Source organism: Balaenoptera musculus, chromosome 2, assembly GCF_009873245.2.
Source record: "Balaenoptera musculus isolate JJ_BM4_2016_0621 chromosome 2, mBalMus1.pri.v3, whole genome shotgun sequence".
In the NCBI taxonomy this organism is placed as follows: domain Eukaryota; kingdom Metazoa; phylum Chordata; class Mammalia; order Artiodactyla; family Balaenopteridae; genus Balaenoptera; species Balaenoptera musculus.
Genome location: NC_045786.1, coordinates 164,098,805 through 164,157,893, shown reverse-complemented (window position 1 = coordinate 164,157,893; position 59,089 = coordinate 164,098,805). Strand labels below are relative to the sequence as shown.

The following is a 59,089-nucleotide window of genomic DNA, read 5'->3' as shown; positions in this document are numbered from 1 at the left end:
GGGCAGTTTCTTCCCTTGGGACCTAGACCCTGGGCAGCCCAGAAGGGGTCTTTGGTCGGGGTCTGCAGGGCTGCCCTAGAGTGGTGGGCGCGCCCATCTGGTTTCAGCTGGCTCCCCGAGGGTTATGCCTTTTCAGCTGCTTGGGTCTGTAAAGGCAGAAGATTGACGGGGAGAAGCAAGAAACAGCCCTAATAGGCGGCGCGAGGGCTTGGGGAGCAGGTAATGAACAGGTGAAAACTCACAAGGTCGGTGCACACAGAAGACAAACACAGAGGCCAGCGGCTGTGGGTTACAGGGAGGATGGGGGTGGGATGCCCCCGACCTGCCCTTAACAGCAGTCTCTCACTGCAGCTGACCCAGAACCTTCCTCCAGGGCTAGGTTCTCAAGACACGGCACACCTTCCCCCCGACTATGCTTGGGCTGGCGAAGGTAAATTCCAAACCAGAAATGGACAGGAGCCACTTGGCTCTGCTTTTATAGACGTTTTCTGAGTGCAGTGGTTCATTTTCTGCCCCCAATTCGAAGAGCTAAGTTTATTTTTCAAATTGCCTATTTTTGTAGCAGAGTAACTTTACCTTCTGCTAACTAGCTTCGGGAATAATATAAAGGAAGTAATCCAGTGCAGTGATGAAAGCAGTATTTTAAAATGAAGGCCTAATTAATCAAGCAATTCTTTAAACTTGAGATGGAAAAATATCTAGTTAAAAAAGAGAATCCTGCACCTACAGTGTATATACAGTTTCCTAGATACAATAAATGCATAGATGCTTTAAGGAAGTTACATTGGCACATTAAAGTCATAAGAGAATTAGCCAGGAGAACGGCTCTACATGCTAGAAACATTATTTTTTGTCTCAAACTGCAACTGCAGCATATTTATAATCTCAAATGGGTTCTGCTGAGGAAGAGGTGGGTGATTAGGATGTGTTCTCTGAAAGCTACACAAGGATTCAAAGAACTGAACACCAGCAGGGATGTCATCAGGGACCACGTGGCCTGTGCCTTGTGGTGGCTAAAAATATTTTTTGGCCTTTATTGGAAAATAATAGGGACACAGGATGGAGATAAATATTAGGATGTGAGCTGGAGCACCCAGATGTCAATTAGAAACTTGATGAAGTTCTGACTCAAACAGTAAGGACCAACCAACCCCGAGGACAAGGACATAGCCACACTCGCCCCACCAAGGATGGCCACACACTGGACTGGCTCAGCCGGGTGGCGATCTGGAGCTTGGTCCTTGTTCTGCTACTTACTAGCCATTGACCTAGAGTCACCTGAGCTCTCCAAGACTAAATTTCCTGTTAAACGGGGACAGTAATCCCTACTTATGTCACAGGGCAGTTTTGAGCCTCCAAACAGAGACGGACGCAGTTTGAAACCTGGATGACTCTGTTAGATGGAGAAGACCAGGCTGCTATTTTACGAGGGCACAGAGCGGTCCTGAGGGCTCTGAAACCCTCTGCATCGAGACGTTTATACTGATGAACCAACGGGCTCCCTGGCCTCCCACTTAGCTAATTTCTTAGGAAACTCGCCCTTCTCCTCAACCAGAAGACCGCTGAGTATCTAAGTAGAGAAACGAAAAGAGAAGTCTTAACTTGGTGTAGTTACTAACACTGATGTGGATCCAGAAGAGAAGCCTGGAGATGGAGCTGTCATGTCTTAGGCCCGCGCTAAGGGAATTTTAGGGACACAAGCTTGAACAAGTCCTCCTTCTGAAATTCAGGAGGCCCCAAAAAGCACAGCCACAAATTCCACTGCGGGTCACAACCTTTGTGTCTGAGGAAAGAATAAGCTATTGGATTTACACTCATCACCCATGACCGATTACTGGTGAATCACTAAAAGCCTCTTTTCCTCACACTATCGTGGGGCATTCCCATACAGTCCTCTGTGCAAAATAGCCCAATATTAAAAGTGCATCAAATCTGATAGACTTTTGCAATAGCAACATTAAAAAAATAAAAAAAGAACACCTCTATATAAAATGAATTGTGCTTTCTTTTTAGAAACCAGGAATGGTTTGTGTTCGTAGATCTTTTTAATATATATTTGAGAGCTATGAAGCAGTCGAAATTGTTTAATATGTTTCTATCTATTTTTGAATCAACCTCCCATCTTTGGCCTTTCCTGTGGAGCAAACTATAAGGTTCAACAACCTTAGCTCTAAAAAATTTCTAGTTACGGTTTTCATACTCGCCTCCAGCTCAGCAGAGAGCAATTGGTGGTTTTTCAGGAAATCTCTCTTCTTGTCAGTAACCATTACTTCTGGCACACGCATTCCAGTTCAGCAGGCTATGAAATTTGTTGGGCATATAAACAATTGGGCCTTTGAACGGGGTGGTTTTGAGAGCAGAGCATTAACAAAGAAATGACAAATCCAAACTGACAGCGCGCGTCCCATGCCACAGGAGGTCTGGAATGAATGGCTGTAAACTACCATCTCCACCGTGTCTCTGAGTTAGCACCCGTTTAGATGTTAGTCTTCCGCTCTTTTCTATGTTCCAAACCAAACATCTTAGCGTCAGTGCAACACGATATACATAGGATTTGTTTTCCATAAGCGTTACCTTTTTGGTCCCCATCAAGGTTCTTTGTATGGAATGATATTTTTCAAGTATGAAGATGTATAGCTAACATTTTACTTTTAATGTTTCATTGCTCATTCTCTGAATGCATCAATGCAAGTGATAAGAATATTCACTCGTTTTCTCTCTTCTGCTGTGAACAACTGTTTCCATTCTTCCAATTTTTTCAGGAAAAGGGTTGGGGTGTTTGCCGTCACAGCCCCAAACTCCCAACAAGCGGAGCCTTGCTCCCTCCAAACCGTAAGTGCCTCCAGCAGGATTCAGAGGCTCTTATTAGTAGCACACGCTGCCCAAGGAACCCACACTCTCTGGCCCAGAGGGGACCCTTGAGAACAACACTCCTAGTTTGCGTTGCCACAGGAGACCCTGTGTTCACCGCCCGCCTCATTTCCAAGGCCGCAGTGCGACAGAAGGACAACCAGCACACAGAAGTCCTTGTGATCCAAGCGTCCAAAAGAGGAGACACATGCCATGTCCCTGTGGCTGGTGGCTCAGAGGGCTGCGAAGCTGCTCGAACAGCGGCCCCTGAATCTTGCCTCTTGTGGGGCAGAACCCCGAGGAGGAGAAGGATGCCCAGCAGCCTGGCCCGTGACCATACAAAGACCACGATGGCTCTTCCTTCCCGAGGATGAAAGAACGGACGGTGGCGGCCGGTGCAGGAGAGACTCGTGGTGGGGGAGGGGAGGAGAAGGAGGACGCCAGCGCCGGAGTGTCCAGAAGAGCTCCCGGGTTGGGGGGCGGCGGCTCCGCTTTAATCGTCTTCTCGGCACATCGGCAAGTTGACAAAGGTAAAGACGTTAAACTCTATCATTATGGAGAAGCACAAGAAGATGGCGTAGAGAACCAGCACGTAGACCCCCAGCTTCCGGTCCAGCCTCCATTTGTTCAGATGGATGCCGAGGACCTGGAAGGAGAGTGTGTGAGTGTTGGGCTTGGGGGCAGAGAAATGCTACAAAAGGTACTTTTATTGGAAAGCTACACACGAGCGATGAACCCCAGAACTTTCTGCAAAAGGTGGGCAAGGGCGGAGGGGTGCTGCCGGTAGATCCTTGGTTTGATCAGAATGAGCCCTGCAGGCTTTACGCTTGTCTAATGAAAGGGTGCAGACTCCAGGCACACACAGCAGCTGGCCTCAGGGCACCGGCTCTGCCGGGGCACGTACACCACTTCCTGGGGATGCACATGCCCTCCTGGGCTTTCTTTAGTGACAACCAGGGACTTTCACTGGGTCCTCCCTTTGCTTCAGAACTTGGCATCCTCAGCCTTCTTTAGCAAAACTTCCAAGGCTCCCGCTGGCCCACGTCTGGCAAACTTCTGCTTGGACCACCTCTTTCTATTTGTGTGTGTGTGTGTGTGTGTTTGGGAGATGGGGTTGGAGCACATCCTCTTTCTATGCTCTTTCCAGACTTGCCCACCTGTCCTTTTACAACCTTCTTTCTTATCCCTGAATTGAGGCCTCCTAAGGGTTGGATCAGAGTTACCTCATCAGAGCAATGCCATGGGTCCTTAGAGACAGACCAGTGTGGGTTCAAATCCCAGCTTTGTCATTTCCTATCCCTGTGACCTTGGGAAACTTAGTTAACCCTTGAGCCTTGATTACTCCTGCAAAGTAGAATATCATCAGGTGCTTGTAAGGATGGAATAAAGTAAGCAGAGGTAGAGTTAGCACAGTTTGGGGCATGTGGAGTGAGGAGACCTCAGTATCATGGTGTGCCAGCCCCAAGACCTGATCATCAGGCCCCCATGTCAGCTCAGATGGGCTGGGGGAGGACTTGTCTCCTACTGGCACTAGTGAGAGGAGAGACCGGGCAGCAAGAAGAGAGGTAACGTAACTCACTTCCTCTAGGGACTTCTTAGTGGCTCAGGGAAAAGTGCAGTGTTTGGTGCCAACATTCTTGGCAGAAACTGTTTCTGGGGGTATCTGTGAATTTATATGTTTTTACTGCTTTACCCCTCACTGCCAAGGGGAAGGGGCAGGGGATTCAGAGACTGTGCACAATCAGAGGAAATGATGTATGTGTGAGGCTTCTATTTTGGAATTATAAAAACTCACGGTGAGAGCAACGGAGCCCAGAAGCAACACCACGGAGTAGACCAGACCCCGGCTGTTGATCTTCACCTGGAAAAACAAACACACATGCCTTGAACCTCTGGGTTGTTCAGGCCCCCATCCGTTCTGGGAGCTCAGTGTGCTCGGGCTTATTACCTCCCTTATCTGGAAGCCACAGGTGGGTGTTCACGGTGAGCACATGACCATGGATTGAGGTCTCTGCTCATCTAAGGATATGAACTAGGAGGGGACAGGCGTGCCAGTGGGCAGAGACACGGGGCCAAAGCACCCGTTGAGTGCAGGGCAAACACGGGCTGCCTCCTGCAGGCACTGCCCAGGCTGCTCGGGACGCCTTTGCACAAAGTGGCTGCCAGCGTGCCAAGGAGAAGGGGGCAGTGCATCCCCTGCAGCCCTTGGCTGGCACAGGGCCAACACCACTATCACTCCCTGTAAAGCGCATGTGCCTGGCGTCATCTCACTAAGGAAGCGAGACGAACTTACCGTGGATCCATAATTAATAACCATGGTCTGCAGCCCCCATGGTACGCCGAGTCCCACGAGGATGTCAAACACGTTGCTTCCTATGGTGTTAGAGACCGCCATGTCACCAAGGCCTGCAGGGAACAATCGACATGTCATTCATTAAGAGCAGGTCGCTGGAAACCCCTGTTCCTTCCCATAACTGTTCCATCAGTGTTATTCCTTAGAAAGGAATTCCTTCCTCATGGACCCCACATTTCTAAAACCTTTTAATGAGGACTAAGATCCACTCCCTTCATGAAGTCTTACATGTGAGGCCTGTAGTGGGTTGAATTGTGACCCCCCCAAGATTCATATGTTGGGGTCCTAACCCCCAATACCTCAGAATGTGACCTTATCCGGAGACAGGGTCTTTCCGGGGTAATCAAGTTAAAATGAGGTCCTTAGGGTGGATCCTAATCCAATATGACTGGTGTTTTCATTAAAAGGGGATGTTAGGGCACAGGCATGCGCACAGGGAGCGCTCCATCTGAACATGAAGACAGCCGTCTGCGAGCCAAGGAGAGAGGCCTGGAACAGACGGAAAGCACCAACTCTTCTGACACCTTGATCTCGGACTTCTAACCTCCAAGACTGTGGGACAGTCAGTTTCTGTTTTCCCGTCTCCCAGTTTGTGGTAGTTACGGCCGACTTAGGAAACTAATCCAGAGCCCTTCATTATTCCTCCTGCCAGGGGTGTCAGCCGGTGTTTTGGGAGGCCCCACTATGCGCTTCTTATTTAAGCCTCCCAGGTGCTCTGGGAGGGAAGGGGCCTCATCCTCAGTGTATACTTGTGACCCAGGTGATGGCACCACGACCTTGACCCAGATGACAGGGCATCAGGTTTTATGCCTGGGTGGTCTCCCAAGAGTGAACTCTTTCCTCCCAACCAGACTAGAAGCATCTTAGAGGTGAGGGACCGTGTCACCACCTTCCCTCTCCCGCCCCACTGTCCAGTCTCATGCCAGCCACACAGTCTTAGGAGCTTAATGACTTGAGAGGTATCAAAAGTTAGTAAACAAACTTTTACAAATAAGACTCATGCGGGCTGAAACCTGTCTTCACCTGGCCCCTTAGCCCTTAATCGACACGACTGTCATAATCTGGCCACAAACAAACGTCCGTGGAATGAACAAGCCTGAAACACACATGCCTGTGCCCATAAAGTTGCCTTGGTCACTGAGAAGCTCGCAGAGACTCAGAAGAGCATCTGGACGACTGCCTCACCTCCATCTGACCTCCTGCCCCCCTAGTATAGCCAGCCCACTTCCTCCCGCCCTGTTGCTGTCATCCGCTGACCTCCAGGACACAATGCCTCCCTCAAGGGCCTCACAGCTCCCTCCCTGCCTGCCTGGGCACTGATCTGAGTGCCTTCAAAATCTCGGCAGCTGAGTCCTATTGAGGGGTGGTACCTCTGGGAAACCCACCTTCCAGTCTCCCAGGATTTTGTGAAACAGGAACGAGCAGCAACTGTTTTGGACCAGCTAGTTGCCCCTGGTGAGGAGGCAGGCACTAGCCGGATGGGTCAGGAGGCACAGAGATGCCCAGGTTTGGGAGAAGAGGGAGGAGAGCTTCTCAGGTTTGACTGCCTGCTCTGCGCAGGCTCTGCCCTCTGAGGAATCTTACGGCAGCACTTCTCAAACTTCAAGAGCACACGACTCACTGGGGGTCCTAAAAAGCAGACTCTGGGGGCCTCCCTGGTGGCGCAGTGGTTAAGAATCCGTCTGCCAATGCAGGGGACACGGGTTCGAGCCCTGGTCCGGGAAGATCCCACATGCCACAGAGCAACTAGGCCCGTGAGCCACAACTACTGAGCCTGCACTCTAGAGCCCGCGAGCCACAACTACTGAAGCCCGCGCGCCTAGAGCCCGGACTCCGCAACAAGAGAAGCCATCGCAATGAGAAGCCCGTGCACCGCAATGAAGAGTAGCCCCCCCTCGCTGCAACTAAAAGAAAGCCCGTGCGCAGCAACGAGGACCCAACGCAGCCAAAATTAAAATAAATAAATAAATAAATTTAAATTAAAAAAAATAAAGTTATAAAAATTATTTAAAAAAAAAAGCAGACTCTGACTCAGTGGGGCTGGGACGGGGCCTGAGAGTCTGCATTTCTCTCAAGCCGATGCTGCCGGCCTGGACCACGCTCTCGGCTGCGAGCCTTCAGGGAGCCCAGGATGCAGAGCCTCTGTTAGAGCTCACCGCACGGCTCCTGCCTTGTGTGATGGACTCCGAACAGAGGTTTCTGTGTCCTCCGCCATAAAGAATCTGTCCAGGCTTTAACCTGGTCTGCTGGACCCTCTGCCAATCACACCAGCATCACACTCACAACAACTCTACGCTCCCACCCCCGCCTCACCCCTCCTGTTTCTGCATTCTGCATCTCACAGGAGCCACTCTGAGATGATGTCCCCACTTGTCCTTGTTCCTACAGAGCCCCTTTGACCTCATTGGGACCCTCCCCTCCAAGCCCTGAATCTTCTAGTATCATGACCCCCACCCCCTGACCCACTAGCTTGGACTCCTAGGCCAGCTGTTTAAATGGCACATTCTTTTGCCTCCTTGACCTTCCACTGTGCCCACCCAGCCAACCCCAGCTCTGGATGAACTTGTGATCTCTCATCTGTGTGCTGTTGGAGCTGGTATGACTTCAAATTCATGCCGGAATCCCACCCAAATTCACGCCACTGAGCATCGGCCAGGCCCTAGGTGCTCATCGGCTCTCCTTTTACTCACTGTACTGCGTTGAATAGTGCCCCGCCCTCATGCCCACCCGAAACCTGTGAATGTGACCTTATTTGCAAATAAAGTCTTTGCAGATGTGATCCAATTAAAATGAGGTCATAATGAATTACGGTGGGACCTAAACCAATGACTGGTGTCCTTATAAGAAGCAGGAAGTTTGGACAAACACACACAGAGGGAATTATACCACACGAAGACACGGGCAGAGACTTAACGGATGCAGCCACAAGCCAAGGATTCCTGGCAACCACCTGAAGCTGGGAGAGAACAAGGAAGGATCCTCCCTAGAACCTTCAGAGAGAGTACGGGCCTGCCGACATCTTGATTTTGGACTTCTAGCCTCCAGAACCGTGAGAGAATCGGTTTCTGTTGTTTTAAGCCACCCAGTGGGGTACTTTTGTTACGACAGCCCTGGGAAATGAATACACTCACCTCAAAGGTCACTCAATTCAATTCCAAACCCTTCAGCCGCTGTCCCCAACTGTCCCCATCCTCCACAAGGCTCCAGCCTACTGCCATACTCTCACCCTTCCTTCCCCTCAATTCGTGTTTTCTCAGGACTAACTGACCAACTAATCAACCCTTTCTTTTATCTTGAAGAAATAAAACTTTTTCGTTCTTTCCAAACCAACTTTCTCTCTGGACACTGCTCTCCTCTCCTGTCTCCTCTGAGATTCCACTCCATTATTTGCCCATCCTGCCCCCCATACTTTCAAATTTCCATCTACAGAGGAAGATCTGTGGAGGTCCGGGCTTGGATGCTATCTCACTGGTAGAAAGGGAGCGGTAAAGGAAGGGTGGCTCTTTACAGCTCTTTTGTTCTGCCATCAAAGAGCACACTGGTATTCCTCACCTTGCTTACCCCATGGCACTTAGCTCTAAAGAAAAACCGCCAAGCAAACCATAACATTACATAAGGTCTAGAATTCTGAAGGAGAATTGGAAAATAGTTGGAGATACAGGATATCCTCGCTTGGCTTTCCCGGGATCAGAACATTTCTCATTCCTATTGCATCTGCTATAAAAAGTCTGGGCTCCAGCTCTGCTCAATCTCACATTGGTGGTGCCGGAACAAGTTCATCTTTTTTTTTTTTTTTTTTTTCCTTTGGCCATGCGGCGCAGACTGTGGGATCTCAGTTCCAGCAGTGAAAGCCTGGAACCCTAACCACTAGACCACCAGGGAACTCCCAGAAGAAGTCCCTTTTTATACAACTCCACACAAATGCTTCTAGAGGTCTGGAGGAGTTGATCTTGGTAGTATTCTCTCCATGGATGGAATCTAATACATGATGCTTTCCAGTTGTCACAGTTTCCTTCATAGCAGGATGTAACGACTGCCAGTCACGGGGGCCACGAACTGTAACTGGGGCTGGGGGTAGGGGCCCGCGTGGTGACGCTGACTGCTGTCAGGGCTGAGGCGTGATCCATACCTTGTCTCGTCACAATTAAGCTGGCCATGCAGTCTGGAACGCTTGTGCCTGCTGCAAGGAAAGTAATGCCCATGATGACATCAGGGATTCCAAGGGTGTATCCAATAACAGTCACCTGCGGAAGAGTCGGGGGAGATATCAACCCACAGAGGAGCGCCCCTGGAAAATGTGCTGATATCTGAGTGTTTTTAACTTATACACAGCACTGCTGTATCCAACAGAAAAATCTGGAATACGGTTCTATTTTAAAACCATCTTTGGCGCGTTCTTTTTTCCAGATTACATAATACGTGTTTACTGTTTTCAGAAGTTTAGAAAATAAAGTAAAATGAAAGTAAAAATCACCTACCATTTCTCAAGACCCTCAGACAACCACTATTAACACTTTGCATCAGCCCATGATTCTCAAATCTGAACATGTAGGAAATTCTCTGGTGAGCTGGTTAAAATAAGATTTCCAGGTCCCACTCCCAGAGTTTCTGATTCAGGAGGTCTGGGGTGAAGCCCAGGAATCTGCATTCCTAACAAGTTCCCAGGTGGTTGGGACCCTGAGGCTGCTGGTCTGGGAATCACATTTGAAAACCCCTGCTTTAGCATATACCTTGACCTTCTTTTTGGTGTGTGTATTAGACAAAAAATAAAATCAGATTATAGCACCGACCTATATTTTGCAGCTATTTATTACACGTAATAATACATTGTGAATATCTTTCCAACTCAAATACTCATCTAGAACATTATTTTAAACTGATGCATGGATTCCATTGCATGGCTTTAAAGTTTTCACCGATCCGTCACTGGTGAATATGGAAGTGGTTTCGGTTTTTGGTCTTACAATATCACTGTATGGTAACAAGTAACATTTAATGAGCACCTACTGCGTACCAGGTCCTCTCCAGGTGTTTTACTTTCACAATCTCAGGTACTCTTTATTATTCACCACCCACTGGTGCGAGAGGCACTGTTATCATGCCCAGGGAAATGAGGATCAGAGAGGTTAAGCTGCAATGCGCGTGGGCATGAAGCCGGTGAGCAGGAGAGCAGGGATCCCAGGCCAAGTCTTTCCAACTCTGAAGGCTGCACTCCAACCTTGCTGTCATGCTGTCTTGTGTGAACTTCTCTGGGCTCTCATCTTACTATAGCCTTAGGATAAGTTCCAAGAAATAGAACTGTAGGATCAAAGGATTCGCAGGCTTTTAAGGATCTTGAGGCATGGTCACATAGTCCTCTAATAAATGCCTGACACTTGGGAGGTGGCTGGGCCCTGAGCAGCAGCCAGATGGAAAGCCCTAGAAAGTACCTGGACAACCCCATTCAAAACGCCCATTAGTCCTGGCTCACCTCCCCATCTAGAAAACGGGAACAGTGGCATTTCTTAGGGTTGTTCACATCTTGGCTGATGGCTCCAATCCCAGCAAATGGTTGGGTGACTTAGGATAAGCTGGCTTGCTTCTCTGAGCCTCAGCTCCCTCATCTGTAAAACGGACTTTTAAATGAGGATTAAGTGAGAAAACATGAGGTGACAGTGCCTGGTCTGTGCAAGACATTCATAGATGTATGTTTCCTTTCTCTTTCAATCACTCGTCTTGCAATCTATGGGGGCAGAGAAAATTAGGGTGATTAGACCCAGATGAAGTGTGCTTTCTAAGGGCAAAGCTCAGCCCTGGAATGTAGTCAGAGCTCATGGACTGAAATGCTATCCCTCCTCGGACAGAGCTTTGCAGGTGGGTTTGAAGATGCTCTACCCTCAAAACATAGCGCCCAGCTCAGCATCACCAGGCGCGGAGCAGAGCACACACCGACTGGCCTGCCCGGGGCTGTGAGAGAAGAGCGACACTGAGGACACCAAAACCACACAGCTGATCGATCCATCAATGCTCAACCCATGCTGGCCGTGAAGGAGGTCTCCACAAGCCCGGCCGGGCTGTGGTTGACATGTTTTTAATGGGTGATGCCAGATGTCATACGTATAGGAGACTGGGTTATTCTGGCAATACTGGGCATGCTTCCATTTTTTTTTTTTTTCTTAAATTACTGAACTCCATGGCTAAGAAGCCGGAGGCTGGAAGGACAGAAGGAAGGTTTTGTGTGTGTGCACACACTCTGCAAGTGTTCAGGACCAGAGATGCTACGTGAGCGTGGCTTTGCCTTGGACTCCAGCCCTGGGCTCTCTGAGCCCTCCTGATGCTTGGGCTTCAGAAAGGGAGGCAGAGGCGAGTCCAGAGCTGGGCTGACCATCTGCCTGACCTTGTGGAAGTCACGCCTCCTCTTTGGTTTTCACCTCCCCAGTCGGGCAAAGGTGCTGGACAGGATGACCCACTTCGGAGGTCTCTCCCTTTTGACACTGACACTCAGGAATCGTTTTCCGCAAAGTGCTGGGGGTGAGAGATGTGAAGGGTGGCTGGGGTAAGGCGTGGGCAGGTGAGACGTCACTGCTCCCTGGCGCCCCCATCAGGACATGAGGAAAGTAAGAGCATGGCCCCCAGGCAGGCACATCTTCCTTCAGTAGAAATCAGGCTAATGTGGCACTGTTGTCTTTACCATTTTCTACTGTGGAGGCCATTCAATCACCTCAAACTGAGGCCAGCTGAAGTTCAAAACCGCAGGCAAGAGCGCCCCAGCAAGGTGGTTCCTGTATCTCCCGCCAAGCCACTGCCAAGAGTCTGCTTTAAGAAGTGAGAGTGGGGTTTGTAAGTCAAGGTCGGGGGGTTGGGAGTGTTATTAAATGTCCTGCCTCACTGCTAATGAGTAGAACTGATTTCATAATACTGTTGTTTTCCTTAATTAGAGAAGAAACAAATTTCAAACATTCATTAATTTGATCTTCCCTAATTCTCACACCCACTCAAATGTCATGAAATACTTTTTTCACTAGCAATGTCGTTTGGGGAATGCACTTTAGTAAGAGAAATCGCTGGACCCTTTTATCAAATATAAAGAGGGGCTGGCCTTTAACCCTATTCAGAAAATTTTAAGTTTGCAAATTCAGTTCATTTTGAGGCCAGTTTTCATTATGTCTGATTGCCATCCTTTTCTGGGGGCTTTGGATAGTAGCTATTTCCAACTCTTCTTCCTAAACACACACACACGCGCACGCACACACGTGCACATGTGCGTGCACATACACACATGCGCACACGCATGCAAACACACCAGCATCTAAGGTGATGTAAACCTCTATCTGAACAAGCATGGAAACAGTGTTGGCTGCACCTCATGGTGAACATGGCTGATATTTACAGTTAGGATCAATTTGCTAGGCTGCAAGCTCAGACCTGATGCCTGAACAGAAACCTTTCATTCTCCCAATAACCAGTCCATTTCGTAGAGGGGGCGACCATGGCTCATGGTCACCCTGAGCTGAGTCACCTACCCAGGTTTCACGGCTCACAGAGGGAGAACCAGGATTCACATTCATTCCCATGTGACCCCACAGCTCTTCTTTCCCCACCAAACTGCTTCCCTGGGGTTAAGGGAAAGGGAGCCCCTGTGTCTCTGAAACCAAGACAACCTTGCCCTGTGTGTTAGGTGTGAGGAGACATCAGGTGTTAGGATGACAGTGAAATGGTTACATGCATACCACTGAGGTGTGAGTGGCTGACAGGTGAGCTTCCCAATAGAAATGCAGAGGTCCGGTACCTATTTCCCTCCTTGTTCCCGGGCTCCCCCGGTGAGGGGAGGGGAGGGGAAGAGGAGGGAACCCCACAGGGTGATGCAGAGCGAGGCTGAAGGGGCTCCTGCTTGGCCTTGCCCAGCCGGTGAAAGGTTTTTACAGGGAGCTGTCACGTGTGGCCAGAGGATCTACGCCAAAGCCTCTCTGCCTGAAAATCTTTAGTCCAAACGGCACCTGAAGATTCCAGTAACAAACTGAGAGGCTGTTCAGGAGACTGGTTGAGATCCTGGACTCTGGAGACCAATACCTGGGTTCTAACCCCAACTCTAGAACTTACTAGCTGTGTAACTAATTGTGCAATAGTTGCTAATTGTGTAACTAATTGGGCAAATGACTGAGTCTCTAGGCCTGAGTTTGCTCATCTGTAAAACTGGCATAATAAAACGGCTTACCCCATCGGGTTGTTATGAGGACTAGAAGAGTTTACCTAAAGTTTATATCTCTGCCTGGACATAGAAAGTGGAGAGGAGCATCCCTTGGCAGGGGGCATGGAAAGGGCTGCCTTGTGTTTGTCTCCATTGACTCCAGTCTCCATCACATTCCCCTATGGATACGGAAAAGGAAGGGAGGCTAGTGATTAGCCCTCCAGAGCTTTTTACAGAGACTCCCCACCACCCCCATATTCCTCTTCCCATCACACCAGGGCGGCGTGTCCTAGGCTGTTCGTGTGAAGGTTCATCTGCCTCCTATGGCCACCACGGACCATGCTGTGTCCACCTGGGTATTCCTGATGCCCAGCACAGCACCACGCACTTCTGCTGAAACCCCTTCCTACTGAGAAATAAGCCAAGGTCTGTTAAGGTAGGTGACTTGCCGCAGGTGGCAGAGCAGTGTCTGAGCGTGCTCTTGAGACCAGCTCTCCCACCGCTGGCAGGTGCCAGGCAGGAGCTGTCCGTACGGTCCACCCCCACTCCTGCCACTCACCAGCCACACCATCAGGTAGGAGAAGACAGCGATCCACAGCGTGGCCATGACGAAGGTGAGCATGAAGAACCTCTCCCAGCGGGGCTTGCTGCAGTTGGGGATGGTGATACACAGGAGGAAGATGAGTGGCCAGGTCAACACCCACTTGGCTTTGTCCCCTCTTGCCTCTGCAGAGGGATGGGGCGGAGCCAGAAGGGAGGAGAGAAACACACACTGGGTTACACACCTGCCAGTCTACCCGTCGGTTTATCTTTTCAAGCCAAACAAGAGAATGCTACGAATGTGACTCCTAGCAACGGACTTCGCAGAATCACACAACTTCATACCGTCAACCTGGAAGCCATCTTAGCAAGACAGTTAAGTGTTTGTTGATTGAATAACCTCTGTCAGTCTAAATCCTTTATTTGACAGGATGAGGAAAGTGAGACCCAGAGCTGAAACAGATTTGCACAGGGCAGCTGGAATGGGGATGTGGAATACACGGATAGGCTTTGGAGTCAGACCTGGGCTGGAATTCAAATGACCTTGAGCAATCCCCTCAACTCCATTTCCTCCTCTCACAATAACAGCTGTAAGTAACAACAGCACAATAGTTGACGTGGAGAATATTTGCTATGTGTAGCAGGCATAGTGCTGAGCATTTTGCATCTTAGTAGTTTCTTCACCTGTTAAATGGGAACATTATCTCTTTCTTGGTTCTTGCAAAAATGACATGATACAATGTACATAAAACAGCCAGCACAAGAGCTGGCACAGCACGTGCTCTGGAACTCGCAGCTCCTTTGCTCCAAGGTCACATAGCCAGTGGCAGATGCATGGTGTCCTGGCTGGCAGGCATGACCTTGCTGGCCCCTACCAAGGGAATCCGCAAACAATTCAACAGAGGAGAAGTGGCCTCAAAAGGCACTGAGTGCAAGCACAGTGTCCTTAAAAGCCACTGGGTATTTTGAGCACATGCAAGCTCAAAATAGGCTTGTGGGTGATGCCATGAAATGGTGGAGGAAGGACCTCTGAAATTCTCTCCTCCATAAAAGCAATGAGACACTAGCAAAAATGGTCAGAGTCAACTTGTTTTATTTATTTTAAAATTTAATTTATTCTTGGCTGCGTTGAGTCTTTGTTGCTGCGTGCTGGCTTCCTCTAGTTGCGGTGAGCGGGGGCTACTCTTTGTTGCGGTGCGCAGGCTTCTCATTGTGGTGGCTTCTCTTGTTGTAGAGCACGGGCTCTAGGCACGTGGGCTTCAGTAGTTGTGGCATGTGGGCTCAGTAGTTGTGGCTCGCGGGCTCTAGAGCACAAGCTCAGTAGTTGTGGTGCACGGGCTTCAGTAGTTGTGGCACGCGGGCTTCAGTAGTTGTGGCCCGCGGGCTTCAGTAGTTGTGGCTCACGGACTCTAGAGCACAGGCTCAGTAATTGCGGCACACGGGCTTAGTTGCTCCGCGGCATGTGGGATCCTCCCGGACCAGGGCTCGAACCCGTGTCCCCTGCATTGGCAGGCGGATTCTTAACCACTGCACCACCAGGAAAGCCCCTCAACTTGTTTTAGAACTCTGAAAATTAACCAAAGCCTTGTAGCAATCCAGGGAGTGTTTATTTAAGAAAATTGGCTGGGTATCAGTAAGAACAGTGAACTTTATATAGAATTTTAACTTGCCCTGTTTTCACTCCCTTTCATCAGCTTTGGAGTAACCTTGAAAGACCAGTAGCCTGGCATCCACCAGAAAGGGTAGGACAGGATTAGAGCTCCTTCCAAGTCCATTCCCAGAGGATTGGCATTATCTGACCTGTCTGCTGGTTTCCTGGAAGACCCCACTTTCAAGGCTGTCTTTATTTTACCTGACTCAGAGCTCACCCAGTATGAACAGCCTTTTCCTTGAGGGCATTTGTTGAAAACAGGGGCACCTGTGGAAAACTGTGCAGCCTGAGGTGGTGGATAACAGTTGGACAAACAATAGGTTAATGAAAAAACCTAAAAGGAGAAGCTGGTAATGAGATATCCTTAGAGGGCCTGGAAAAGCTCCCACATAGTTCTGGGAATCTGAAAGTCCATGAGCATGCGTAGGCTGTTCTCAGGTTATTTGCAGGCTCAGGAAAGACTTGACAAATGTCCTAAGCTTCACTTCTGCCTAAAACTGAGACTCTGAGAAACAAGAAGTAAAGGCCAAGGTGGAGCTGTAAACTGCCTGCCTGGGTGTTTAAAGGCGTGCCCCCAAACACACACAGAGCCCATCAGCAAAGACTGGGAGACTTGTTTCGACCCAGGCATCTAAAGAAATCTCTGTGCAATCATTAGATGACCTTAGGCTAACCTCACAGATATTTCAGTGGTCAGGCAACAAATAATATAGATTTTACAGAATTAGAAAAGTCACCAAACAAACAACAACAATAAAGCAACAACAAATAGTCCTGGGAAGGGGAAGAATGTGATTTCTTCTTCTTCTTCTTATTCCACATTATATTATTTTATTTATTTATTTATTTTCAAGTTTTTCATTGGTATTTTTATTTAACAATTCATAAAGGGAGGAAAAGATTAATAAATATATTATTTTAAATGTCCAGTTTCAACAACAAAAATTATGAGACATGCACAGAAACAAGAAAGTATGGCTTATACATGGAAAAAAAGCAGTTAATAGAAACCATCTCTGAGGAATTCCAGATATTGGATTTACTGGACAAAGGCTTTAAATCAGCTATTTTTAAATATGCACAAAAAAGTTTTTAAAATGTCTCAAAAACAAAAGGGAAGTATGAGAATAATTTCTCATCAGAGAGTATCAATGAAGAAGTAAAACTTATAAAAAAGAGCTGACAGAAATTCTGGAATTGAGAAGTGCAATAACTAAAATGAAAATTTTACTAGAGGGGCTCAATAGCAAATCTGAAAAGGAAGAAGAAAAATATCAGTGACCTTGGAGATAGATGAACTGAGATTATCTAGTGTCAGGAACAGAAAAAGAGTAAATAAAAATGAACTGTGCCTCAAAGACCTGTGGCACACCATCCAACATGCCAACATATGCATAATGGGAGTATCAGAAAGAGAGGAGAGAGAAAAAGGAGCAGGAAGAATACTTGAAGAACTCATGCTCAAAAACTTTCCAAATCTGATGAAAAACATTAATATATACATTCAAGAAGAATATACCTTCTTTTCAAGTTCACATGGAACATTCTGCAGGATAGACCATATGTTAGATCATAAAATAAGCACCAATAAATTTAAAAGGATTTCAATCATGCAAAGTATATTCTACAATCATTCCACATTGGAAAGAAATTAGAAAGCAGCAACAGAGGAAAACTGGAAGATTTACAAATATGTAGATATTAAATAACACATTCCTAAACAACCAATGGGTCAAGGAAGAAATCACAAGGGAAATTAGAAAATACTTTGAGATGAATGAAAATGAAAACATAACATACCAAAACTTATGGAATGCAGTGAAAGCAGTGCTTAGAGAGAAATTTATAGCTGTAAATTCCTATGTTAAAAAGGAGGAAAGAACTTAAATCAATGACCTAACTTTCTACACTAAGAAACAAAAAGAGCCAATTAAGTTCAAAAAAAGTAGAAAGAAAATAATCAAGATTGAAGTAGAAGTAAGTGAAATAGAAAAACAAAACAGGGCTTCCCTGGTGGCGCAGTGGTTGAGAATCTGCCTGCCAATGCAGGGGACACGGGTTCGAGCCCTGGTCTGGGAAGATCCCACATGCCGCGAAGCAACTAGGCCCGTGAGCCACAATTACTGAGCCTGCGCGTCTGGAGCCTGTGCTCCACAACAAGAGAGGCCGCGATAATGAGAGGTCCACGCACCGCGATGAAGAGTGGTCCCCACTTGCTGCAATTAGAGAAAGCCCTCGCACAGAAACGAAGACCCAACACAGCCATAAATAAATAAATAAATAAATAAATAACCCCCCCACAAAAAAAAGTTAAAAAAAAAATTCAAGCAAACATTCAATAGTTGGATGATTCTTAATTAAAAAAAAAAAAAAAAGAAAAACAAAACAAAACCCAGAATCAAGTAAACTAAAAGTTGGTTCTTAAAATGATCAACAAAATTGACAAACCTTTAGCTAGACTGACCAAGAAAACAAGTGAGAAGACTCAGATTACTAAAATCAGGAATGAAAGAGGGACTCCACTAAGGACCTTACAGAAATAAAAAGAATTATTAAGGAATACTATGAACAACAGTGTGCCAACAAATTAGATAACCTAGGTGAAACAGAAAAAAATCCCACAAAGACAGAAAACTACCAAAAGTGACTCAAAAAGAAATAGGAAATCTGAATAGACATATAACAAGAGACTGAAACAGTAACCAGAAAAGCTTCCTTTAAAGTAAAGCCAGGACCAGATGGTTTCATGGGTATTTCCACCGAATGTTTAAAGAAGAATTAGCATGAGTCCTTCATAAAACTCTTCCAAAAGATAAGGAAGGAGGGAACATTTCCCAATTTGCTCTATGAAGCCAGTAATACCCTGATACCAAACCCAGACATCAAGGGAAAACAACACTACAGACCAATATCCCTTATGAATACGAATGCAAAAATCCTTAACAAAATTCTGGCAAACTGAATCCAGCAACACATAAAAAGGAATATACACCACGACCAAGGGGGATTTATCCCAGGAATGTAAGGTTGGTTAGACATATGAAATTCAATCAATGCAATACACCACATTAATAGAGTAAAGGACAAAATGGCACAATCATCTCAATTGAGGCAAAAAAGTCATTTGACAAAATCCAACACCCTTAACAAACTAGGAATAGAAAATTTCCTTAGCCTGATAAAGGGTGTCTATAAAAACCCCACAGCTAACATCATACTTAATGGTGAAAGGCTGAAAGCCTTCAACAAGATGAGGATATCTGCTCTTATCATTTCTATTCAACATTGTTTTGGAGGTTTGAGCCAAGAACAGTAGACAAGGAAAATAAGTAAAAGTCATTCAGATTGTAAAGGAAGACATAAAACTATCCCTATTTGTAGACGGTATGATCTTGTATAGAGAACATTCTAAGGAATACACACACACACACACACAAACTGTTAGAACTAAGAAACAAATTCAGCCAAGCTACAAGATACAAGATCAATATGCAAAATTCAGCTGTATTTCTGTACACTAACAATGAACATCAAAAACATGAAATTAAGAAAACAATTTCCATTTACAATAGCATCAAAAAGAAAAAAAATACATAGAATACATAGGAATAAATACAACAGAAGATTAGTATGCTGAAAACTAACAAACATGGTTGAAGGAAATTAAAGAAGACTTAAATAAATGGAAAGACATCTTGTACATGGATTGAAAGACTTAATATTGTTAAGATGGAAATACTCCCCAAACTGATCTACAGATTCAATGCAATCCCTACTAAAATCCCAGCTGACTTTTTTGCAGAAACTGATGAGCTAATTCTAATATTCATATGGCAATGCAAGAGACCCAGAATAGCCAAACCAATCTTGAAAAAATAATGAAGTTGGAAAACTTACATGCTCTGAATTTAAAACTTACTTACAAAGCTACAGTAATCAAGAGCGTGTGCTACTGGCCTAAGGATATATAGAACAATGAAACAGAATTTACAGTCCAGAAATAAACCCATACATTTAAGGTGAATTGATATTTAACAACAGTGTCAAAACAATTCAATAGGGAAATAGTCATTTTTTTAGCAAATTGTGTTGGGACAACTGTATACAGATATGCAAAAGAATGAAATTGGACCCCTACTTCATACCATATACAAAAATTAACTCAAAATATCTAGTGTTCAGAATATATAAAGAACTCATAACTCAACAAATTAAAAAAAAAAACCCAGTTTTAAAACTGGGCAAAGGGGGAATTCCCTGGTGGTCCAGTGGTCAGGACTCGGCGCTTTCACTGCCAGGGGCCCAGGTTCGATCCCTGGTTGGGGAATTAAGATCCCGCAAGCCTCATGGTGCAGCCAAAAAAAATAAAAATAAAAAATGAAAAAAAAATAGGCAAAGGATTTGAATAGACAGTTCTCCAAAGAAAATATACAAATGGCCAACGAGCATGTGAAAAGCTGCTCATTATCTTTAGTTATTAGGAAAATGCAAATCAAAACTACTTCAAGGGCTTCCCTGGTGGCGCAGTGGTTGAGAATCTGCCTGCCAATGCAGGGGACAAGGGTTCGAGCCCTGGTCTGGGAAGATCCCACATGCCGCGGAGCAGCTAGGCCCGTGAGCCACAATTACTGAGCCTGCGCGTCTGGAGCCTGTGCTCCGCAACAACAGAGGCCGTGATAATGAGAGGCCCGCGCACCGCGATGAAGAGTGGCCCCCACTTGCCGCAACTAGAGAAAGTCCTCGCATAGAAACGAAGGCCCAACACAGCCATAAATAAATAAATAAATAAATAAACAAACCCAAAGTTTAAAAAAAAAAAATAAGAGTATCCCCTGCTTGCGGCAATTAGAGAAAGCCCGTGTGCAGCAACGAAGACCCAACACAGCCAAAAATAAATAAATTAAAAAACAAACAAAAAAAACCCTACTTCAGACCCACAATTATAACAATAATAAAAAAGATAAATAATAACAAGTATTGGTGAATATGTGGGAGAATAGGCACCCTCATACCCTGTTGGTGGAAATGTAAAGTGGTCCAGCCTCTTGGAAAATAGTTTGGCAATTCCTCAATATGTCCCACAAAAACCTGTACTCAAATGTTCATAGCAGCATTATTCATAATAGCCCCAAAGTGGAAACAACCTAAATATCCATCAAGTTATAAATGGATAAACAAAACGTAGTATATAAATACAATGGAATTTTCACTCATAAAAAGGAATGAAGTATTGATACATGCTACATGGATGAACCAAGAAAACACTGTACAAAATGAAAGAAGCCAGACACAAAAGGTCACATATTATATGATTCCATTTATATGAAATGTCTAGACTAGGCAAATCCATAGAGACAGAAAGTAGACTGGTGGTTGCCAGGGGATGGGGGGAGGTGGCGAATGGGGAGAGGTGATTGCTCAGGGGTATGAAGTTTCTTTTCGGGGTAATGAAAAATTTCTGAAATTATATGGTGCTGATGTTGCACAACTTTGTGAACATACTAAAAAACACTGAATTGTATACTTTATAAGTATGAATTTTATGGTTTATAAATTATAGCTCAATAAAAAAAAAGAAATTGCAAAGTAGGCTGGCAGTAGCAGTTTTAGCTCTGTAAATCTGTGCTTGAATCTTTCTAAGTCACTAAAAACATATTTGTTAAGAAAAAAAAAAACAACCCAGCCTGTTTATAATAATGAATCAGGAGAATATGGTTAGCTAGAAATCAGCAAATCCATTCATGTATTCATCCTAGATGCTACATCTAGAAAAACAGCTGTCTTCCCAGATCTTCCTCTACATATACCTTTCTGCACCTTGTAATCCTTGCACAAACAGCAGAAAGTTTTCCTACCTGATTAGTCTGTCCACAATTTCAGCCCACATCCCAGTTCATCCAGGCCGCCAGGGAAGGCCTAGGGCATCTCCAGAATTGACCTAAAACTCTGTATGTAAGGGAAAAATCCACTTTGAGGAATTGTAACCCTGGACACTTACATGCTCAGGAGCGCCTTTGCAGATATATACAAATGCCACAGCAGAAGGATAATTTATTTTCACAGACACCAAATTGAAGCTGATGTTTGTCTGTTTGTCTAGCATGGGTTTTGAATCTGGTTTGGACATCTGCCGTGATTTGGTCCCACCCAGCTGGCAAGCCTCATGGCCCACCATTGTTTCCTAAGAAACAATGCTCCAGCAGACCTGCTCTATGGCTGTGTTTTCCAACTGTTGGATGAGACCCATTAGCGGATTATGAAATCAATTAAGTGGGTGGTGACTAGCATTTCCTTAAAAAGAAAAAATATGTATTAGAGTTACGGTAAACGAGTTAAATACTATTCTGAAGACTTCTGTTTCCTTTTTACAGATATCTGTGTGTGTGTGTAAGATATTTATTACTGTGCGTCATGGTCCAAGTGTGGAAAACTTTCACAGTGTTCATGCCGTGCCCCACCCCACCCATACCTTCCACCTGTCTTCAACGTCTCCATTGTTTAATGAGGCGCCGTAAGACACCAGACACCGAAATGATTATTGCGGTTTCCACAAGCAAGTGCAAGACAGGGTGAGCAGGCTTAGGACTGGCTGTTGGAACAGTTTCAGCGGGCCCTGGGGGACAGGGGCTGTCTCCAGCCGTCTGGTACTGACCCTGCAGTGATCAGGGCAAAGGACTCGTACCTCCTGGAGTGCGAGAGCCAGACAGAGGCCAGCGATTCAGAGGACTGAGCTCCGGACTGGGTAGTCTGCATATGAAAAGTGTACTCCTGGATGGGTAGTTTGCTATCTCTAAGAATTGGCTAGCCCGAGCAATGCTGGGTTATGCGGGGCATTCGCTGCTCTTATCTGCCTAGCACCCATGCCCCGCTCCTGGTAACAGCATGCTAATGTTCCTTTAGGGAACCAAACCTCCATTCTACATCAGCCATGTGGTTTGAAGGGCTGACTCTACTTCCTAGCTCTATGGGTGGGTGTGTTGAGTCCAGCATGGCTAATCATGCATTCCATAAATACTCAGTGTGTTCATTCTCGGTGCTAGGCACTGTTCTAGGTACTGAGAATCCACCAGTGGACAAATCAACAACCCTTGCCATCAAGTGGTTTACATGGGTTTGGGGTTGGATGGATAACCCATTTAGAGACCCATGTGTGGATTGTGCTGGGGATCACTGTCTGTAATATCCATTATCCCTTCCTCCTTACTAACAGAACCCTATTTTACTTTGGACAGTAGGTTCCTAGCTAAAAACCTTCATTTCCTAGGCTTCCTGGCAGGTAGGAGTGGCCATGGACAGTTCTGGACAATGAGATGTAAGGAGGTGCCTATGTGGTAGGGTTTCCAGGAAGGTGACTATCTTCCGATAAGAGAGACAGGCTTAGTGACACGTGTCTCCTGCCTTGGTCCTCCTCCTTGTTCCTGCCTGGAACATGAACATACAAGCCACAGGAGCCACTTGGCAACCTTGAAGACAAAAGTCACCTGCTAAGGATGGAAGAACAGAAATGGGACAACAATGGTATGACAGAGCTACGAGACAAACCCTCATCTCAGGACTTTATGTGATAAAAATAAATCCTTCGAGGTGAAGGCTCTGTCACATGAATTTTCTGTTACATGCAGCCGAATGCAATCCTTAACTCAGACAGAGGCACCACTTGGTGCACTGGTTAATCCGATGGAGGTAAGCCTAGAGGGCTGGTGGTCATCTTGGCAAGCTGCCAGAGGATTGAAGCCAATACAGGGAAAACCTTGCTGAGAGATGGCCCAGGTAAATGGTAACATTTGAGCCCCGTGTTGAGCTTGCCTGAAGGGTCGATTCTCTCAGTGAATCTGCCACTACGGGCCCTTTGGCTTAAAACCAGCCTGAGTTGGATTTTCTCTAACATTAAAGAGTCTGGACTAATTAATGGGTGAAGTGATAAAGTTTGGGGGGCTACAGACATGTTCTATCCCTGAGGGACACTCCTCTGACACCACCAGGAGCCCCTCCAGCCCCCCTTCCAACTGCCATCCCTTCAAGGGCAATGTCAGGGACATCTGAGAGATGCTCCCTGTGGACGCCAACAGATGTGCAAATGTAAGCATGAAGAAGGGCGCTGGTGTTTTCTTCTCACTCTCAGATTCTTTTTTGAAGTAGGAAATTACAATTTAATTAGTGAAAAAAAATCTTTAAAAGGCAACTCTAACAAAACAGATGGCTAATCATACTGGAGGGAAAAAATAAGAACAGATGCAGTTGCTAAGGAAAAACTTCAAACAAATAATTTGGATAGTTAACTACCTAGCTAGAGTGGTTAACCTGCGGTACGTGGGACGTGTGTGTCGCCAGATGATGTAGATATTCATGGACCCTGAACTAGGAGTGTTTACATGATCTAGAAAGCACAGGTGCAAGACTAGTGTTCTCGAGCTTGAGTATAAATCAGAATCCCCTGGAGCTAATGATTTGGCAGTTCTGGAATTGGGCGGGGGGGGCGGGGGTGGGGGGTGGTGGTCAAGAATTTGCATTTGTAACAAGTTCCCAGATGTTGCTGCTGCTGTTTGTCTCACCTCTTTGAGAACCACCATTCTAGATTAACTCCATTTAAAAACTGAGACAAGGCTTCCCTGGTGGCGCAGTGGTTAAGAATCCGCCTGCCAATGCAGGGGACACAGGTTCAAGCCCTGGTCCGGGAGGATCCCACATGCTGCAGAGCAACTAAGCCTGTGTGCCACAACTACTGAAGCCCGCGAGTCACAACTACTGAAGCCTGCGTGCCTAGAGCCCGTGCCCTGCAACGAGAAGCCACTGCAGTGAGAAGCCCGCGCACCACAATGAAGAGTAGCCCCCGCTCACCGCAACTAGAGAAAGCCCGCGTGCAGCAACGAAGACCCAACGCAGCCAAAAATAAATTTATTTTAAAAAATAAATAAAAACTGAGATAATTAAGATGCTGATGCTGCTTGTCTCACTCCTTTGAGAACCACCATTCTAGATTAACTCCATTTAAAAACTGAGATAATTAAAATACCATAAAATTCACCCCTTTTAAAGTGTACGGTTAGGTGGGTTTTGGTATATTAGAAAGCTGTGTAACCATCACTACATAATTCTAGATGATTTTCAGGACCCTGAAAAGAAACCCCCTCCCTTTTAGCAGTATTCCCCATTCCCCCTCCCCTCAAGCTCTGGCAATCACTGTAGTTTGCCTATTCTGGACATTCTATATACATGGAATCAACATGCGGCCTTTTGTGTCTGGCTTTTTTCACTTAGCATAATGTTTTCAAAGTTCATCCATGATGTAGCATGAAGAAGTATCTCATTCCCTTTTATGGCCAAATAATATTCCATTACATGAATATACTATATTTTGTTTAATCTGTTCATCACTTGGATATTTGGATTATTTCTACTTTTTAGCTACTATAATAATGCTGCTATGAACATGCGTGTACAAGTTTTTGTGTGACATATGTTTTCATTTCTCTTGAGTATATAACCAGGAGTAGAATTGATGCACCATATAGTAACTCTATGTTTAACTCTCTGAGGATCTGCTAGCCTGGTTTCCAAGAGGCTTTAACCATTTTACATTCCCACCAGCAGTATACGAGGGTTCCAATATATCCACATCCTTGCCAACACTTTAGGTGTTGTCTTTTACTATAGCCATTCTAGTGAGTGATTAGTGGTATCTCACTGTGGTTTTGATTTGCATTCCCCTGATGACAATAATGTTGAGCAACTTTCATGGACTTACTGGCTGCTTTAAATCTTCTTTGGGGAATTGTTGACTCAAATGCTTTGCCCATTTATATTGTTGAGTTCTAAGAGTTCTGTATATATTCTAGATACTAGATCTTATCAGAAATATAATTTACAAATGTTTTCTCCCATTCCAGGAGTTGTTTTTTCACTTTCTTCATAGTGTCCTAGAAGTCACAGAAGTTTTTAATTTTGATGAAGTGTTTTTTTTTTTTTATTTTATTTTTTGGCTACTTACGCTTTCGATATATTTAAGAAACCATGGTCTAATCCAAGGTCACAAATATGTACACCTATGTTTTCTTCTAAGAGTTTCATATATTTAGCTACTACATTTAAGTCTGTTTCATATTCACTTTTGTATATGGTGTGAATTAGGGGTCCAACTTGTTTTTTAAAAATGTGGCTATCTAGTTTTCCTAGCACCATTTGTTGAAAAGACTATTTTTCCCCCATTGAATTGTCTTGGCACCCTTATGAAGAATTACTGACCTTACATTTCTGGACTCTCAATTCTATTCCATTGATATATATTTCTATCTCATGCCAGTACCAGGCAGTATTGATTATTATATCTTCATAATAAGTTTTGAAATCAGGAAGTCCTTCAACTTTGTGCAAGATTGTTTTGGCTATTCTGGGTCCCCTGCATTTCCATATGAATTTTAGAATCAGCTTGTCAATTTCTGCAAAAAAAAGCTAGCTTGGATTTTGATAAAGATCGCATGGAATCTTTAGATGAATTTGAGGACTACTGCCATCTTAAAAATTTTAAGTCTTCCAACCCATGAACTCAGGATGTCTTTCCATTTATTTAATCTTCCTTAATTTCTTTCAATAATAGTTTATAGTTTTCAGTGTACAAATCTTGTTCTACCTTTGTTAAATTTATCCCTAAGTATTTTGTTGTTTCTGATGGCGTTGTAAATGAAATTTTAATTTCATCTTCGGATTGTTAATGTATAGAAATACAATTGAATTTTGTATACTGACCTTGTATTCTGCAAGTTTATTAACTCTTATAGGGTTGTGGGGTTTTGGGGGTGGATTCCTTAGGATTTTCTATATATAAGATCATGTCATCTGTGAGTACAGCTTTACTTCTTCCTTTCCAAATTGGATGCCTTTTATTTTTCCTTGCCTATTTACCCTGGACAGAACCTCTAGCGCAATGTTTAATAGAAGAGGAAAGAGTGACATCTTTGTCTTGTTCCTGATCTTAGGGGGGAAAAGTCTTCGGTCTTTCACCATTAAGTATGACATTAGCTTTGGGTTTTTTTGGAGGTGCCCTTTATCAGACTGAGGAAACCTGCTTCTATTCCTAGTTTGTTGAGTGTTTTTTGGTTTTTTTTTAAATCAAGAAAGGGTGTTGGATTTTGACAGATGCTTTTTTGTGTCTGTGAGATGATCGTGTGGTTCTTCAACCCTTTATTCTAAAAATACAGTGTGTTACATTGTTCTTCATGTGTTGAATCAGCCTTGCATTCCTGAGATAAATCTCACTTGCTTAACTGTTTATAAAAGAAGAAAAATCAAGACGCATGAAGGTTATGAACTGCCCAATCTCACAGAAATTAGTGGCAGAGCCGCAAATAGACCCTGCTTCCCCAGCCAATGGCCTCTAGTCTGGCCCTTGTGGGGAGGGGCAAGGGGATGCAGGTGAGGGTGGAGCATGTCGAGGCTGGATTCATGAACACACATCCCTCATCAGTTATTCAACATTTGTGTTGTGCCTCACACATCTTGGAGGTGGTTTTCACAAACACTCTATTTTCCATATCAACACTCTATTTTCTCTCCCATCTCCCCATTTCACAGGTAAGTAAACTAAGGTTTGGTGAAATTCAGTGACTTAAACATCACAAAGTGAGAGGTAGTACCTGGACTTGAATGCAGGTCTTTAGAGTTTAAATCCTGGGTCCTCTGTACTATTCTGCTCGCCTGCCCTCTGAGTCCCGTGATTTCAAAGCCTGTGGAAGTCCTTTTACTACCCACTGGCTGACAGAGGTGTCGACTGTCAGCATAGAGCCTTATACTTTTAGCTCATGGCTGTGATCAAAACAGAAAAATCCTCTTAAGAAGAGGAATCATTAAAGTTTTCTTATTCCTTAAGGGTTAATGAACTTTAGAATCAATAATTTTTAGTTACTTTTAATATACTTTTGTTTTATCCTTAAATTTAGACTTACCATTAAATTGATTGGTCTTTGAGGGGCACAGAAGCTCCAGGGTTAATGGTAGCTAGATTACCAGCTTCAAATACCAGCTCTGGCATATTCTACCTGGGTGACCTTGGAAAAATATTTAGCCTCTGTGTATCTCAGTTTTCTAACCTGCAAAATGGGGATAACAACAGTTCCACTGTGCTCACTGTGTACCTCACAGTGGTACTGTGAGACTAAAGTGAGCCAACATGGGAGATACATTTAGCACAACGCCTGGTGCAGAGCAAGCACTAAATTTTAGCTTTTGTTGATATTAATGGTTAATTAACTTCCACTTACTGAGTACCTATTACTCAAGCACTGGTTTTATGAAGACTAAGACAGGTTCAGAGAAGTAAGCCATCTAGCCCAAGGTCACACAGCTAGGAAGTGGCAGACCCAGGAGTCCAAAACCGAAGTCTCTTAATTACACTGTCCTGAGTCCTGGAGGATGCCTTTTGACCCTGAGGGCATTAGAGGGGCAAGGAGGGGCCCCATGGGAAGCAGACAAGTCAGGGCTGTAATCAAACCGAGCTGCCAAGCTGAGGTTTGGGAGGGAGGGGAAGACTGAAAGGGAGGATGTGACAGAAAACATTAGGCTTCAGCAAGGCAGGCCCTGCTGAGGGCTGACACGGAGATGTGGGCAGTCAGGGCTGAGTACACAGGGACCAAAGGCCCAGTAAGAGGCGCCCTGGCAGCTCAGTGCAGGGACCTGGAGAGCTTGCGGGGGCTGAGAGAGCCCTTCCCCAGGGAGGGCGCCCTTGGCTTGGGTCTCCCCTCACACTGCACACTCAGGTAACACGGTTCAGCCTCCGGAACCCTGTTCGTGCTTCCCCAAGAAGCATCTTCCCACACAGGAGAGGGGGACAGATCAGACACACAGACCAGGACCTCCCAGTCAACAGAGAAGCCGGGCCCAGAGTTCCCTTGGTTGGTGCAGCTCCCAGGGACCCTGACCCCAGCTCCGCGTACGTGTCCACAGCCCCGATCATGTCCAGCTCTGGGACTGGATGTAAGTGAGTCCCAGAGCTGGGGTCGGTGCGTCGACTCCCTTATTCTAACGATGATCCCAAGCTATGGCCAGCTTTGCACTCCACCTCAGGAATCCCAAGGCTTGGGGCCAAAGAGAGCTGTTCTGTCCTCTGTCACTCTCCACTGTGTGGCAGCAGGCGACCCTCAACCTCTCTGAGCCTCCTGTCCTCGTCTGTGAGGTGATAACTGCCCCGCCTCACCCACTCCAAGGATCTGTGGGGAGACTAAAAAAAAGGCAAAAAGTACAGAGCTCATCGTCCTGCCTCTGAAGGCCGCACCTTGAATCTGGAGGCCCCGGGGAGGGTGAAATAGAGGCCGCTGGTCCCACAAACACCAACGAAGTCAAGAACGCTTGGTGGTCCTCCTCGCGCCGGCCGGCACGCTCGCTTTAAACATCCAGCAAACGTTCAGGGCTGGGCTGTGGGCTCCCGGCGCTTACAGACCACGCAGACCCAGCAGCTTGGCCACCGCCCTCCCCTTCCCTCCTGCCGCCCCCTGCGTTCCAGAGCAGGTGCTCCAGCTTGGGGGCCCTCTTGGCCAAAGTCGACACTGGGACCAGGCCGAGGACCTGCGGTACCAGCCCTGCCCGTGGCCCCTACTCACCTGTGTGCAGCTTCCTGAGCCCCAGCAGGGCTGTGTGCAGAATCTAAGCACCAAATATAAGGTGTGAAGCACAGTGCGGGGCTGGGGTTCCAGGAAGGATGTGTCTGCCAAGCTACAGGTCGGGGCCCTGTCCCCTCTTCTGTTTCACTGGGAGGTTGGAAGCCACACAAGTCCCTCGCTAGAGCCGCTCTGGCGTTAAGTCATCAGCTAAGACTGGCTGTACTGCTTCTCTCCAGGCTTCGCTGCAGCTCCCACGGGAGTGGACACGCTGAGCAGGTCCTCAGCATTCCCCACGCCAACCTCCTCCTAGTGCGTCTGCAGAGGCATTTCCCAGACTCCCTTGCAGCTGAAGTTCTGGACTCAAATTGGGTCCCTTTGAAAAGCAGAGTTGAGTTGAGGTGGGGCCGGGCTGCCTTTCCGCTGCTTTAGATGCGCCGCTGTTAAGCAGGGCTCTGGGGATGTTAGTTCTGCTGCAGCAGCATGTCCGTGCCCGGGTGCTAGCTGAGTGGGAATCAGAGATGGTCCCTCAGGCTGGACCAGCAGCCCCGTGTCCACTGCGTGATGCTGGGGCGGTCGAGATCAGCTGTGGCAGGGGCCTCGTGGTCCCTGGGTCACAGTTCTGACGGTGAGTTCCTGAACGTATTGGTCCATCCCAGCTCCCCACCTCCCCAATCCTGGCGTGGTAGCAGCGGTTCAGTGGGAGTCACTGCTGGTGCCCAGCCAGGAGTGTCCTTCCCACCACTGCATAAGGGACCTACGTCTATCAATTTCTCCTGCATCTGAGATGGGTTCCATCCATCATGTCCTGATGAAGCTGGAGGCACTTGTCATAGACACCTACAACGGGTGCAGGCACGTGGGCTCAGCCCTTCTTCCCTCTAACCCACCCTCCCGGGGGCCACCAAAGCCGTGTTGGCGAGCACGGCTTCTGACCAGGAGTGGACCCCTGACCTCTGGGACTATAGCATTTTCTCTCTCTCTCGGGACTCTGGAATTCAGATGCAACACCAGTGAACGAAGTTAGGGAAGAAGGAACTGTCAGGGGTCAGTCTGGGGCCAGTGGGAGGCCACAGCCTGCCATGTGCACTGACAGTGAATTTGAGAAAAGCCGGTCTGCAGCCAAAGAGCAGAACGAGACAGGCAGGTATGGAGAAATGAAGACAAGAGCCTCAACATTCACGGAGGTCCCAAGTCCGGCCCCTGGGTGAGTCCAGCTGTTTCCCTGCTCGTGGGATCCATAACACACCCCTATATCCTTATAGGAAAAAAAAAAAAAAGGTCTCCTTCTATCTCAAAGGGAGCTTGTGTGACTTCAGGACCCCAGCACATGCCTGGTGCATGGTGGGTCCTGGGCCCCTTCACCTCCCTGCTTGCACTGCACTGGCCTGGCTGTGGGGTCATCACAGAGCAGATTCTAGGGCAGGTGGTCCAGATGCCTAGCTCTGTCTGGTCAAGACCGCCCCTTGGGCAAGCCCCTTCCCCTCAGTTTCCTGCTTTGGAATATAAGAAGGCTGGTCTAAAATTCCCAAGATCCCTTTTAACTCTAGTATTCAGAGACCATTTGTTGTTAACCACAGAGAATTCAGAGGAAAATCGCTTTCATTTAGATTAAAAAATAAAAACAGACCCCCCCCCTCTTTCCCTACTACGCTTTAGTAGCTGTTTTTATAAACCACTCATCACCAGAAAGTGAAAATAATACAAATGTCCGTCCACTGATGAATGGAGAAATGTGGTACATCCATACAATGGAATATTATTCAGCCATAAAAAGGAATGAAGGACTGACACATGCCACAACGTGTATGAACCTTGAAAACATCACGCTAAGAAGGCAGACACAAAAGGCCACTTATTGGATGATTCCATTTATATAAAATGTCCAGAATAGATAAATACAAAGAGACAAAGTAGAGTAGTAGCATTTGCCAGGAGATGGGGGGAGGATGGGGAATAACTGCTAACAGGTAGGGGGCTCCGTTTGGGTGCTAAAGAAAACTGACTGTGGGGATGATGGTTACACAACTTTGTGAGTAGACTAAAAACCACTCAACTGTATACTTCAAAGGTATGAATATATTGGTAAGTAAATTACACTTCAATAAAGCTGTTACATTAAAAAATAACAGTGCTCAGCCAGTGTCTGTTCTAATTAGTTGTGAACTGACACCTCAGCGCTCCACAGTGACTGACAAGGGCACTTCTTTGAAATCCTGACCTTGACTTACGGGACAATCTACCGAATGTGCGATTTCTCTGGTGGCCCCCGCGACCGAGGCAAGAACAAGATCATTTCCACCATAAAGTGCCGTGTGTCTCCGGGGGCCTGGAGCAGACGGGAACTGTGTGTGGAATTTCACACGTACATGAGCCCATGGCACCAGCAGCTTCTCCACTGTGTTCCTAGATGTGCCGAGCGGCTAAGAGGAAAGAACAGGGCCCAGAGTTTTCTAGAGCTCCATTTCTGCAGTATCCCTTACTGGGTTCAGAGAGACTAAGCAGACCTCTCTCCTCCCAGTCAGCACGGCTCTGTCAGTGCTATGTAGAACTGAGGAAGATGGGGCTGGGGTGGGGAGAAGAAGCCCTAGAAGCTTCCCGAAACCTTCAGATGGCTTGCACTGAGTTTTATGCTGCTAAAGGAAGAAAAGGTTTAGCTGTGCCATCCGAGGCCTGAAGAGCGCATGCCAGGTCCCAAAGGCCCATAATTCAACTCAGTTCAACATGGTTTGCTCAACACAGACTCAAGTTCTTTGGCACCTGTGCACCAGCTAGAAGACACCCCAGGCAGAGGCAAGCATTTTCTCACGGGCTCCAAAGGAAGGAGTTGAAAGAATCCCCTAGTTGGGCTACAGTGCTGTCCCTTAGGCACATCTGGGGTCAGAATGTCAGTGTGCAAATCCTGGCTCTGCCCCTTCCTCCTGTGTGATCTCGGGCAACTAAACCGCTCTGAGCCTCAGTTTCTTCACTTGGGAAATGGGGATAATAACAGTACCCACCTTCCAGGGTGGTCCTGAGGACTTAATGAGTTCATCTGTGTGAAGCACCCTGCCTGGCTCACTGGAAGTGCTCAATAAGCTTTTTACTTCCTGTCACCGTTCAAGAACCTCCCAGGGCCTGGACTTCTGCTCCCGACTAGACTGGCTCGTGATGGCGTCCCTAGCTCAAGGGGCACAGGGTGGAAGGGTGGCTCCCCACATGATGGTTGTGTGACTTGGGAAGTCCCACAGCCTCTCCGAGCCTCAGTTTCCCTCTCTGTAAAATGGGGATAATGATAATGCCTCCCTCACAAGGCAGCTGCGAGGACTGAATGAAAGTTCACAGTACAAAGAGGCAGTAGTTAGTCTGGGCTGCCCAGTTTGGAAACCTGCTCTCCACTTAGTAGCTGGGTGACTGTGGGAAAGTCACTTAACCTCTCTGTGCTTCCCTTTCCTTCTCCATAAAATGGAGATGATCATCGTCCCCACCTCACGTGTTGTCGTGAGGATTAAATGAGGGAATACATGTAAAGCTCTTAGAGCAGGGCATGGCACACAGAAGCCCTGTAAGAGCCCTGTAAGAATTCCCTATTTTTCACTCAATGCCGGACATACAGTAAGTCCCCAATGAGATGTGGTCACTATAATAATGGTGGACACGAGCGCCAGCAACCCAAAACACAAGATGTGATTTCTTTACCCTTATGGGGGCAGGAGGAGTCCAGCTGGAGGGCAAGGGTGTGGCCCACGGGGCAGGAGGATGTCTCAGACTGTTCGTCAGCCACAAACAGCCTGTACTAAGGGCTTTCCCCAGCCGGGCTGGGGCTCAGGGTCACCGGCCGGCCACTGCAGGGCCGCAACCCACAGTTTCCAGGGGAGGAAGAGCTCCTTCTCCTTTTCCTCTCCCACAACCAACAGCTGGCCCAGGAGGCCCAATTACCAGCCTCTGTGGCTCAGAGTGGGAACAGCATGGCTGCACCCGGTGTCGATGTAACTCCAGCATCAGACCGGGTGGGCACCAGATCCAGGCTGTGGCTGGGTGCCCCTGGCTCTGGTCCACAAGCCCAGTGATGCCTCATGCGGGTGGGCAGAGCCCGGGGGCCGCGGCTGGCGTTTCCACCTCACCTACCCTTCAGCTGTGTGGTGAGGGCAGGAGATGCTACACAAAGTGTATCACGCAATTATCTGCTCAGATTTACCCTGCAAGCCTGGAAGGTCCCAGAGGGCAGGCTCCATGACTGTCCTGTTCCCACCTGGATCCCCAAGGCCCACAACAGTCTGGTACCCAAATATTTACTGACTAAAAGAATCCTCTTGGGGCTTCCCTGGTGGCACAGTGGTTAAGAATCCGCCTGCCAGTGCAGGGGACACGGGTTCGAGCCCTGGTCCGGGAAGATCCCACATGCCATGGAGCAACTAAGCCCGTGCGCCACAACTACTGAGCCTGCGCTCTAGAGCCCGCGAGCCACAACTACTGAGCCCACGTGCCACAACTACTGAAGTCCGTGCGCCTAGAGCCCGTGCTCAGCAACAAGAGAAGCCACTGCAATGAGAAGCCTGTGCACCACAACGAAGAGTAGCCCCTGCTCTCAGCAACTAGAGAAAACCCGCGTGCAGCAGCAAAGACCTAATGCAGCCAAAAATTAAATAAATGAATAAATAAATAAATTTATTAAAAAAAATCCTCTTGTCTGCAAAGTGCCTGAAACCCAGGGCCCAGCACATAGCAGGCACCTAGCAGAGACTAATTCCCTCTCCCTGACCCTGGGGATGAGCACAGCACCAGGCCTCCAGGGATTCTGGCACCCGTGACCTTTCTAGAACATTGCTTATGGTCCAAGCAGGGGAGGGCATGCGAAGCTGGGTATAACAGAAACCATGGGATTAAAGCACACTGTGATCCAAATGAACATTTACTGAGCACCCATGTATCACACAGTGCACAGAGGCAGTATCTAAAGATCTATCTTACTTACTTATCTTATTTACAGAGACCCAAGATGCCATCGCCCCATTTTGTGGATGAGGAACTGAGGTTTAGGAGGTGAAGCAGCTTGCCCGGGGCCAGAGCGCTGGTGAGTGGTAAAACCGAGATTCGAACCCAGGACTTCTGGACTCCAGAGCCTGCCTCCCAGCCTGTCCCCGACCATGCAGAAGAGCTGCACACCAGATGGCCTGGGGTCATTCCTTGACACCTGCAGCCACGCTGGTTCCAAGCTGACCAGAGGGACGGATTCTGCCCTCTTCCCAGTGCCCCACCCCCTTATCCCTTCCCTGGCCCCATGCTTCCTTCCTGGGGTCCAGTTTAGGAGAACACGAGCTCCATCCACCCCGAAAGCCCCTCAGGGCCTCCCTACAGCCCCAGATCATTGTGATGCCACAACCAGAGATGAGCTGAAAAGATGAGGAGGGTGAGTGGGTGGACGGAGGGCCTGCAGCTGGATACCCGGAATTTCTCACAGGTGCTGTGTCCCATCGACTGGCTCTAAATTCCTGTAAGCCTCTGTCCACACCAGCCTCGATTTCCCTCGGCTGCTGTACACACCTAAACGGGCGGCAGCCACGCAACTCTGTTCCCACCCCTGCTCCTCGCATGGAGGGGGGAGGAGGAGGTGGAGAGGAAGTCACTTGTGGTTTCCCAGGGCAACACCTGGAAACACTTCCGCAGGGACACAAAGGGAGCTTTCCGCAGGGACACAGGAAGCCCCGGCCCGTTCCTGAGGGCGAGGAGGGGCAAGCACCGGGCGGGAGCCCACAGCACTTGGCTCTGCTGCGGGCCGGCCCAGGGGAACGTCCTGGAGCCCGTGGCTTGAACAGGAATGTGGAACCAACTTCAACAGGAAGCCCCTGCCCGCCAGGAAGGGCAGAGCTCCCTGCGCAAGGGCTCATGGGTGCAGAGAACCTGGCAGGGACCTGGTCCTGGCCTTTGCAGGAGAGCAGCATTATAAGCACCGCCGCCCGCCCCGGGAGGTGACCTGCAGGGAGCTAGACCCGATTTCCCATAAGCCCCTTCTCGAAGGAGCATCAGATCCTGGCACCAGGACAAGTGGAGGAGGTACTTGGCTCTGGGGCCACCCCACAAAGTCCTGCCAAACTCAAGGTTTCAAGGAAATGGAAAGATGAGTTGCCCTTACATGTGGCTGCGTCACTTTACAGAATAGCAGCTACCAAAAAGGGCGTGTCCCTCCCTGGCTTCCTGCAGAGCCCTGCATGACAAGCAGCATCGGGACCAGGACTCAGAGGTGGTGGCAGCACAGGTGGAGGTGATGCTGGTGCTATCAGGCCCCGCGTCTGTAAAATGGGGATTGCGTCCACCTCCTGGGGCTGGAGAACAGAACTCCCCGAACGGTAGCTCCTTCTCAGTCCGACTCCCCAGCAAGGTAGGCTGTTTCCCGGACAACGGATGCGTCTCCCTCTCTGTGGCCATACTCCAGGCCCCCCTGGCATCTGGTGTCCAGGTCCTGAGGAACTGAAACCCCACTGGTGACTGCAGCCCCTGTTCTCAGCCCCACGTGGACTTGGCTGGTGATGTGATGGCTCGAGGCTATGTGCAGTAGCCAGGGGACTGTGTCCGGACCTCTCAGGACCACAGAAGTAAGAAACGCCAGGTGGGGCAGGCCCCATCCTGGTCCATCAGCCCTGGAGCAGGCTCTCCTCTGGGTGGACACATCTCCCTCCCAGGATTCCGCCCCGCAGAAAGCTTCTTTTTCCTGCATATCCAAACGGATGATCTGATACAGGTTTCCAGGATCTGGAGAAGACCACCCCTCCCTCCCTCAGTGTCCCAGTCCCAGACCCAGGGGCCAAGCTCCCACCCAAAGACAGTTCGACCTTTAGCCCAGCAGACTAGCTGGCTGAGATGACCTTTGCCCCCACAGAGTGTTCCGGAAGGTGGGCTGACGTGCCAGGGATGTCTTAGAGGCAGGCCGAGATACAGATCCCTCAGCCTTCTGGTCAGCAGAGGGGGCCCTGGGGAGGACCCAACCCCTGGGGCTGGGCCCCTCTGTGACCTCAGTGGGGGAAATGCATTCCACTTTCTGGGTCTTCCCTTAATGTGAAAGAAGGCTGGGAGGTGCTGACCAGGAGCAGCAATTCCTAACCTGGCCTAGGCCCCAGGAATCCCCTTGAGAAGGTTTGAAAGTGCTGATTCCCAGGCCCCGTTCCAGTCCTTGGACTATCTGGGTTTGGGAACCAGGCCCTGAATTTGGAGAAGAGCCCCCGGGTAGCTGTGCTCAGCACGCGCTGGAGACTCTAATCCAGAAACTCCGAGGAAGCCCTGTGACTGCAAATAGAACCTATATTTTCCAGATGAAGCATGATGGCAGAGTATCCCAGCCAGGAGGGCCCACACCATCTGCTTGGGAAGCAGGAGTGTCCCCATAAAGATGGGGACGAGGGGCTGGGGCAGCCTCTCCCCCCTACCCCCCCAAGCCATCTCCCAAGTCAGGTGCGGTCTGCAAGCCTGATGTTAAACATAGAATTCTTTTCAGAAAAACATCAAGTTCCGGACTTGAAAAATTTGGAATTCTGCTACCTCTCAGGATGGCAGGACACCAAGAAAAAAACCTCCGAGATGAGGCCAAAGAGTTCAGGCCTTCATTTCCCATCGTGGACTTGGAGCAGAGGAGTTTGGTTAAAGATGAAGGCAGACTGGGTGTGTCTGGGGGATCCTCTCGCACACGAACTCCTGAATTCATTCATTTGACGGATATCTACTAAGCACCTACTATGTGTCGGGCTTGGGCACTGTGGATACAGTGAATGAAACAGACAAAGATTTCGGCCAGCACGGAGCTGATATTTTAGCCGGGGAGACACAAGATAACCAAATATATAAAATACTTAAATTAGGGTGGTCAGGGAAGGCCACACCGAGAAGGTGACATTTATGCAGAGACCCGAAGAAGGTGAGGAAAGGAGCCATATAGATAACTGGGGAAAGTGCATTCCAGCAAAGGGCAAGTGCAAAGGTCCTGGGGCAGGAGCACACCTGCTACGTTCTGGGAAGGACAGTGAGGAGGCCAGTGTGGATGCAGCAGAGGTGAGGTCAGCAAGGAGGTGGCAGTCAGATGACACTGGGCCCGTCCAATGAGATGGGAGGACACTCAGGGCTGGGGGCAGAGTCACGCCCGTTCTGACTTATTTATAGGTAGGAGATGTCATCAAATAGATAAGGTGTAACTGTCTAAAGGTCATTTATGGCCTTAGAATATCCTGTCCCAGCAAATATGCAACGCATGGGCAAAACAGCCTGCCGGTGCTGGAAGGGTTGGAGAGTCTGAGCGGGTCCATAAAAATAACATACGTGGCTGTTTTTCTTACTGCATGAGAAAGCCTCGATGCCCTGGGCGTTTGAGTGCAGTCACTAGGGGTTACTGGCACTTCCCAAGTCTCCATCTGGCCGGCCGTCTGGCACACAGGCTCCCCAACCCTGGGCAGCGCCTGCATCCCAGGGCAGCTCTAACCCCCAGTTCAGCACTTAGGAGGTGTTCGCCGAGTGACTTTATGTCTACCCTTCCACCAGCCTCCCCCGCCCTCATGGGTCCGGCTCTCCATCCTGAAGACCCGGGCTCGGACCCTTGGAGCCCCCAGCAGTGTAGCCCGGGAGCCCCACTCCCCCAGAACTCACCGGGCATGGAGAAGGGGGACAGGAAAGCGGCCTCGACCAGCTCTGGCTCCGGGGCCGGCGGCGGCTGCTCCCGCTCCCGCTGCGGCTCTGCAGGGCTTTCCACGGGAACGTTCCCGTTCTCGATGCGCTCGTGTCTCCCGTTCTGAAGTGGCTTGCTGCTCACACCGTTTGCCGAGTTGATCAGCCTCTGCCTCTGTGTGGACAGGAGGCAAGACAGACACCCAGGCGTGTGACAAAGTGTCGCCCTGTAGCTTTGTTCCTCCCATGTGGCGGCCCTTAAAGGTTTCGAGAACGACGCCTCTGGAGATGGGTTTGCCTGAAAAATGGCCCAAGGACCTTGGAATCCAGCTAACTTTGCTCATTTCCACTTGGACCAATACCAGCAAGGGTATCAGTCAGAGCCCTGGGCCTCCTCTTCTTAGTGCCAACCTGACAACCCATCTCATGTCACTGGATGACAGCGATCATTCTGCAACCCCCAGAAGATGGTCATAAACCACCTGAAGACAGTCACACAGGACAGACTTTGCATAGTTTAAAAAAATTTTTTTTCTACACAAAAAGTGCATTTATATTATGTGTCCAACAGCCCAATGATGGTTCACATCAAGATATAGAACATTTCCAGCCCCTCCAAAGACTCCTTTAGGGTCCCCTCTCTCCAGGGGTAACCAAGGTAACTCCATTCTGACTTTTATAAACATCAATTAGTTTTTCCTGAACTTGAGCTTCCTATAAATGGATTCAAAGAGTACATATTATTTTATGTCTGGCTTCTCTCACTCAGCTGAATATCTGTGAGGTTCGTCCATGTTGCTGCACACATCAGTCATTTGATATTTTTCAGGGCTGTATAGTAGTCCATCCTGTGAATAACACACAACGTATCCTTTGCTTGTTTATGGGCATTTAGGTTATTTCCCCTTTTTGGTTATCATGAAGAATGCCATGAACATTTGTGTACATGTCTTTCTGTGGACATATGTGCTCATTTCTCCTGGGTATTTATCTAGGAGTGGGATTGCTAGGTCATAAGGTAGGTGCCAGTTGAACCATTTTACACTCACACCAGCAATGGATTACAATTTCAGTTACTTCCCATCCTGGTCAACGTTTGATACTGTCAATCCTTTTCATTTTAGCCATTCTGGTGGATGGGCGGTGGTATCTAATGGTGGTTTTAATCTGCATTTCCCTAACAACTAATGATGTTGAGCATCCTGATTGGGTTAGTGGCCATTCGGAAGGCCTCTGCTGTCCAGGTCTTTTGCCACGTGAAATGCGTGCGCTCTGAGCCAACCCGTCCCCTTCCCTCCCCCATCTCCTTGTAGCTACTGACCAAGTCTGCCTCCTTTCTACCCAAGCAGAAGCTGACTTTGCTCGCCAAGTCTGTGGGTTTCTACGAAACCAGGGAAATGTAGAGGCCACATTTCAAGAAATCAACAGGTTTTTATGCTCCCAAGAATCTGTTTGCCTTTGCGCAGCTCGTCTTTGTCGGGCTCCCATTAAAAATATTTACGGATCAGCTTTAGGCCTTGTGGGTAACGATCATCACACATGGGCACATATATCCTTCCCAGTTACTTCAGCAGGAGACCAAGAGTCAGTAAACATGTCCCCAAGGCAATACTCCACAATTGTGTGCCTAACACTTATCCTTGTGGTTAGTGGAAGCAAAAAGAGGGGGAAAAAAGTCATTATTACTTAAAATGGAGGCATGTTAGTTTTCCAAAAGAAAGAGGAATTGATCATTAACTGCCTTCATGTTGGTTTTAGGCAGGGACTCCTAAACCATGAAGTCTAGGGTTGAGTGGAAATTTAAAACTTTTTTTCCTACACGTGTGTCCACAACATTTAGCCCACCAAAAAGAGCAAAGTGATCTACATCTGAGACTCAGGGCCAGACATGGAGGCATAATATTTTGCTACCCAAAAAGAGTGAAATGAAAGGTCATCCTTATTAAAAACAAAACAAAAACAAACGAACAAACAAAACCCCCAAATAGCTGTGCAAGGACAGAATTGTAAGGAGGTGGGACGTGACTCAGTAGGAACATGAATGGTAACAATGGGAGGGGGTCCTGACTCGAGCTTAATGGGAATCAATAGAGAATTATACTTGAAAAAAAAATCTACAGCTATGAGGTTGTATTGAAAGAGGCATAGGTTACAACACGAAGGAGGTGACGGATCCACATGCTGAGAGAGACAAACCAGAAGGTTTCTATAGGTTTCTCGGTTTCCTTCTAGAGTTGCTCTACCCACAGAGAACAGGTGTGTAGTCATTCTTTTTTTGCCCTGAGCAACAGTTAAAATAAACAATCCGTACTTCAGACTAGCCTTTCTCCAATTAGTTTCACTCTACTACTTGACAAAATACTTAGTGGAACATGGCAGGCATGGTATTTGATTGCTACCTGCCTTAAAATCCTGCCCGATAAGACCATTTGCTGCCTGTGGGTGAGGTTTGGGCTTCCTTCCTTCAACAGGTGCGGCGATAAATGCCAGCCTGGCAGAGGACACCCCAGGCCCAACACCAGAAAGTGTGCTGACAAGCCAGGGCCTCCTCAGTGCCAGAACCCATCCAAGGCCACTCGCTCTCATGGTCTCATGGTCCTTGAAGCAAACTCACCTCGTTAATTATGATCCTGCTGGCCATCCGCAGACGAGTCCTGGGCCCAAACTTATTGGTGATCATTATGCGTAAGCCTGCTTCCGGGAAGGTGAACTTGGGAGGGCTGGAGCTCATGACCTCATCCACCATCACCACTGGGTTTCTGCTGTACTGCGGCTCCTCCTTCACTATATTGAGCACAAAGCCATGATTAGTGCTGAGATCCCCTGGGGCAAAACCCAAGGGCTGGGGCGACTGACTTCCCCTCTCGGTGCAGACTTCTTGGGCTGTGGTCTCGGCAGCTGGTAGCCGCCTGGAAGCCTGGCTGCAGCTCCTCCCATTAGTCAAGTGGGCCACTGGGTCTGAACCGCCTGCAAGCACTGGACAGAACCCCCAAGTCCCTCTGTTACAGGACCACTCCCCCAACTCCACTGCCAGCCCCTCCGCCAATCGATGCCCCTCTCTTCCGGGGCCCAGTCTCGGCTAATTGCAAGGGTCTTTCAGTTCCTCATCTAAGCCTCACAGGGCAGTCCACCTACAAAGTGGACAGGATCCCTGCCACCTCTCACCCCTGACTCTGAGAGGACCTTTCTTTCCCGCTGTTTACAAAGGCTCAGACAAAACTTTACAAATTGACAAGGGCCCCCTGGAATGGAAAATGCTGGGAGGCGCCAGAGAGCACCGGCTCTAAACTTCCCATGAGGCCACCTGTTCTGTCTTAGAGGAACCATCTCCACCTGGCACAAAAGGATGCTTCCAAATTTGTTCTCCATGAGGTAGGCAGTGAGGTCAAAGATCTGGCTCACGGGCCCTGGGCGAGGCAACTGAGACCCAGGAGAAGCCTGCTTGCGGAGGGTGCACGGAGAGCTGCTGGCCGAGCCCAGTGTCTCCAGTAAAACCAGCACCCTCCAGTAGGGAGGCCACTCTCTCTGACCCTTTGACTCATGAGGCTGAAGAACAAATCTCCCCAGTGCCCAGACCTGCCCTGCCACCTTCCCAAACATGCTCCAAGCTCGAGTCCTGGGGGGTTTGACATTTAATTCCAGAGCCCCAGAGGGTCCAGAAACAGAAGCACTCCTGAACACAGCACACAGAAGCAGGGGGGCTTTCCCCTCCAAGGGGCTATCAAGGCAGATATGCCCATCCCTCTCCACTGGTCGCCAGCTCCCGGTGAGTGTCCTTCCTGGATAATAGGGTAACCAGGAGCAGTCGAGAGCAAACCTGAGCAAGAGTTAATGGCACAAACACGAACAAATGCATACCAGCCACACACATCCTCACCAAAGAGGCAGCAAGGCTAAGCAGACAGGAGGCGTGTAGTTAGAACCAAAGCCAGGAGGACCATGCATTTTTCGGAGACAGACACTAACCGCCAACAAGGCGTGCATTGGACTCACGGATTTTGTTTTTTAAATGCATGTGTTATCGCTTGGATGAAAGCAGATTACTTACAATTTAGAAGAGGAGAAGAGTTAAGGAGACAAAGGCCAACAGAGATTGCCAGAGATGATTAGCGTGCGTGGACGCCGGGAGTCTGGGGCAGCATTCTTGATGGTGGCCCAGATGCCAGGGGGTTATGTGAAGGAGGGTGTTAGTAGAGGGGCTTCGATGCTCGGGGCCTCTGGCCTTCGGGATGGCCCCTCTCCTGGCTCGGTCCCACTCTGAAGATCGGGAGCCCCTGTGCCCGCGGCCCTACCCTGCTGCAGGAAAGCTGGAATCCTTCCCTCCTCTGGAGCCTCCACCTCAGAGGCAGGGGGAAACCAGCAAAACAGCCGCAGGCTCCGTGGGTAGAACCAGCCCCATCATGGGCACCACCTGGGGGAACAGTTGGGCTCAGGAGGAGGGAAGAGCCATGATACCTGACTTCTCAGGCACCTTGTCCTGGCACCACCCACCAAGTGGCAGCACAGGGTGATATGTCCAAGCCAAGGGCACCTGCCCAGCAGGTAACCCAATCAATTACAGCATGTTTCTCCGGCAGTTCAGCCTAAGGCCAGGTATCCTTCCCTCTCTCCCTGCTCCAAGCCAAAGTTGTGTCTAGGGTCAGGGCAGCTTGGAAAGGTCCCAGAGTGAGCCCAGCCAGTGGTCAAGATGGCCTTGGTTGTCAGGCCGTGTTCAAGGCCACCTGACAGCCAGCAAGGAGAGGCCAGACCCCCAGCTGTGACAGGAAACGACGGCGTGTCTTCCTGCCTTTGTCCTCGTCACCTTTTCTTGGTGTATTGTGCTCCGCTTTCTTGAGCTGAATTGAAGTGTGATGTAAAAAATGTGTAAAACTTTTAGGGAAAAAAAAAACCCAAACAACTGTACGCAGAACAAAGTTGGAGGATGCTATTTCCCTCAAGAGAGAAAACTGGCTCGAGCTGACTTGGTGAGCTGAACTGTAGGACCTTTAAGAACATTTAAGTCCATAAAGGTCTTTAATAGAAGTGGGGTTAAAGAGGCAGTGTGTCCTCTCCTGTCAAGAGGTTGGGTTAAAGATGTTTGATTTTACATATATGGGGAAATACCAAAGCTGATACCAGCAAAGTCAGGGGTGTGTGTGAGTGTGCATGTTTTCCTGAAATAATTTAGTAGCCAGCAATCTTTGACAACCCTGGATGGGGTAGTTTACACGACCTGCCTGAAGGCTGAGGACCAGGAGAGAGAAGCTCCGAGTTGGAAAGATTCTGTGGCAGCACCGTGAGAAAAGGCAAAGTCCCGAAGCCCCGTTCTCCTCAGGCCCCGCCCCCGCCCCCCCCCCAAGCGGGGTGGTACAGGCGCTCCTTCTTCCTGCCCCTGTCAGTCTGCTTCTAGGGGACACTGCCCTGCACACGGCCCTTTGGGAGGGAAGGGGCGTCCACCAACTGGGGCTGTATCTCTGGGTTTCCCACCTCTCCAGTTCCAGGCCTGCATACCCCCAACCCCCCAAATCTTTTCCTCCTTGGCCTTTATCTAAGCGCATTCACCCTGATAAGAGTTGGAGGGAGACCTATCTTTGCACCTTTCCCTGTGCCTGGGGGCAATCCTGTGTCTAATCTTCCAATTTTTTAGAAACTGCCCTGGGCTTCGAAATTTGGGGAAAAGCAATAAGCTTGTGGGAAATCCTACTGTCATGGGTACAAAAGTTGAGGGAGACAGGCCACCAGGGAGCGCCTGGAAAGGCCCCGCACGGGCTGTGGCTTCGGGGCAGCCGGGATCTCCGTGGAAGAGGAAGTGGCTCATGTCCCTGTCCCGTGGCACTGGGGACGGGCCTCTTCCCGCAGCCACAGGGGCGGCAGGTAGCTCCCGGGGCTGGCACCTGAGGATGCGGCTATTTCCCACTGGCCTGAGCGACTCCACATGTGGAATCTCTCTTCTTGCCACGGGGCTCCAGAGGACTCCAGGAGCACTGATCTTCCTGGACGAGGGCGGCCAGGAGCAGCCTCTGTCTTAAGAAACTGTGGGTGGGGACGCACCTTGGAGCCGAGGAGACTGTCCTGGAAACGGGCTCTCCCCCGGGGCAGGCTGCTCGTGCTCAAGAAACAGGACACATGGCACAGCCCCACCCTCTGCAGGCCTCCTTTCTCACCCAGCAGCCAGGCTGTGGCCTTGGCCGCACTCACACCCTCTCCCCACCGGCCTCCCTCCTTCCCCGTGGAGAAATCCACCCCTCACTCAGCACCCACGACAGGTGCCTTCCTCCTGGGGGTTACGTGGGACGGGACAGAACACGCTTGCCCAGAGCGCACATGGGGGGAGCTCCTACCCTGACCCACCCCAGGGTGGAGGCTGGGGAGGGAGCCTAGGAATATAGATTTCGGCCTCCACGTGTCCCAGAAACTGGCAAACAGTCCCCTCTGAGACATCAGTGACACCACAAAGGAATTAAAGTCACCTGAAAGAGGGGGTGACTTGCCCAAGGCCATGAGGAATAAAGGAGAAATACTCCTCGGGTAGCTGGTCCAAGGGGCTCGCCCCTGGTTAAAGGAGGCCCCTAGCAACACTGTGGGTGGAACTCAACAAGGCCAGCTTAAACTGTTCTTTCCAGATCTTAACTCCAAGAATCTATTCAGGCCTTAACACAGGTCTTGGATGGGGAAGAGTGTGAACTCTCTCGGCTTCCTGGCAGCTGTCCCCACAGATGGAGTCACCTGGTTACTGGCTGGAATAAGAATCGAGGACAAGGTTTCCAAGGCGGGAGCCGGTCGGGCCCAGACATCTGGGGAACCTGACAGACACGGGCTGGCTCCGGAGGCCCAGAACCCCCGGACAAGGGGCCAAAGAGAAGCTGAGGAGACCGGACCACAGTCCCCAGGGGAAGGGGCTCCCACCAGGGCTCTCGGGGGTGGGTAGGGAAGTCCTCGAAGCTCCGGGGCCTCCTTCCCGGCCTTGCTGTTCATCTGGGCAAGGAGCCAGTGGTCTCTCTAGAACAGAGCTTCCAGAACTGGGCCTGGCATTTGAGAAACCACAGGGAGACCGAGCCTGCTCTGCCTTCCCAAGTGCTCAGCTTCCTGTCACCGGCCTTTGACATGGGTCAGAGATGTAATTCACTGCATCTCAGGAAAGCCGAGCAGGGCTTGAGACTTCCTCGGGAGGCCTGGGGCGATCACCGAGGACGTGACTGTGGACTCCTGATTCATCCTTCTCCCATCTAAGTAAACGCCCATCTGAGCCACACCTCCTAAACGACTCGCCCTCCTCTTTGAGGGTCCTGTGGCCAAGGGGCAGAGTGACAAATCAGAGGGAGTGTGTGTGCGCACGGAAGGGGAGAGTGGTTTCAATGACACGGTTTGCCTGCTCCTGTCTGCTCAGCCTTACCTTGCCCCAGCAATGGCATGGAAGGGTCATCAGAGCTACTATCACAGTAATCATTACCATCCTCCAGCTCACTGTTGACCGTGTTGCCATTTGCAATGGTCTTTTGTTTGACTGTGAAAAAGGCCTGCATCTTCACATTGTACCTGCAAGTCAGTTAAGGCGGGAGGTCAGAGCTGCGGGGTCGACTGGGCAGGGCCCTCCCCCACCTCCTTCCCCTGTGCACCTGCAGCAAGCACGGCCCTGGGTGAGCTGGTGGGGTGGGGGGTGGGGGGCTGAGGCTTTTCAACCCTGCTGACAGAGGCTCCTAACAGGAACCTTGGAATAATGTGCTGTCGCAGGGGGCCTGCTGCTCCTGAGTGGGCTTCCTGGGGGCGTGAGAAACGTTCAGCCCAAGAAAATGACTGACGCCTGCCTATGCGTACCATAAACCTGTCCTGACAAAAGAAGTTCAGCCCAGCCTCAGAACAGGCTCGAAGCAGGCGTTCCCGGGCCTGGCTTGGCTCCCGTGGGCTGCCTGGGGGCCCGTGCCTGTCCCATCCCAGCCAGCGCTGTTGCCCACACCGACAACAGGCTCTACCCCAGACCCCAGGCTGACGGCCCCACTGGAAAGCACTCAGAGACACACGGTTTAAGCACCATTCTCTCGCAGTCTGACAGCTTATCGTCCATCTTTATAAAACATTATAAACGTATTAGGTCAACCGGGGGATTCACAGCGTCATAAACCTCAGTGGTGTTTTCCTTTTTAATTACCTACGGAGGTGTGAGGAGAAAGTTACAAACCTGAACGTGGCTTAGCTCATGGGTAGCCTTTTTTTCTTTTAATTGTAGAAAAATACATACCACATAAAATTTGCCGTCTTAACTACTTTCCATTTTTAAGTGCACAATTCAGTGGTAGTAATTACATCCGTAAGGTTGTGCAACCATCACCACTATCTAGTTCCCAAATATTTAGTATCCCAAACAGAACTCTGTTCCCATTCACCGATGAGTCATTAATTACTCCCTCCCCCAAGCACCTGGTAATCAATCTCTAATTTGCTGCCTGCCTCTAGGGATTTGAGTCTCCTCAGTACGTCACATAAGTGGAACCGCACAGTTTTTGTTCTTTTGTGACTGGATCCCTTTCATCCAGTATAATGTTCTCAAGGTTCATCCACATTTGTGGCATGAGTCAGAATTTCCTTCCTTTTTAATGGCTGAATATTGATTCATCATGGGTAGTTCTGAGATGATTCTGACCTGGGCAGCTTCCGGAGGGCCTCAGGGTACACAACCCTGGCGCCAAGGTCTGCATCTTTAGAACTACAAGTGGTGCCCGGTGCAGCTGTGCAAGGTGGCAGCCCCGAGAGGTGGCATTTTATGAAGTCTGGACAAAATGGAGGTGCCCGGCTCTTTCAAAAGAGTGGCATTAAATTAATAGAGACAGCACAAAAGAGCGGTCACCCTGGGGCACGGGCCAGGGGCGTGGAGTGGGTTGGGGGAGAGGTCCCTGCTTGCTATTTGTTTTGGGAGTGGCCTCAACCGCCCCCCCCCCCCCCCACCAGCCAGCCACCCACCCCGGCCCAAGTGCGGACAGCACCCTAACACAGAGTCTGACTATCTCTCTCCCACTCTGGCTGTCCCAGCAGGGTGTCCCCCAGAGAACTGGGGTGGCCACAAGTGACCGCAAGGGCTGAAGGAGGTTTTCTTCCTGCTCGGACAAAAGGCTAAAGCAGGGCGTGAAACCAGGGGTCAGACAGCCCAGAAGAGGAGAAAGGGCACTTACTTCATGATCAGAATGTAAAACACGTACAAGATGATGAGCACCAGGCCTTCCCACCTCAAAGACAGAAAGGAGACTGGTTAGAGCCAGGAGGCCCGCGCACTGAAGGCTGGGAGTGACCAGCACAGCGGCGGGTGCAGCAGAGTGGGTGGTCCTGTCACCTTCCTTGACCCAGCGCCCGGCCCAGGACCCAGGCATGCGGGCGAGCCACCCAGCCCCCAGCCGTCCTGCAATCTGAAGCTCGCTTGGTAACAGAGAAGGCTGAGGGGGGGGCCTTCTCAACTACAGGGGGTCTCATCTACAGGGCTCAGGAGGAGTCCCCCCAGCTACCTAGAGAAAGGAGGGCCCAGGGCCACCTCATCCCAGACTCAGGGAGGGGAGTGGCCTGGAGTCATGACGCTAAGAGGCCCTATGGTCACCCGAGCTTCTGGCCAGCGACAGGAGAAGCTGTGGGTGCAGGTGGGAAGGGGCCCTAAGAACTGCCTGAAGAGATGGGCCAGTCACAGGAGCCTCTTGGGCCAAACATGGGGGCTGGGCTGGGTGGGGGTCCTTCTGGGGTGCACTCTTATTGCCGTCCTGCAGAACCAGTGTTCAACCCCACACATGGTGGGGATTTTTGTAGCTCAGAACACAAGCTTCTGAGGAGTCACACAGCTTAATTTGTTGGGTCATCTGACAAGTGTGTCCTGAAGACCTACTATGTGCCCGACATGAGCTATAGTCATTTTGGGGAGCTCTTCCTCTGCTAGCCCACAGCCCAGCAGAGCCACAAAGGGGTCTGTAGATGACCCGACCACCCCCTCAAAACTCCATCTGCAGATGAGGAAAAGGAGACCCAGAAAGGGAGAGACTTTTTGGCTCACACAGTGGGTTAGGACCCAGAACCAGGATGCTCTGGGCCCAAAGCACGCAGCCGCTCGCATCAGTTCTCCTGAATCTATGCCCAACAAATAACCACTTACAGGATGCAGATCTGAATCACTGTCAATGAACAGAACCGTTTTTATGGTTTATGAATGTAAGATGCATTCATGCCCTATAAATTAGAGTGGCAATGTCAACCTCTTTACAAGTTTATGCTTTACGTATCTTGATTAAGAAATCACTTCCTACCTCCATATCATAAAGATGAGTCCCTATATTCTACCGTAAATGTTTTAATTTTGCTTTTCACAGCAAGATCTTTAATCCACCTGGGATTTATTCTTGTATAAGGTGTGAGGGAAGGAGCTGATATTATTTTATTCTATATGAATTCCTCGTTTTTGTAGTATGAGGACCTCTCCCGCGCCCCCCCCCCCCAACTCACTACCTTGTCATGATGCCTGTCGTATCCCCCAGCCCAGAACTGGGCCCATTACTGGGTTCTCAGTTCCATATTGGCCTATGCTTATCCCTGTGCAAAACACCATACTGTTTTCATTATTTTAGCTTTATAATATATCTTGATATCTGGCAGGGTGGGAATACTAAGGGAAACAATCTTGGTCACTTTGAAAGAATAAATAAAGGCATGACTGCTTAGAATGATACCCTTTTTACTTTCAGAAGTTCATAAACTTATGTTTGTAAAAATAATTTTAAAAAAGATTCAATGAACCCGACAAGCAAGGATACTAATGAAAAAGGAACAATGAGAAACAAACTTAAAAACTTACCACACAATTTCTTCATCATATATGAACTGGAAGGCAAAAGAAACAAAGGGTGGGGCGACAGATTTATTCCAAAAGAAGAATAAACGCAGACCTCTAAGCACCCAGAGCCAACACATAGGCTAGTTATGTGTTTCACAGAAAGCTGGCTCTTCTCTCCATGTCTGGGTTTCTCAAACATAGAAGGTGACCTTTCCTTAGTGGAAACCTTGGTCAGTAGATGCTGCAGTATGAGGTCTAGGGTGGGTCTCCAAAGAGAACTGGCCTGTGCTACCAACAGTCCAAGTAGCCACTGGGGCCAACCTGGCAGGGGTCTGCCCTCATTAATGGAACAGAGTTGCTGAAATCAAGAATCTTAAAAACTGAAAAAGCATCTCTGTATGTATGTATGTATGTTTGTGTCTGTCTATCTACCTACCTACCTATCTATCTATCTATCGATCGATCTGTGGTACCTCTGTGTGTGTGGGTGGGGAGGAAGGGGTGTCATTTTTTTAAAAATAAAGAGTAACCCCTTTGGAAACTCTGAGGGCAAAGGACCCATTTGTACCATTTGAAGGGAGGCCAGGGGTGATGGTGGGGATGCCGTGGCTTCCTAAGAGGGCACTGACATTGCCCAACAATTCCACCCAGCATTGCCTACGTGGGACACGGATGAATGATGCTTCCGTGGTCCAGGGGAGGAGTCCTGTGACCGCCCCAGCCAGGCCCAGTGCGCACAGGAAGGTGGAGGGGCAGTGCCCACCAATCTGATCTTGGAGACACGGGATGCCAGGAGAGACCAGGGGGATGTTGTCTGGACTTGGGTCCATTATACCCCTCTCCTGGCTGTCACGGCAGGCAGCACACACAGAATGTGCTTTGGGAAGTCACTTCGGAGAGGGTCCTCCTGGCTGGGCATTGCTGTGAGTCTCCCCAAACTCAAGCCTCTGAGGAAGAGGCACTCAACAGAGGGGAGCCCAGTGCCACCACCTGGGAAACCTGGGGGACATTTATGGGGATAGTTTCAGTTTTTATAACCCAATGGAGGGCTACTGGCATTTAGAGGCAGTGAAGGCCCGGGGTGCTAGTCAGCCTAGAGCATGTGAAATGGTTCTACCAGAGGAGTTCTTCCGTATTTGGCACACGTCTTAAATGTCCTGCTAGATATTTAGGCAAACAGAAAAAAAAATGACCTGAGCCTCGACCTTAATTCCGTTTTGCAAATCAAAGTATTCTTACATGGTTTTAATAAATACTTAATTTTCTAGTGAGTTAACTGTCATGCAAATGGAGGGATGATTGTACTTGGCTCTGTTTAGGATTTTATCAGGAGTCATTCATAATTTTGGAAAATCACATCATCAAGGTCGGCACCACTCATGGGGTTGTCAGCCCAGCATACCAGCCTGTCTGCACTGGTAGCTGTAGGGCCTGGAGATTTCCCACATGGGGGCAACGGATCACAGCATTCAGCATTCCAGCACCTTCATGCCCAGACATCTACACACTGAAAGGTGTATTCTTTTATTATGAATTACTTTTATTTGTCCTTTATGGTATAGTTCGGGCATTATATTGACTTTGTAAAATTGTGTATAGGTAAATAGTTTTATCTATAACTTTCATTTTTGGGGGGTGTGGTGGGCAGCCTCTCAGGTGCCCCGATGATCCCACTACCTGATCTTCATGCTCCCCTGTGTGTGTGGCCTGAACTTAGGGATTTGCTCGTAACAGAATATGGCAAAAGTGATGGGCTGTCACTTCCGAGATTCGGTTGCAAGCAGACTGTGGCTTCCAGCTTGGTGCCTCCTCGCCCCTGCTGGGAGGGAAACCAGTCCCCATGCCGAGAGCTGCACTGTGGAACAGCCCGAGGCCGGCCTGCAGCCTCGCGAGTGATCCTGAAAGCAGATCGTAGCCCACGGGAGCCTTGACTTAACTATACCCTGGCCGACACCCGTGAGCCAGAGGGCTCGGCTAAGCCACTCCCAGATTTGATGCATAGAGAATGGGAGTAAGAAAGGTTTGCTGTTTTAAATTGCTGAGTGTTAAGGGAAATTTGTTACACAGCAACAGATAACTAATACAAGGGTCATGATTATCAAATCCAGTTGGCTCTAGATGTTCTTAGGTTGAGAACTGTCACTCTAGGGTACACTCCATACTCTGAAATCTGGGCATGTCATGTGCATCTGCCCTCTTGAAAATGACCTGCCCTCATGCTGCCACTTTAAAGCTCCTTTTGGACGGAAGCTGCTCCCCTGTGGATGACATGGTCCTTCCTTGGCAGTAACCTGTGTCATGGGCTTCGGTGCTGTGTCACTGTCATGTGCCATGATGTACCCGAGCCCTCAGGGATCCCTGTTTCAGCCCCTCTGCCTTTTCTGCCCATATCCTTGCTCCCAGCTGCCAACACTGATTGCTCCCAGCTGGCCTCTCTTCCCTGCTCCGCCGTAAGGTGGGAAACCAGAAACTCTGCTCTTCAGTAAATGGGCTCTAAGTGAGGATCTGAAGGCCTCTGATGAGCATGTGCTTGAGCTTAACTGCATCGACCATATGATGCCTTCTTTAGCTTTTTCAAGGCCTTTGTGCCCTCAAGGTGGTGCCTGGATGTGATGGATAAGCAAAGCATCAGCTATGAGATTTTCGGGGCAGGGAGGCACGGTGGTGGGAGATTGGTCAACGTGACTGCAAGGAGTGGCCAGCACACCCCAGGGCAGGGGCACCGTGGGTTCTCTGGTTCTAGTGCCAGGGACAGAGGTGGGCAGGGCCCCAGTGCCTTCGCAGGGGCGGGGGGCGGGAGGGGGGGAAGGTAACTCACGGCAATGAGCACAATGACAGAGAGGGTGTAGTACACAGAGTCTCGGCACACGGCCCACCACGTCAGACGGATCACCTGCTGAGCAAAGGACCATCAGCTGTTACTGGCTGGGGAGATGGGGTATGGGGGCCGGGGGACACTGCTGTGGGGCTCCCACCACCCCCAGACCCCTGCAGGTGCAGACACATGTCCACGGAGCTCATCTTAACTGTGCCACCAGAACCACATCTTGTCTGGCCATTCAAGGCCACCCTGCGCTCTTTGTCACATCTGGGGACGGAATGATACCACACCATGTTAAGTGATGGCAAAGCTGCCCCCTGTTCCTCCAAGGTGACCCCATGGCATGTTTCCTAGCAGAAGCCATGTGTCAGGGGGAGAGGCCGGAGGCACTCACTCTTCCCTCCGATGTTCGAACCTTCTAGGGGTGACCGGCTGCCTACCTCTGCCTCCCTTGGCCGGGTGGGGCCTACCCTTGAGCCTGACTCTCTGAGATTGAGTCTAATGTCCCCCTGGGGCTCTGAAGACCAGGAAGACACGATGGGGTTTCAACAACAAGCCAGCTTCATGCGTCCTGTGGGGAGGCTGAAGGCAGGCCCCAAATATGTGCAAAGTCTAGCTCAGGGTCAGAGTTACAGGAGACGCCCCTTAAATATTTACTGCTGTTGAATGAACGCTCCCCCCTTGGACCAGCCGCGGAGCTGACGCTCTTCCTGCTCTCAGACCCACCGGTGGAAGGAAGGCAGGACAGCCCTGCTACACGTGAGGAAGCAGGCTCGGAGAGGAAACCGTTTCTGACAGCCACAGCACTTACGGGCTCGGCTAGGGCTGGGCCTTGGGTCTCCCCGCGCTGTCCCTATGTCATTTCGTACAGAGAGAGAGACCACTGACCTGCCCTGCGGATAATCCACAAACTCCGATTATACACAGGATGTTGAACACAGCAGAGCCCACGATGGTCCCAACCCCGACATCTCCGTGGGTGATGAACACACCTGGAAAGAGAAAGGCACAAACACTCCTCTGCAAAGCCCAGGCCTTCCCCTTCCTTAGACCCGGGCCGGCTCTGTGTCCCCCACCCCACGAACGGAGGGAAGCTGTTCTTATTATCAGAGAACACCAGCGACGCAGTTGAGGACAGCAAAACCAGAGGTGGAAGTGCCCTCAGGGACCGGCTACTCTAATGCTCCCACTTTCTGAACAGCTTTATTGAGATGTAACTCACATGCCATAAAATTCACCCATTTAAAATGTCAATTCAGTGTTTTCTGGTCCAGTCACAGAACTATACAGTCATCACCACAATCTAATTTTAGAATGTTCACTTCGCCCCCAAAAGAAACCCCATACCTGTTAGTACCCCACTCCACCTCACACCCCTGGGAACCACTAATTCACTTTCTAGCTCTCTACTTCTCCCATTTTACGGATGAGAAAACTGAGACTCAGAGCTGACAAATGCCCACACTAGTCTGGGCACCAAACCTGGGCTCTCTTTGCATCCTGCATCTCGGGGCGACGGGACTTCTTACCAATTACAGAGGCAAACAGCTCTGGCGTCGAGCTTCCTGCAGCCATGAAGGTGGCTCCAGCCACATCTTCGCTCAGATGGAGTTTCTGAAACAGAAGCGACCGCAGACCCTCAGGCTGTAAGATGGGGGCAGTAAACATGCTAACTGGACACTTGGCAGCCCGGGAGAGCGCAGGGGAGCAGCACCGTAGCCAGAGTCAAGCTCCTGGGCTGGCGGCCTCTCCTCCCTGCACCTCGTCCACACTGCCAGACACTCAACCCAGAATCGCCTGTCCCCTTCCCCCATCTGTCCATCTCTGTTCACTCTCTGAGCCCTTAAATAACGTCTCCTTGATGAAGCCTTTCTAAGTGGCCACCACGAGGCAGCCACTCCCCTGGGACAGAGGCGCTGAAACACGAATCACGCAGTGAGGGTCTGAGGTCCATGCGCTTGCCTCCCCACTGGATGACGAGGACAAGGCTGGTCTTTCTCATCTTTGGATGCCTGGAACAGGGTCTGGTGCTCAGTGGGGAGCCCACCAGTTTAGCACCCATCTCCTCTGGTGCTCACACAGACCGTGGGTACCAAGTGGACCTCCACACGTCAGGTTGTGGGATTTGGAGGCCTCGGACGCACAGCCTGGTTCCTGCATCCCAGAAGGCCTTCTCAATGGCAGGCCCGACACCTGGCTGCTCACTGAAACAGACCCTTGCATCCTGTCCCCAGGGCCGAGCCAGCACGGGACAGGGCTGGAACTGTCAAGGCCCACTCTGCTTGGTGACACTGTGTTCTGGCCACAGAGGCCCATCCTCTGATCTGGAATGTGGGGCTGGAGGCTTCGGGTGCTCGGGAAAACCATGGAGATTCTGGGTCCGCCTGAATGCCAACTTGAAGGTGCCCACCTGTGGTTCTCAGAAGGCCCCTGGGCAGGCTGGCTCAGGGCAGGGTTCGAACTCCTCCTGCCCTCACCTCCCAAAGCACTCCTGGGCAGCCTGGGCTCTGAAGCCACTGCAGAATCCAATCCCTGGGCCAGCACAACCTCCCCACTGAGCTTGCTACAGAAGGGGTCCTCGGAAGGGCTGGAGCTCTGGGCTTGATGGAAAACGGGGTGGGGGGCCCATCACTGACCCCAGGTAGAAGCCCGGCCACCTTAGCCCTGCCGTAGAGGAGGTGCCACAGAGGTTCAGCCACTGAAGCACCTGTGATAGCTTTTAGCAGAATCCAAACCATGCTACATCCTGTCCTGCCCCGCCCTGCCTCTGCCTGGGCCTGCTCCTCGCCCCGGTCCTTCTTGGCCTGGTACCGACATGCCACGTGTCAATCACCCCCAGCCCCGCACCCAGGCTTTGCCAAAGGGTCCTAAGTCCTTCCCACGTACCTCGCAGATCTTCTCTAGAGACGGAACGAAGAAGTCATCGCACACTATGGCCAAGGCGTAGAACATGTACAGAGCCTGCGAAGGAAATGGGGAGACAGAGAGTGTCAGCCAGAATTCCTGCCACTGATGGGCACGGCCAGGCGTCCATCACCCTCCAAACCAGTCTGCTCAGGCAGAGGCCAGGTGACCAGAGGGAGGCACAGAGGAAAATTCCAGCACCACAGAGATGTGATTCCTCAATTCCCTCACTGACAGATGGGGAAACTGAAGCCCAGACAGGAGAAATCACTTGCTGAGCAGCGGAGGGGACCAGAACTCATGCCACGGGGTCCTGTGCCCCTTCCTCTCTTCTTAAAGAAGCAGCTCTCTCTTCAGCACCACGGTAGGCCCTCAAAAGGCAAGATCCTAATCTTAAGGGCCAAGAGGAAAGTATTCAAAATTGCCACTTTAAGAGTTTAAAATAATCATCATCCTGATTTCCCCTCTTTAGTTTTAGAGAAGGCATCATTTCCTTGTTACTGACTCCCCACCTCCTGCCAAAACAGACAGCAACGTGAGACCCAGCATTTCCTGGGACGCTGCTTGATGTCGGTCCAGGTTAAAATCCGCAAGCCATTTACACTGGGATGCTCATGGAACAGAGTCCAAATTCCAGTGCTAATCCTCGGAATTATTTGCCTTGTGATTTTGGATAAGTCACATCTCTAGGTCTCGGTTTCTTCTGTTTGATGACAGAGTAAGAACAGATGGGTAGTTTTTAGATGGTTTCATCTACAGAACTCTTCCCTGACCTGTCCACCCAACACGGCTCTACTGAGCTCATCTTATGTGCCAGGTACTATTCTAGCCATTAGGGATAGGTGGCGAGGATGCCAGGAAAAGCCTCTGCCTCTTTGTGGGGGACGAGCAGATAGGCAAATGAAGTATCTGTAACTGCCAGGAAACAGCAAGTGCAAAGGTCCTGAGGCAGGAGCATGTTTGATGCATTTGAGGAACAGCAAGGTCACTGGTGCAGGTAGAAAAGAGTGAGAATAAGGTGGAAAATAAAGAATGTGACGCTGGAGGGAGAGGCAAGGAGCAGGACCTGTGGAAAGGAGATGGGATTTTACTCTAGGCGCTGGTGGAAGCCATTTTTTCTTCAAAGAAAAAGTGACATGAATGCCCTATTCGCAAAAGAGGGAAAGGCTGGGCTGCTTCAGCTAAAACAGCGTGATATTATGACAACTTTACAATTAATTAACTGTGATTAAAGTGGGCGATCTATCAACTGTGACCAAAGCATCTGAGGCAGATGTCTACTGGAGTCCAGGTGTGGCTTGCGCTGAATTTGACACATTATCTTTTGGGGGGAAGGAAAAAGGAAACAAATACTGGGGATGTGGGTAAAGTGGACAGAGAGAGGGTGGGAGAGACCCTGCTACAAAGCTTAGGATACCGACTTGAATTCACACCCTCGGAAGTTCCCCCCAACAGCATCTCCCAGGCAAAGGGTGTCCCGTGAGGGTGAAGGGCCTCTGGCTCCCCTGACGCCTCAGAAACACTGGAGAGAAAAGGGGGCCAAGATGACACCACTGTTTCCTTCACTTGGGCCTGAAGTTCTGAGAAGCTTCTTAGTGCTACAGACAAAAACTGGCTCTAAAGCTCCAGCCTTTTCTTGCTCTAAAGAAGGGCTCAGCAAACTTTTTCTTAAAGGGTCAGATAGTAAATATTTGAGTCCTTGCAGGCCACACAGTCCGTCTTGACTCTGGTGCTGTAGAAGAGTAGCCATGGAATGGGTGTGGCTGCATTCCAATAAAACTTTATTTATAAAAACAGGAGGTAGGCTAGATTTGGTTCTCCAGACATAGTTGGGTAATGCCTGGCCTAAAAGGTTCCTGCCTGGTGGTGTAGTGGTTAAGAATCCACCTGCCAAGGCAGGGGACACGGGTTCGAGCCCTGGTCCGGGAAAATCCCACATGCCGCAGAGCAACTAAGCCTGTGCGCCACAACTACTGAGCCTGCGCTCTAGAGCCCATGAGCCACAACTCCTGAGCCCGCACGCCACAACTACTGAAGCCCATGCGCCTAGAGCCCGTGCTCTGTGACAAAAGAAGCCACCGCTGGGCTTCCCTGGTGGCGCAGCGGTTGAGAATCCTCCTGCCAATGCAGGGGACATGGGTTCAAGTCCTGGTCCGGAAAGATCCCACATGCTGTGGAGCAACGAAGCCCGTGCGCCACAACTACTGAGCCTGCGCTCTAGAGCCCGTGAGCCACAACTACTGAGCCCGCGCGCCTAGAGCCCATGCTCCACAACAAAGAGAAGCCACCGCACCACAACGAAGAGTAGCCCCCACTCACCGCAACTAGAGAAAGCCTGTGCACAGCAACAAAGACCCAACGCAGCCAAAAATAAATCAATAAAATAAATTTATTTAAAAAAAAAAAAGAGAAGCCACCGCAACGCAAGGAAGAGTAGCCCCTGCTCGCCTCAACTAAAGAAAGTCCGCGCACAGCAACGAAGACCCAACACAGCCAAGTAAATACGTAAATAAATTTTTTTAAAAAATTTAAAAAAAAAGGTTCCTGCAAAATTCTTGAGGTCCTCTCAGGTTCAGGAAAAAAAGCTTTGTCAAGACTTTGATGAGGCAGAGGGACAGAACTATGGGACTGATTTGCCAAACCCACACCCCCTCAGTGAAAGGAGAGGGCACGCGAAAGCCAGAGATACTCGGAAGATAATAAGTCTATTAGAGAAATAAGACACAGGTCTGTCACTCAAAATTTGCCCACAACCTTCATTTTCACCAGTGGTTTATCCTGTTAATTAAAACTTCACTCATACATTATTCTCAGGTGGCGACTCTCTATGTGAGAACCCCAGCTTTCACTTGCTTAATTATCTCTTGCAAAGACGAATACTGGGTTGGGTCTAAATATGTAAGCAGATGGTTCCGGGTGCTCAGGGAACCACATCAGGAGGAACATTTGCTGTGACTGATGCAAAGTAGAAAATTAAACCCTGAGCACTTTCATTTCCCTGCACTTAAACAATGGGGCTGGCAAACTTCTCCTACAAAGGGACAGATAGTAAATTTTTTTGGCTTTGTGGATCACGGAGTCTCCGACACAGCTACTCAGCTCTGCTAGTGAAGCACAAAAGCAGCCACAGATGATACAGAAAAGCGTGAGAATGGCTGTGTTCCAATAAAACTTTATTTACAGACATGGGCAGTGGCTGCGGGCTGTAGTTTGCCTGCAGAGAAGAGCAACTTTTACCTATAATTTAGTTTTGAGCTCACTATGCCTTTTTGAACGGCTACTTGAACTCCACCACTGGTCATCAGGCTCATCTAACACTGAAGGAAGTTTGAGAAGAAGGGCACCAAAGTCTTAAACTACTTATGTCAAGGCAGTAAAATGTGGGGGGATCCCGGGGATCATGATAGCAAGCGGGGACAGAGCCCTTATCACGTGCCCTGCGACGTCTGATGGACTTGACCCGTGTTCACTTGTATTTATACATCTGGGAAAGATGCTGTCACTCCCATCTTATAAAAGCAGAAAATGAGGCACAAGAAGACGTGAATCCTTGCCTTGGCTCTGGGGCCACTCGCTGTGTGACACTGAACAGGTCATTTCATATCCTTAAGATTTCATTTCTTTGTGGTTAAAACACATCCAGCATCTGTTCTCACAGGGCTCTACAAAGACTGGATGAGACCTTTGACACGCTGTGCTCTGAAGACAGGTTCCACATGCCTTAAGTTCAGGGACGTCCCACCCCGAGAGGGCCACTTACACCAAGGATATGCAGCAAGACGGCTCCGTGCTGTCGCTCGCTATTGGAGAACAGGTCTGTGGGGAACTCATGAATCGCTGGAAGACAAGAGGACATGGTAAGGTATTCAATATTAGTTATCAAGGGGTGTCATTTGAGGCCTGGGGGGTCGGCCATGGAACTGAAGAGCCCCCCTGGTGTTAGACTGCCAGGGGAGAGGCCAGCTACTTCTCTGTCCAGGGCAGACCTGCACTCTTAGGAAAACATTGCTGGATATGGAATTATCCCCATATTCTAGTACCTTAAAGTTGATCATGTTTTGCATATCCCTTGCAATTAAAAAAAAAGAATGAAACACTTCATACCCACTAGGATGGCTATAAACAAAAAGACAGATGATAACAGGGGTTGGCAAGGATGTGGAGATACTGGAACCCTCACACATTACTAGTGGGAATGCAAAATGGTGCAGTCCCTTTGGAAAACAGTCTGGCAGTTCCTCAAAATGTTAAACAGAGTTACCATATGACCCAGCAATTCCACTCCCAAGTATCTTCCCAGGAGAAATGAAAACATATGTCCACACAAAACCCACACACGAAATGTTCATAGCAGTGTTATTCATAATAACCAAAATGCAGAAACAACCCAAACATCTACCAACTGATGAGTGGATAAATAGTGTGATATTTACATACAAATGGAATATTATTTGGCAATAAGAAGAAATGAAGTACTGATAAATGTTACAACATGGAGGAAGCTTGAGGACATTTTGCTAAGTAAAAGAAGCCACTCACAAAAGACTACCTATGGTATGAGTTCATTAATATAAAATGTGCAGAACAGGCAAATCCATAGAGATAGAGGTAGATTAATGGTTGCCTAAGGCTGGAGGGTATGGGGTTTGGAGGATGACAGCTAAAAGGTACAGGGTTTCTTTTTGGGGTAATGAAAATGTTCTAAAATTGCTTGTGGTGTTGCTTGCACAATTCTGAATACTAAGAGCCACTGAATCGTACACTTTAAACAGATGAATTGTATGGTATACGAATTACATCTCCATAAAGTTACCA

The 59,089-nt window shown here is 49.0% G+C and overlaps 1 protein-coding gene across 1 annotated transcript; it reads right to left on the bottom strand.

Moving 5' to 3' along the window:
* Nucleotides 1–2,090: 2,090 nt before the first annotated feature.
* Nucleotides 2,091–58,130, bottom strand: SLC24A4 (solute carrier family 24 member 4). Its single transcript, XM_036842066.1, has 15 exons — nucleotides 58,035–58,130; nucleotides 54,257–54,331; nucleotides 52,900–52,984; nucleotides 52,259–52,362; nucleotides 51,368–51,445; nucleotides 48,571–48,596; nucleotides 46,916–46,969; nucleotides 45,145–45,287; nucleotides 40,387–40,556; nucleotides 37,755–37,947; nucleotides 13,930–14,096; nucleotides 9,333–9,447; nucleotides 5,144–5,256; nucleotides 4,646–4,711; nucleotides 2,091–3,496 (listed from the first exon to the last, which is right to left on the bottom strand). Exons 1-15 carry the CDS (start codon nucleotides 58,128–58,130, stop codon nucleotides 3,344–3,346), a joined length of 1,638 nt encoding a protein of 545 aa, XP_036697961.1. The 3' UTR covers nucleotides 2,091–3,343.
* Nucleotides 58,131–59,089: the final 959 nt, after the last annotated feature.

Bases quoted from the DNA above. Each gene is read 5' to 3' on its own strand.
- SLC24A4 (XM_036842066.1), bottom strand. From the start codon at position 58,130: ATGTCCTCTTGTCTTCCAGCGATTCATGAGTTCCCCACAGACCTGTTC. The intron at 14,097-37,754 runs GTGAGTTCTGGG...ATCCCTCTGCAG, and splicing joins GTCCCCCTTCTCCATGCCCG to AGGCAAGAGGGGACAAAGCC. The intron at 5,257-9,332 runs GTATGGATCACG...TGTTCCCTGCAG, and splicing joins CTTAATTGTGACGAGACAAG to GCCTTGGTGACATGGCGGTC.